This window comes from Aplidium turbinatum, chromosome 6, assembly GCF_918807975.1.
Source record: "Aplidium turbinatum chromosome 6, kaAplTurb1.1, whole genome shotgun sequence".
Lineage (NCBI taxonomy): Eukaryota > Metazoa > Chordata > Ascidiacea > Aplousobranchia > Polyclinidae > Aplidium > Aplidium turbinatum.
The window spans coordinates 17,627,173-17,699,261 of NC_137477.1; the positions used below are offsets into that span (position 1 = coordinate 17,627,173).

The 72,089-nt window shown below is 37.3% G+C and overlaps 2 protein-coding genes across 2 annotated transcripts; both read right to left on the reverse strand.

The window, feature by feature from the left end:
• Positions 1-11,866: 11,866 nt before the first annotated feature.
• Positions 11,867-12,769, reverse strand: LOC145772457 (uncharacterized). Its single transcript, XM_082584335.1, has one exon. The coding sequence runs from the start codon at positions 12,767-12,769 to the stop codon at positions 11,867-11,869; it is 903 nt and encodes a 300-aa protein (XP_082440461.1).
• A 14,376-nt stretch (positions 12,770-27,145) lies between these two features.
• LOC145772459 (uncharacterized) lies at positions 27,146-47,452 on the reverse strand. The gene is made up of 6 exons (XM_082584336.1): positions 47,314-47,452; positions 45,383-45,518; positions 40,731-40,938; positions 30,404-30,708; positions 28,827-29,031; positions 27,146-28,458 (listed from the first exon to the last, which is right to left on the reverse strand). Exons 1-6 carry the CDS (start codon positions 47,450-47,452, stop codon positions 27,985-27,987), a joined length of 1,467 nt encoding a protein of 488 aa, XP_082440462.1. The 3' UTR covers positions 27,146-27,984.
• Between the last annotated feature and the right edge of the window lie 24,637 nt (positions 47,453-72,089).

Here is a 72,089-nt window from a genome sequence, read left to right on the forward strand (position 1 = left end):
GCGAAAGATAAAATTAAGCCAAAAAAAGCCAAAATTATGTTGGCTTTTTATTAATTTGACAAAAAATTGATGAAACATGAAAAAAAGCCAGAAAAAGCCTAATTTTTCTGGGTTTTTTTAGGTAAAAAAAAATAAGCCAAGCGAGTTGAAAAACAGCCAGATTCTCAAAATCTGGCTTCAAAAAAGCCAAATTGGCAACTCTGTGCTGACTACTACCACGCGTCATGTCTAGCGAAAATGCGAGAAAAAAGTAGTCACGTGCTCAGTCGACCGACTTTGCCGCCTTCTTCATTTGCAGTATTTCAGAGTGACGTCGCCGATCGCCATTTTGTAAACCAAAACTTTTCACCGGCGAATATTTTTACTAGCCAATCGGACTAGTAAGTACTGCAAAATTTCTACTACTCCGCACAAATTTTCACTAGCCATTGGCTAGCAGACTACCGCTAAGACCGAACCCTGATAAAGCTTTCGCCGGCGCAAACCTGAACTAACAACAAATAAGTGCCGAACACGCGCATTAAAATACAATAAATTTTTCTGTTCAATATAACATTTTGTTTGAAAAGCATTGCCGGTTTAAGCAGCTTCCTCATGGAAGTCATGACATTTTTTTGTTGTTCAATATTTTGTGTGAAAAGCATTGCCCTACCTGCCAAACTGATACAATCTGCAGACTTTATTAGGTAGGCCTATAGCACCTAAATGAACGGGCGCCACAGTGCTCTGCACCTAAATATCCAGAATGCACAGTGTGCGCTCCTATTTGACCGGCGCCTAACTGTCTCCACCTAAAAGACTTTCTTCCCTTTTCATAACTCTATGGTCTCTATTCATTAAAACAGGTTTCAATTAATCTTTCTCACAAAGATCAACTATGTCCAACTCAGCTGTAACCTCATCTGATACCAGCAGGCTTTCAAACAAAATGTAGCCTAACAGAATTAAACGAGTCATCAAAGAATGAAATTTGTGGTCTTTTCTGTTGTAGTTTATGAAAACAAAGCACAAAACGTTTTCTTTAGTTGAGAGGTTATAAGCAGTGTTGCTTAAACACTTTGCTTATTCAAAGCAATGTTAGTTACTTTTTGCTGGCTTTTAACAGAGAGAAAAATCTTCATAAAATGGAGATTTATATGCAAAATTGCATATGCACCTTGAACAGCTTCAGGTTTTTGACAAAACGCAAACACGCTTTAAATACATTAGCTCAAATATATATATTAGCATTTTTAATTTATCTTAAAAATTCATGAACTCAGCCTCATGAGCAAAACACGTGTCTATCGCTGTCAATTCTTGCTACAAATCGGCTGCCCAGAAACTTATTGTTTATTAAAGGTCTTAATGGCTAGCGTGGAAGCTACACCGTTATGGTTAGCGAATCGCAACTGCTGCTCGCTGTACTAGTGAGTGCTCAGCCTTGTGCTGACGGCCAGGGAAGAACGCTTCTTCTTCACAAATATCAAAACCTGTAACTGCTAAAAAAAGTCTAGCTACTGTACTGGCAAGCAAACTAGCCTAGATTGGCAGAAAAAACTCACAGATCTGGCAATTTTTGACAATTATTAAGCATTTTCAAAATTTTCAAGAATTACCAACTGGTGGCATAGTCTTAGATCCATAATCTTAACCCTAACCCTCAGTTGTAAGGTCGGATTGGAACTGGCAACCTTGACAATGCTCCATAATGCCTAACAATGGGTATGTAGAGGTAGGGTACCGTTTTAAGTTGAAAATGGAAGTGGATTTTAAAATCTGTTCATCTGCAGATTATATAATTTTTATCGTTTCCTTACACAATATTTCTTTCATAAAGTTTAAAAACATAACCCATTTCTTCAAAGGAAGAAACAAATGGGTTACTAATAGAAGCCCTATATCGCTAAAACTAAACCCTAAATAATTAATTTAATGTTGCACTTCATGCTCCAACTCCACTTAAACTTGTGTTTGTCCTCAGTAATCAAACATCTGTCCAGCGTTGCCAGAGCGTAATCTAAAAACCGTCTTCACCTGTTTTTGAAGCAAAGTTTTCCTCCGATTTCAACACAATCTCAATGAAATGGTCTTTCTGGTTGGTTTTGAATCTTTATCTTCGGACTGACAAAGCCTTGATAGGTTATTCCTGGTATTTTCGCATACTTGTAGATATACTGTAGGTAAATTCTCTTGATCGTAAGTAACAGAGCAAAGTTTCCGATTGTGGAAGTGTTGTTGCCGGGAAATTATTCCATCCTTTAGGTGTCTCTGAATGGAGAGCAGTCCTTAGAATGTGTTGCTCAAGCGCACACTCCGAGAGTCGAACCAGCGCCTCTTGATCTTGAAGCTTCTTCGTTCACGAAGACACGCGTTAACCAACTGAGTTATCGGGGCGCTTTCTTACTTTAAATGTAGATCTTTCAGCTCATTTTGTTTTTTGAAGCAGCAAATTTCAAACAATTTCTTTTTTTTTTCAACAGTCATAAAAATTTTCAAAATTTTACAGTAGAGAGAGAGAGAAAAACATAACATTGAAGACAAAATTTTTCATTCAGCAACATCAATTTTACCAATCATCAAACTTATCAATCTTATTCCTATTTATAATAAAATAAACTCAAACGTTTTCGACACGTACGTGTGTCCTCATCAGGAATTAAATCTGCAATAAGCTACATAAAATGAAAAATCGTAAGATAATTAAAGTGAGTACTATGCTAAACCCGCTAAAGTTACTATGTTTTATTTCTCTATGGTTCAACAAAGAAAACTCTCTACCAAAGCTTTATTATCTCTCTACCAAAGTTTAGCATTTTGCATTTTACCGTGCGGACGTGTTTCTGGAGCGCATGCAGTAATACGCTTTGGTGAGCGGTAAGAAGGGTAAACGATTATATGAATCAGTTAGCAAGTAAATCAAAGTATGTCACATTCAAAAAAGCAAACGTCAACGTCTAATAATCAGGTTACTCTGGAAAGTATACTTAAAGCAATAAAAGATACTGAAGATCGACTTTCTAACAAGTTCGAACAGTTAGAAACCAAATTTAACGGTTTAGAAGAAAGATTGAAATCTACGATTGAACTACTTGAGAAGAAAGTTGAGAGACAAGAAAATACTGTCAAAAATCTTGAACAAAAGTATGATGACGTTCGCGAAGAGTTAAAGAACTTCAAACAAAAAATCGAAAAGGAGAATCTAGAAAAAGATCATTATAGTAAAAGGATGAATATTCTCATTCATGGAATCAAAGAAGAAGCATAGGAAACGAAAGCAAAAACAGTGGAAAAAGTTAAGAATCTACTGAATAATGCACTGAAATGTGACGACATAGACATTGTCGATTGTCATCGCCTGGGATCAACAACGAAAGGAAGTACAACTGGTGTAAGTACAACACGCCCGATTATATTTAAAGTTGGATCCATGCTGCAGAAGAATATGATATTTAAATCGTTAAAATCTTTGAAAAATTTTAATATTTCTAACAGCAGCAGAGTGTTTTTCTCGGAGCATTTGCCAAAATTGTTATATATCAAAAAAAAACAATTGTTACCATTTGTGAAAATAGCCAAACAAAGCGGTCAAACTTTCAAGTGGGTTAATTCGCCTGGTGACATAAATCTACTTGTGGATGGCAACCGAATTGATTTGTAATCAGCTACTTTTCATTGCGGAGGCGTACCAGTTGGCGGTTGGCAATTGGAATGTTGCAGTTGGCAATTAGCAATTGGCGTTTTGGCAGTTTGGCGGTTGGCAGTTGGCGTTGGCAGTTGCAAATTAGCAATTGGCTATTGGCAATTGGCAGGCGGCAGACGAAATAATTTGCAATCAACTACTTTTCTATTTACTTGTTTGAGCTGGTTGAAATGTTTGCCTTTTTCTATGCTTAATCTTAAGAAGTCTATATCTACTTAAAAACCCGGTCGGCGGGGTTCCACAGTAAACTGACGCTTATTGAATTAGTGACCTTAATCAAGCTGTGATAGAAATCTGTGTTAGACCCTCATTATCTCACTCTTCTTACCAATCATTACCAATCGTATGTACCTAGACTCTACTGATGCTGCATGCAAATTCATTTGTGAAGATGAATTGTGTCACCATTTTAGTAATAATAATCAACTAGTTATTATACATTTCAATATACGTAGCCTTAGAAAAAACAAGGAAGAAATTGAGAGAGTACTCTTTCCATTAAAAAAACCTCCAGAAATAGTTGCCATCTCTGAAACCAAACTGAAACCTTTTGATCCAATTGGTAATATATCACTACCGGGGTATGAATTTGTTCACGAGGATTCCATTACAAATGCTGGGGGAGTCGGCCTTTACATTAGGGATAACATCCCGTACCAAGTCAGACATGACCTAAAACTCAACATTGAAGGCTGTGAAAACTTATGGATTGAGAATATTTGTGGTGATCAAAGCAAAAGGAAACTAATCATTGGTGTCATCTACAAACATCCCAGTACATCCATCAAAATGTTTATTGATTCATTTAGTGACACGCTACACAAGTTACAAAATTTTAAAGGACTTTGTGTGATAGCTGGTGACATGAATATAAATATCTTAAATTCTACAACAGAAAACATTTTATCCTACAAAAATCTTTTGGAAAGTTTTGATTTAAATAGCCTAATAGACATACCAACACGGATTACATCTCATTCCAGCTCGCTGCTTGACCATATCTATACAAAATCCACTCTCAATCTAAAACCTCAGGCCTTTGTTATTCAAAGCGATATCACTGACCACTTTCCTGTAGCTGCTACATTTCCTCAAGACAACTACTCCAAGTCTGCTGAAGACACTCACATCCGGATACGTAGTATGAAGAATTTTAATGAAAACCAGTTTGTAAATGATGTTACCAAATCTATTAATAACAGCATAACATTCAATATGACACCACAAGAGAAAATAATAACCTTGGAACAGATTATTAATGATGAAACCAACAAGCATATGCCTTATACTAAACTCAGCAAAAAAGAGAGCCGGTTATATTTGAGGCCATGGTTGTCAAGAGGTATTCTATGCTCCATCAAAACGAGGAATAAAATGTTCAAGCAACTATGTAAATGTAACTTTAAGAGTAATGATTTATACACCAAGTACAAAAAATATAGAAATCTGCTTACTCATGTGAAAGAGAAATCGAAATCTAATTATTATAAAACCTCAATAAACAAAGAAAGAAACAACTCTAGCAACACATGGAAAATAATAAATGAAATTACTGGCCGTACAAACAAAAAACATAATATACAATATGCAACCAACTTTTCATTAAGTAATGGTCATGAAGTTACAACCGACCCGGTGCAAATAAGTAATGCATTTAACACATATTTTACTCAAGTGGGACCTTCACTTGCAGCTAAAGTTCCAAAAACCACTTCTAATCCATTGTCCCTGATGAGAGGCAGACTTCTCAATTCCATGCACCTAGAAGATACTGATGAAATGGAAATTTTAAGCATTGTCAATAACTTAAATAACAAAAAAGCAACTGGTCCAGATGGCATCAACAATAAAAATATTGAAGTATGTCATAAGCCCAATCTTAGCTTCTATAATAAATGAATCTATGACAATTGGTAAATTTCCTGATAGCTATAAAACTGCAAGAGTGATACCCCTTCATAAAGGGGGAGCAAAAAATAAAGTTGGTTAATACAGGCCTATTTCCATCTTAACATGTTTCTCTAAAATCTTTGAAAAAATCCTTCATAAAAGGTTAGTAAATTTTTTTGAAAAATTTAATGTTTTGTCCCAGCAACAGTTTGGTTTCCGAGGTGGACATTCAACCACATTAGCTGCTACGGATATCTATGAAAAACTACTACAAAATTGTGATGATGGTTTTACTACATGTAGTATATTTATAGATCTTGCCAAAGCATTTGACACTGTTGACCATGAAATCCTTTTAAAGAAACTACATTATTATGGCATCAGAGGAAATGCTTACAAATTATTAAAGTCTTACTTAAATCACCGTTACCAGTTTGTGCAGATTGGTACTACAAATTCTAAATATGAAGAAATCAAATGTGGTGTACCCCAAGGCTCAGTTCTTGGTCCACTGTTGCTCATTATCTACATTAATGACCTTAATCACGCTTCAGAATTTGAGACTCGTTTGTTTGCTGATGATACACTATTATGTATTAAAAATAAAAGCCCTACTAGATTGCAAGAAAAAGTGAATTCTAACCTCCTAATGATTCAAAACTGGATGCATACAAACAAGTTAACAAATAATGTAAGCAAAACCAAAAACATGTTGTTTGGGTCAAAGTCTGTCCGAGAAAATTCAAATCTAGAAATAACTTTTCAATATACCAGTTTGCAACGCACAAACACCTACAAATACTTAGGAATAACATTTGATGAGTCGTTATCATGGAAACAGCACATCCACATAATTTCAACAAAACTTTCTCAAAGCTGTGGTGCTCTTGTGGTTATATATTTTATTTAGGTTATTTATTATAGCCTATTTAAGTGTAAGTTTAAGTATGAGAATGGTTTGTTTATAAGTTGAATTAAGATGAAGGCTGTCTGACTGCCTGATGAAATTTCTATCTATCTAATTTATCTAGTTTGGCTATCTGACTCCATAAACTGATTTCCACACATTTGTTATTCGAATTATAATTTTAAGTTATCAGAAGGTGTTCGTATAATATTGTAGGTCTATAACACAAATTGAATTTAAATATTACAGAATAATGAAATTACAGGATCGTGAAACATTATCACGAGTTATTACATTTTAATTAAACAATCAATTTAATGTTTTTCTGAGAGCTGAACTGGTCTAACTGGGCTGGTTTGGTGTGAGCTAGTCCGATTTGATAGATAGAGAGCTCTTTGTCTAATTGAGCTGGTTTGATGTGATAGAGCTCTCGTCAAAGGACGAACAAACCATTTTATTGTGTGCGCCCTTTTTTCTATTTTCTTTGGGAGCAGATTAAATGGAAAATTACAATTCTTTAGGAAATTACGCATGGTTTGAAATGGTTCATTTTAGTTAAAGAAAGGGAATTTATATGATGAAATAATGGATCGCTACAGAGGCCCCCCCCCAAATTTGGGCTAAGATGGAGCCATGGGTACCAAGTTTAGCTCAAATTTAAGGAGTTAAAACGTTAACACAATTGTAGCGGACATAGTGTGAAATAGGTATGTTTAGTGTTTATGATAATAATGTGGTGTTGTGTTTGTGATATCGTGTCGCGAAGTGATTCTGCGTGGTTCCACCGCCTTCTGCAAAGGAATGTCTGAGTTTGTGCTGTGTTGAAGAGTCCACCTCGTAGAAACATTAATTGTTTTGTAAGCGCCGTTGAAAACCGTAGCAGGCATTCATTGTTTGTCTGACTTTTTCTGTTGAAAAGCAGACCATGCCGATTGAGTGGATGCAAATGCAGCCTTGTCTTGCTTTTTGCTTGCTAGAGATCATCGCAGTTGGAGATCATTGACGTAGTCGTAGCATTTAATTGTTGGCATTTGGCTTTTGCATTCGCTGTGAGGCGCTAGAGAGTCGGTTGCAAGTGGCTCTGAAGCACTTTTTTCGTTGCAGGCGGTGAAAAGGGCAGAACACTTGCGTTTTTGATCTTGGTTGTTCATGAATATGATGCAAGATTTCTGAAAAAGGCAAAACAAATTGATTACAAGTTCAACTTTGAAATATTTAGCGACTTGGTTTATAAGTCGACCTGTACAAAATGTAAAGATACGATTTGAAAGGCGAACAAAACTAATTAAAACAAAAGAACACAAGCATCGACAGGTCTAAATACCATTCACAAAATCGTAAATGTGCATAAGTTTGAACAGTCGTTCAGCAACTGCAAACAAAACACAGAAATAAAAAAAAGATACAGTAGGCTACATGATTCAAAACCATGCGGTTGTTTCATACAGTATGTAAACTAATGTTTCGTGGGCATATGCATGCTTGCCCAACATAGGTTAAATAGGTTAGTAACATGCCATGCCAACCGTTAGATGCGCGCATTTGCATGCCACTCGCAGTCATATTCAACCATACACAATAAACAAAAACGCTTAGCAGACAACCTATACAGAGAGAAAGGTTGAAATTGACAACCACTGGTTGTCTGGTTCTGCATTGGAAAGGATGCAGGCAGTGGAGAAAAAGACAACGATTTCGTATTAATGCAATATTTGCATTTTTCCTGCAACAAAGTAATATAACCTGCAGTGGAGGCAAAAACTGTTGAAACGCAGGTAGGCCATCTTATATAGCCAGACATCGAAGAGCTGCCAAAGTGGCTGAGGTGCACCTCATTCCAAAGTACTTGAAATGGCTATACTGGAAGAAGCTGCAACTTTCCTGCAAGGAACTGCATGGTTGATTAAACAGTCACATGTATTTAGAACAAACAAAAATAACCTAATTCTGCGATTACTGCAGACTGTAAAATAAACAAATGGACAAATTCTGGAGTGGTCAATCCTTAAGACCATTCGTCTTAGCACAACAGCTTGGCGCTGTTAAAAAGACACAAAAAATACAGTATAAAGTTACATAATTACAATATTAAAATACAACGTACAAGTAAATATTTGCAGCTTTAACCGCATGAGCTGCCAGGCAGTTTGAATCATATTACAGGAAGAAATATTACACAATGGTAATTAAACGTTGCGGGCGGTTGACTGAGCGCCCAGATTTTGACACAAAAGGGAGAAAATCTACTCTTTGATGGACATCACCGCCGGTCGACTGCTGGGCAGATGATGTTATTGATGGATCGTTTTGTTGACCAGATGCATTTCCTGAGTGGGAAAGTTCATCATTGTCGGTTTTCACAGCGTGTGACGTCACTTGTGGCGGTAGTGGTACTTTCTTGATGGGCTGTTCAACAAACGGTTTAAGATGATGAATTGAGACTGTGTCTGTTTTATCTCCGCGTTGGATAAGGAAGTGATTAGAACGACGTTCAATCACTTGACATGGACCATCGTATCTTAGATCTAAAGGGCGTCTTTGTTCGGATTTAATTAAAACTTTGTGGACAGTCGCCAACAGGGGGTCAACGTAGGGCATGGAAGTGGGTTGTTGTCTAGTCTGTGTTGGAGACAAACTGTAAAAATGGTGTGCAAGTCTGGAAGCCAATTCAGTGGGATTAATGTCAGCACTTTGAAAAATAGCGGAAAATTCATTCGGTAAACGTGTGGTTTGTCCAAATAGCATACCGTTGGGGGTACAATCTAAATCTTCCTTTACAGTGTTTCTCAGTGAAAGTAACGTGGTTGGCAAATTTTCTGACCACTTTTCTGGGTGGTTTTGCATACGCAATGAATCTTTTAGCACGCGGTGAAAACGTTCGACCAAACCGTTGCATTGTGGGCGATAAGAACACGTAGTTTGATGCTTGGTATTTAACATTGTCATAAGATCTCGCCACTTCTTAGATAAAAAGACGTTGCCTCTGTCAGAAAGCACTGAAACAGGGGATCCAAAATATTGGACCCAGCTATTCAAAAATGCATGGCAAACAGTCTCTGCAGTGACATTTGGCATGGGATAAGCAGTGAAATAACGTGTATATCGATCTATAACGGTGAACAAGTAGCGATTATGATCTGACTCAGGCAGTGAACCAACAATGTCTACAGATATGTTATGAAAGCGATTTGTAGGAAGATCGAACTTTTGTGGTGCAGGATGAGAATGTCGCCATACCTTACCTTTCTGACATTGTGGGCAAGATTTGACCCATTCTTTAACTTGCTTCTTCATTCCTGGCCAAACAACTTTTTGTTGAAGTTGTTTGAGAGTAGACATTTTACCGCCATGTGATAATGAATGAAAATGGTTAAAAACAGTCTCACGAAATGACACAGGTACGATAGGGCGAATGGCGATTGTTGAAGTATCACACAGTAAGGTTACGTTGGAATTATGTATCGGAAACTCTTCTATTTGAAGAGACAAGTCACTACTATTGAGCAACTTGGTAATCTCCGCGTCGTTCGGCTGAGCTTTTGCCATCTCAGCATAATCAAACCCTTGTACGTATTGTACATTGTTGATTTCTATACGAGACAGGGTGTCTGCCACACTGTTGCTTTTGCCGTCGATGTGCCGTAAGTCATTGGTAAATTCGCTGATGAAGGATAACTGACGAGCTCGGCGTGGGATGAGAGATTGATGCTGGGAATAAAAACGTGCAACAAGAGGTTTATGATCGGTGAAAATGGTGACGTCACGAAGTTCCAAATAATGTCTAAACTTTTTTACGGAATCGAATATAGCAAATAACTCTTTATCAAAGGTGGGCTTTTTAGTTTGACACAAATCGAATTTTTTTGAGTGGTAAGCAAGGGGTTGTAGCTCACCGTTGATGTCTTGAAAAAGACAACTCCCAATAGCAAAATCGCTCGCATCAGTTTGTAAAATCAGTCGTGCCCCCGCTTGAGGGTAATTGAGCTTGGTAGCATCAGCAGCGATGCGCTTGCTGTCTTGGAATGCTTTAATAGATACGGCATCCCATGGAATTTTTCTGATTTTACTGAACTGTTTCGTTAAAAATTTTGTCAATGGAGCAAGGCATTCTGCTAATTTGGGTATGTGGGCATGATAATAATTGATCAATCCTAAATAACCTAGAAGTTGTTTGATGGATTTCGGTAAGGGAAACTTGCTTATAGCATCAATTTTCTCACTCAGTGGATAAATGCCGCCTGGTGTTATTTTATGACTCAAAAATTGAATTTCAGACTCGCCTAGGACACATTTGCTTTGATTCAGGGTAACACCATACTTGCTCAGCCGAGCGAAAAGTTCACGCAAATGATGAGCGTGTTCTTGTTTAGACTTCGAGAACATAATAATGTCGTCTAAATAGGCCATACAGTGGGGTAGAGGTTGAACAATGAAATCCATGAAACGTTGAAAAGTAGCCGAAGCATTTTTTAAACCCATGCACATCACTTTAAATTGATGCAACCCCAAAGGTGAAATCATGGCAGTGTACTTTTTACTTTCTTCGTCGAGTGGGATCTGCCAGTAACCCTTGGAAAAGTCTAATTTAGAAAAATAGTTTGAACCTCCAAGACGGTGAAGTAGATTTTCTATTTTTGGAATAGGGTAGCGATCGGGGACAGTTTGCCTGTTTAAATTGCGTAGATCACAGCATAATCTGTAAGGATCAGCGCTACCGGCTGGTTTAGCAACGAGGTGAAGTGCACTGCTATAGTTTGTTTCACTTACCTCCAGTATTCCATCTGTAATCCATTTGTTGATTTCTGACTTCACCCAATTGTACTTTTCCGGCGGTAGCGGTCGACACTTCGCAAAGCATGGATATCCCGACGTCACAATTTTGTGCTTCACCGGAACGCGTGCGGCATATTCAGCGGTTCGTGGTGCTGTCAGCTCGGGGAACTTGTCCAATATTGCTGAAAACTCGTTGTACTTTGTCAGTGATATAGGTGCGATACTAGCTTGTTTGCGTAAATGTTGCAGTGCGTGACGTTGTTTCGTGGTTTCATCAATAATGCATTTATTCTTCGGGTTAATTGACAAATTGAAATGCTGTAAAAAATCTAGACCAATAATATTTTGTTTTACATCGGCGATTATAAATGTCCAAGTCTTTATTTGATCGTACCCAATTTTGATGTCCATGGCACGTCTGCTGTAAGTCGGTATTTTAGTATTATTGGCTGCAAACAAGATGTCGTTGGAAAATGAAATAGAATTTTTTTCTAATCGAGTAGGTTGCACGCAGCTCACAGCAGCACCGGTGTCGCAAAGAAATAGCTGTTGGGAATTTAGATCTTCAAGAAATAGCATGTTGTTATTGAAACCTGGCCCTAAGTGTGATATACCTACCTTAGGGCAGACACCTCGTTTTTTGGCTTCTGTCTGTTATTTTGCGTTGAATGGGGGTTGTTGGGCCGTGCTGTGTTCCATGAGCATGGCCATTGACACTTAAAGGCGGCGTGGCCAAACCTTTGATGATAAAAGCAAGTTGTTTGTTGTCTTTGGGGAACGTTGGGTCGGGGCGCCTGAAATGATGTGCGATGTCGGTTTGGGAAGGAGTTAACAGGTTGACTGCTTCGGTCAGACTGAAGATTAGACACACTTGCCGACAGCTGTTCCATTTGATGTTGTAAGCGATCAATCTGTTGCATTAGTTGGGCATTGGGATTTTGTTCTGTGGTATGCTGCACTGCGTTTACTGTGGCATGGGAAACGTTTGTTAGTTTTGACATTTGATCGGCAGCTTTTGCTAATTCGTTTAATGACATTTCGAGGTTGCCGGCCAAAACAAGTTTGATTTGATTCTTGAGTTTATTTACAAACAGTTCCCGAATTAATTCCGTCGATGCAACATTTTGAGGAAGTTTTGCTCGCATCTCGGCCAGCACTTCGGAAGGCAGTCGATCGCCGATTTCAGACAGTGACATGACGTCAGCGATACGTTCGTTCAACGTCGGTTCGAAACGCTGAAGTAAGCGTTCCTTTAATTTATCATAGTCTGCCCCGGCGCTGATTAAGTCTTGTATGTTTACAATAATATCGTAAGGCAGACACGATACAAGTTTGTCTGTTTTCAGACGTTGGCAATCAATCTGATAAGTGATGAATCTATTTTCTAAGATGGTGAACCACAACCTAGGGGTATCTCTCCAAAAAGTGTCGCAAAACTTTTCGCCAGGAGAGATTTTAATTTTTTGAGCAGAGGGTTCGCGATATTCGCTTTCGGGTCGAGATTTTCTTGGGGCCATAATATAGATTATACAAGGCTAAAACTACAATTAAATTATAAGATACACAACAAGAGATATTGCGACAATTTTAATACAGAAATAAGAAAAACAAGTACTTACCAATGCTCTGTTTTAAAACCTACTGACGTACGGGGTCACCAATGTGGTAATATATTTTATTTAGGTTATTTATTATAGCCTATTTAAGTGTAAGTTTAAGTATGAGAATGGTTTGTTCATAAGTTGAATTAAGATGAAGGCTGTCTGACTGCCTGATGAAATTTCTATCTATCTAATTTATCTAGTTTGGCTATCTGACTCCATAAACTGATTTCCACACAATTGTTATTCGAATTATAATTTTAAGTTATCAGAAGGTGTTTGTATAATATTGTAGGTCTATAACACAAATTGAATTTAAACATTACAGAATAATGAAATTACAGGATCGTGAAACATTATCACGAGTTATTACATTTTAATTAAACAATCAATTTAATGTTTTTCTGAGAGCTGAACTGGTCTAACTGGGCTGGTTTGATGTGAGCTAGTCCGATTTGATAGATAGAGAGCTCTTTGTCTAATTGAGCTGGTTTGATGTGATAGAGCTCTCGTCAAAGGACGAACAAACCATTTTATTGTGTGCGCCCTTTTTTCTATTTTCTTTGGGAACAGATTAAATGGAAAATTACAATTCTTTAGGAAATTACGCATGGTTTGAAATGGTTCATTTTAGTTAAAGAAAGGGAATTTATATGATGAAATAATGGATCGCTACACTCTATATCGATTGAGAAAGTGCGTAAGTTCCCAGACATTAAGAGCAGTTTACTATGCTCTAGTTCACTCTCACCTAATGTATGGTATAATCTGTTGGGGTCGTGCGTCCAAAACGGAACTGTATCCTTTAAATCTGGTACACAATCGCATCATTCGCTGTTTAAACTTCACCAAGATTAAGGACAGAATTCCCACCAAATCTCTTTTCAATAAAAGCAACTTGCTACAAGTCGAAGACATATTTTTAATAGAAGTATGTAAGTTTGTTTATAAATGCAATAAAGGACATCTACCAGCAATTTTTTTTGAGTACTTTCGTCCTAGTAATGAAACTCATAACTATAACACCAGAGGTGCTAAGAAAGATTTACTTTTTAAACCAAGAATGCATACAAAGCTTGGCCAACGTTCAATTAAATTTCTTGGAACAAACACTTGGAACAAGTTACCGAAACAGCTAAGAAAAGCTCAAACAATTAGTATGTTTTCTAAAAAATTAAAACTGCACTTAATGTCTGGGAATAAGTAACTAATATAATACCATCAAACTGTTTCTGCGTATTGCCACCGTATTTCGCTAATTATTGTAGCCTATATTCGCTTTTGTCTTACCAGTATGCTGTGTTGTGTGTTGTATGTATATTGTATATGCCACTTTGAATTTCTACATCATTTCTGTACTCCTATTTTCATATTGTACTGTTAAATTTCGCATGTATATTGTTTTTTTTGTTTTTTTATGTTGTAGCCTATACTTTAACTCCGACACCGTTCAATGTCAAATAAGCTAAAACACCACACGGGTGTGGCAGACTTGATGACCAGTCGGTCCTTCTGCCACTCCCATCATCATCAGCAAAATGCTTAGCACACATTATAATCCTGTATTGTTTTTTGTTTTTTTGTTGTTGTTTTTTTCACATGTGCTGATGATGCAAAATAAAAGAACTTCTTCTTTCTTCTTATTCCTATTTCTCTCAGACTTTTGTCATTGCAATGCTTCTCAAAAATTAAAAAGATTTTCATTTTTTTAAAAGATGCAATTTTTTGTTCAAATTTACCACTCGTCTGCATGATCGAGAAGTGAGAACTGACAACGTCTGGGGGCCGTTTGAATGAACGTCAGTTTGGCACAGCTCCAGTGTAACCTATGCTGTTAATTGCCAAAAATAATAGAGCAGCTGATTTGATTACTGATTACCGTACTACTTATTGTTTTGCTGCTTCCAGCTTTCTCTTGTGTTGCATTGCATTTGAAATAGCAGTGCACTGCGTTGTCGCTTGACCTTCAAGGGGACACAGAAAGTTTTTTTTCTTGTTTATTTTGAACTTTTTAAAGTTATTTCTCTTTTTGCAAAAAGTTGTATTTCTTTGAATAATAACTCTTTGAATAATATTTATTATAGTACGGTTGTTACGGCCAATCTCTGTACAAATCAAACGTCATATAAAACCGTTCAGGTCTACTGAATCTTACGTCATGGAAATTCCTAAAACATGAGCAGAGATTGCACCATCGTTCGTAAGACTTGTATCACACCTGTTGAGAATTACTTCACAATGCATATGGATTATTGCGTCACATAACTGCGTACGTGAGTTTGAGATATTGCCATGTATTCTGATCATTCGTAAAATTGTTGCTTGAAGTTAGTCGCAAATTTAACTGTTTCGCTTAGTGCTGCTAGCTGGACAAAATTTCCGTCTTTTATCTAAGTAGTTTGTATCGTAGTGACAATTTTTCAGTGGTGTACGGTGTTGCATCCCAATTTCGATAGCCGCGGGCTATTTTACAGAAATACAATTCTTGAAAGGACGTTTAAGAAGAGTGTTTCTTTTCGGTCATTGGTCGGTTTCATTTCGGTCGGTCATTCAGACGAACGGATCCGGGAATCTTATCTTACAATTTTCCCACGAAGAGATTATGGTTTACCGCTGTGACCAACGGTAGCCTAACTAGTAGGCCTAACTATAGATATAGTTGTTCACAAAATTATGGCCAAGTTATCTGTCTCCGTATTGTGACAGATTGTCGCGCAATCGTGACGTCATCATTGCGATGCACTGTCACGCTTGAGCGACAATCTCTCGTCATTCTTTCTCTATTTTTCTAACTTGTGTTTTCCAAACGTGTTGCGTCTTTCTTTTACGATGTGTGAATCTAACGGACGGACGTAATAAGAGTGTGAAGTGACTATTCCACATCACAATTGAACCCGTCTCTTATTAACAATATACAATCAATCTTCACTCAACACATGTGGAACTTGAGTCGAAAGTTAGGAAGAAGACAGGTTGGATAGCAGCTCATACATAGCGGTTATCAAAAAGAAAGAACAATAGTAGCCTAACTCTTTGAATAATATTGTGTTGAGGTGTTCCGACCGTGCCATTGAGGTGTTGAAACAGTGCCATATTTTAAACTGATTGTCCTGCTTTGGTATCATGCACGCTATAACGTCAATGTTTTGTCGCTTCTACCTTTTTCTACACCTCTGCTATGTTTGTCATATATTGTTTTTTTTTGTTGTTGTGATGGTAAGAAATAAAAACAAACTGAACTGTAGGCAGTAGCGTATTTAGAGGGGAGGATAAGGGGCGATGGCCTCCCCCTAATGATCAGGTAAAAACATACAAAATTTGCAAAAAAAAAAAGTTGTAGCTCAATAATTGCTTGGATAATTCATCCTAGCGCGGAGGGCGGAGGTATACTTCTTTTTGCAATGTAATTTGTCAACAGTTTTTCTTCCTTTTATTGACAAATAGCCTACATGGAACAAATTCACGAGATTCAGTGACCCAGCCAGCAAGCCCATATGGGCCCCATATACTATTTTAATGGGCTTGTGGGCATGTGGGTTCTATGTGGGTTTTTGTGTTTTTGCCACATGTGCCCAATATGGGCTTTCTTGCAAAATGTGTTGCTAAATGACAAGGTGGAATATAAAACTTCCAGTCTTCAAATGCGTGATCATATCATCATCATCATCATCCGTTCAGTCGTTTACGACTCTCGGTCACTCTATGCGTCATCTTTCTCCACATCTCTCGATCCCACGCAGCCTTCTTCAATTCATGCACTCCCATGCCACTGTCATTTACAATCGTGTCAAGCCATCTTGTTTTCGGGCGCCCCCTTCCTCCGCTCACCAAACCAAGCATGATGTCTTTTTCCATTGATTTGCTTCTCATTATGTGGCCAAAATATGAAAGTTTCTGCCTGACGATTCTAGCTTCTAGGGATATGTCCGGTTTAATTTGTTCAAGAATTTTCTCATTTGTTATTTTGGCTGTTCAAGGAACACGCAGTAACCTTCTCCAACACCACAATTCAAATGCGTCAATCTTTCTTCTGTCTGTTTTGTTCATTGTCCATGTTTCGCATCCGTAAGTTGCAATTGGGAATATTATAGTTTTGATCAGCTTCTTTTTTGTTTCTAATTTTATATCCTTGCTCTTCCAAATGCTATTCATTCCAACAACTGCATTTCTTCCCAGCGCTATTCTTCTCCTTATCTCTGGTGAGTTATTAGAATCCCAGCTTATTTTTGAGCCTAAAAATATGAATTCATTCACTGTTTCAATTTCTTGATTTTCGATCTTAATGTTTATGATCATATAAATGCATTTTAATAAATTTAGCCACATAAAATTATTGATCATGGGCTAAGCATGAAATATTGATGGGCTTCCCACTTTGTTTATGGGCAGTCCATGGGCTGCCCACTTTGTTTATGGGCATACCATGGGCTGCCCACATTTTTTATGGGCAGAACATGGGCTGCCCACATTTTTTATGGGCAGAACATGGGCTGCCCACATTTTTTATGGGCAGACCATGGGCTACCCACATTTTTCATGGGCAGAACATGGGCTGCCCACATTTTTTATGGGCAGACCATGGACTGCCCACATTTTTTTTGGGCAGACCATGGGCTGCCTACATTTTTTATGGGCAGACCATGGGCTACCCACACAGTGATTCAAAGGTTTGTGGGCAACCCATACTAATATGATATACACCTCGATCAGCATTTGTCTAGACTTTGAGATTTTTTAGTTGTCTCAATGACTTTTATTGATCTTTTAAACAAACACAAAATAAAATTGAACAAGCAAAATTACTGGGGGCACCTTGCTATGCATTGCGCAAAACTCACTGCTTGCAGTTGGAGCACTTTGGCATCTGTCTGCAGTTATATATATACCTGATATACATATGGGCAGCCTGTATTAGATTTATGGGTTACATATGGGCAGCCCATATTAGATTTGTGGGTTGAGTGTGAGCAACCCACATGAAACCCATAAATGAATATGGGCAGCCTATATGGGGGCAATGTGATGCCCGCGGACCAGTGCTTCCACTTTTACAAAGCTAGATTACCACTTGTATTACCACATTTGTCCTCAGATTACCACATTTTTTACTGTGAATTTTTACCCGATCTTAACCGTATTTCGACTTACTTTTACATTAACACAGTGGCTATTTTTACCCACTTGTTGCCATAGTTACTATCAGATGTTGTCAGAGTTAAGATTAAAGTTAGTAAGGGTTAAGGTAAGACTTAGGAATAAGGTTAAGGTTTTGATCTTTACCCAGAACTAAAAATTTTTCTAAAATGCAAGTTTTTGTTTTCAACAGTTTTAAACTTTTCTCAAATTACGACAAAATTCCTTATCAGGCAACGCTATTATTTGGTTATATTTACACTATATAGTGTAAGATAAGGCCTAAAACAACTACCGTACTCAGTTTATTAACAGAACGTCCGAATTAAGAAAGCAAAGTACCAGTAGCTAAACCAGGAATTTTGAAAGGGGGAGTTTTGACGCCCGTCAGCTTCTTCGCCAAAGGCGACACCCAGCGGCGGGAGGTCTGGGGGCCCCCACAGAAAAATTTGAAAAATTACTTTAAATTTGGTGCATTCTGAGAGCATTTTCAACAAAAATGTGGGTATAAATATTCCTGTAAAATGGTACTGTCTGGTGGCATAGCAAAAGAATAAGATCATGTTTTCTTGGGCATTTTTCGGTAATAAAGCTAACCTCTATGTTTTCTTGTTGCTAATTCCTGGCTGAGATATTTGAATGTTTAGCATTCGAAAAACTCGCTCTTTTAATGCAGTTTCGTTTAAAATTAGTCAAACTTTGTTTTAGAGACATAGAGACTAAAAGCATCATTCTCAATACCGCGACGTCACACGCGTGCCAAAGGGGGGGTTGTAACCTCCCCCCTGGCTACGCCACTGCAAAGTACTGTACTTGACACAGCAGCTAGAATCTGAAAGACATATTGACTATGAATATGATCACATGGTCACCATACCTTCAAAGTCAAAAGTCAGGACGCATTCCAAAATCAAACCAAAAACAGCGGAACATGCTATAGTCACATGCTATTATAAGTAGTTTTTTGCATATCTGTTCGATTTTGGAGGACAACAGTTTAAATGCTCTTATTTATTGATAGTATTTTATGTCAAATTTTCAAAATTTATAATTTCCACATTTTGGCAACATTTCCACACAAAATTTCCATATTACCACATTTTTACCACAAATTTTTCATTACCACATTTTTACCACAAGCATGATGAAAATTCCACAATTGTGGTAATTACCACAAAAGTGGAAGCGCTGCAGCGGACACAATGTATATGGGCCCCATATGGGCAGCTCACATGGGGCCCGTACATCAGCCCATATGGGTCCTCATGTGGGGCCCATATGGGCTTGCTGGCTGGGGAGCACTGCTCGCTAGCTTTTAAAGTCAGCACATTTCTGCCTTCATTGATTAATGAAGATGAGGACTGCACGATCGACGAAATTTTCGACTTCTACCATGAAATGATGGATGTTGAACCAAGCAATTGCTTTGCAGCTACTATATTGACTTGCGAAGATGGAGAGCGAATTGGCTTGCAGTTTCTGTGGATAACGACCTGCGACTCTTGTGGATGCGTGTCAAGCGGCTGAACAACTCGGCACTTATCTGATTACCCATAAATTAGGCTACTTCGAATCTTTGCTACGCTTCCAGTTACAACTGCCTCCAATGAGCGATGTTTCAGTTCACTAAAGTATCTGAAAAATTAGTGCCGCACGACCATGACCGAGCCACATTTGGATGGTCTAGCTTAGATGTATTTAAACAAAGATATTGTACTCGAGTATGATGCAGTCATTGATATATTTGTCAAGCGCAGCCATCGCATTAAACTGTAAATTGTCATTGCGAATCGCCGAGAATGTTCTAATGGTAAGTTATTCGAGATTGGAAGGACCAACTTATTGTTTATGTTCTGAAATGTTTGATATCTTTTGTTGGTTCATTGATTGGAACAGTAACTTGCTTCTGCGGATTCACTCTTGATTTTGGACCCCCTTATCTGACGGTTTCAGCTAACCCCTTCCCCCGTTCTGACGCATCAGCATATGACATTTTGGTATACCCCTGCCCATTCCTACTTAAAGGGTCAAACAAGTCTAATTTTAACCCAAGTAGAAACACTTTGAACCAATTAACAGCCATTTTCATCAAATTTGAGCTTTCTGTGCACTACCGTTGGCTAGCCCGTGTGTACTACCACCAAGCCCACATTGGCCTCCAGCCGCAGAGTCAGCCGCTACGCGGCTGACTGACACAATGTCTTGGCCTCCCCCTAACAAACTTTCTAAATACGCCACTGACTGTAGGCTATGTATGTTTTGAATATTGTCGTAAGAACTGCAGCGAAAATTAACAACAGTGGTTTTTCAACCGGTAGCCTATTCCGTGAAAGATCGTCAGTTGTTTAACGAGAAATTTGTTAGTTTAACTAGTGTTGCATGAAACACCAGTCGAAAATCAAAATATATCCATATGAACTTCGAGTTGGTCATTCTGCAGTTTCGGTTCGTTCCTGCCCGGTTAGGCCTATTAACTTTGTGCTCCAAGCCGGCCCAGATATTGCGGTGAGAAAAACTGAATAGCCTATGAATGAATTATTGTTGTGTTGTTTATTTTATTGCATTATAATAATAAAAAAAATGGTATTTCACAAGATTATTTTGATACTGTTTCGTGGTTCAAAAAAGGTTGAAAACACTGCTTTACAAGATAATAAACGAAAAAGTTGCTTTGGATGCATTAAAACCACAAATTTTATGAGCTCATCAGGAAATACGGATTACCATTTGCAAAGCCATCGCGAGAGGCTGACATTGCAGCAATTTCTACAAAAACTGCTGTTGTTTTTCCGGGGAATTGGGCTTGAACACACCAAAAACGATATTTTTTCTTGCAATGGTTGCTTATAAAATTTACTGAAAAGTAATGAATAAATCAATAGAACTATGTAGCCTACAATGTAGGCCTACTGTACATAGTGGTTAAGTTCTTTCAGAAGTGAAATATTAAGGGTAATATCCAGGGGCGCGGGAAGTAGAGATACTCAAGTGGCTTCAGCCCCCCTTAGAGCTACTTCAGCCCCCCTGGAATTTTTGATAATTGCTTCAGCCCCCTAGAAAATTCTGACAATTTAAGGTAGGCCTACATAACATATTTTCAGAAAATTACTTGAACAATAGCCTATTGCTACGATGAATCGAGTTCCTGTGACGTGTGGTCGCGCTCATCATTCGCAATAAAGAGTCGGCAGCAATCACAGGGAGCTCTCAGTAGTGGTACAAGCCACAATCCCTACTAACATGGCAGTTCATCGTTTATAGGACATCATTCTGCAATATTCACTTTACTGCATAGAACAGCAAGAGATCTGGTTTTTATAACGGACTGCGAGCCAAACAACGCATTAGGCCCCTATGCCCTGGATCGTTATACATTCACTGCAGTAATCATGCTTTCGATTTGATTTTGCAAGACGCTGTAAAGGAGGTGAGGCTTATTGTCGATGTCTTAAACTTCGTTCAAAGTGCTTCAGTTGTAATTCGTGACTCGTCTAAACGTAAATCTTTATTCATGTCGCTTTTTGGTTCCGCTGAAATTGTCTACAATTTGCTGGGCTTATGTCCTACTTGTTGAAGGGTTTGTGGTTCTGCCCTCGCTCGTGTTGCTAAGTGCCAGTGGCGTAGCCAAGGGGGGGTTTTGGGGGTTACAACCCCCCTTTGGCACGCGTGTGACGTCACGATATTGAGAATGATGCTTTCAGTCTAAAAAAAATTGCCTAATTTTAAACAAAACTGCATTAAAAGAGCGAGTTTTGCCAATACCAAACATTCAAATATCTCAGCCAGGAATTAGCAACAAGAAAACATAGAAACTTAGCTTTATTTCCGAAAAATGCCGAAGAAAACATGATCTTATTCTTTTGCTATGCCACCGGACAGCACCATTTTACAGGAATATTCATACCCACATTTTTGTTGAAAATGTTCTCAGAATGCACCAAATTCAAAGTAATTTTTCAAATTTTTCTGGGGGAGGCCCCCCAGACCCCCCGCCGATGGGTCGTCAACCCCCCCCCATTTTAAATTCCTGGCTACGCTACTGCTAAGTGCTACCTTACCCTGTTGCAATGTCTGACCGGCATGACAGAAGATAGTGCAATGAGAGGAAATGCATGTGCAAAGATATTCGGCTTGGTAAAACAAGCACGCACAATGAGGATTTATTTGCGATTACCTGCAGCGGTGAAGTTTTTTCAGCCTGCAGAAGCCGTCGCAAGACAGCTCCAAAACAAAAAGATCTCTTCTTCCAAGGCTTCTTCAGCTTTGGAATTTATCACCCTTCTCCGCGAACAAATCAAAAATCTGAGAAAAGATGAATCCATTTCCAAGCTTATGGAAGCAACGAACGTCTTTGCGTCTGCCAATAACCTAAAGACGCCAAAAGGATCTTCGTATGAGCAAGACTCCAGCAAGATTTCGAAACATAGAGGAATTGAAGCTCTGTGTTTTTACACAGGAGGGGACCTGATGGTTACTTCCAATTTTAAATATTCTCCTACAAAAGGGGGGTCTGGGGAAAAAATACAGCTTTTAATCTTTTTGGCAATAAAGCATTGTAGCAGTAACCTATGCTTAGCCTATAGTTCTGTTTCTCAAGACTTAATATTTGACCACTTTTTACAATTAGAAAAAATTGTATCTGTTGGTCAATGTTTGGCCAAAACAAGAGAGAAAATATTAGTCTGGATTCTGTATTCATCGCTGAAAAGAACTCAGAATTTGTGCATAGCTTATTTAACTTTTGTCTAGCGGTATGAGTATAGGCTCAGGGATATCTAAAGAAGGGTATGCGAAGGCTCATAGCGATTGCCTTATTCTTATGACACTACCACAGCGGTAGTTTGTAGAGCTTGAAACATGCGGTTCTTTTCCCAATAGCAGAAAGTTTTCTTGTGCAGCTACATAAGACAGTTAGTAAATGTTACATAGAGCATGTTTAAAGAATACTTGTTTGGAAAGACAGTTGAAAAGTTACCAGTAAGCCGTTTTTTTTACAAAAACTAACAAAGCCTTTACAGTATAATTATGCTAGATGTAAAGCAAGTATATCCGTAGTTGAATTAACAAGTAACCATGAGCATGCAGTGAGTATCCAGGTCTGATGCTAATAGCTCAATGCAGGTTATCATAACTAGAGTTATTAAACTACTAGGCCTACCGGTGCCAATTGTCATTTTACGATAAACAGAAGTCCTTCTATTGTCAGACGTATTAAAAGCCTTCGTACTCCCTTGTTTAGATAGCCCTGGGTAGGCTACAATATTTTTGTAACGTTTGCGTTATAAATTATGATAACTTTTTTATTGGAAGCTGTATAGTGTATATTGACTAAAACTTCCAGACATCTCTACATATTTGATTTAGATTGAGTAGGCCAAATTTCAGAAAATAATCTTTACAAGTTCCCGGGATAGGGGACAAAGTTGTTTATTGACATCCTTGACATGTGGAAAAGGTAGCCTACGTAGAATTCAACTGTAGGCCTACCTTCGCATATTTTGTATGGAATTAGACAATCATAATAAGATAGACAATCATACGGAAAGTTTACCTACGCTGCTTTTCCTGCAGTATATTATATAAAAGTACAATTTGTAGGCCTAATGCTTCATGTTAGCGTTGTAAAATCATGCAGCCGGTCGAAGGTTAACGTTTTACCGTGAACGCCCATTGTAAAACATGGCTGCCAGTTGGAAAGGTTTTGACGTGTTGATAGCTAAGTTAAGTCTTCTATCATTTTTTTTATGTAGGGCTTGTGCGGCCCTTTTCGAATTTTTGTGTGACATTAAACTTCTTTCAGCTTTTTCCCCTAATATTAAATTGCATTTATTAAACTGCAATTCCCCCAAACAATTTTTTTGTGCGGGGACACCTCAGATACATTTTCGAAGTTCTAGCTTGCTGAAAGGTTACGCCACACCATCCCTGGCCACACTATGCAATAAAAACTTTCAAGAAATAAACTATTAAAATCCTTCTGTGGTCGTGAATGATTATTTTCTATAGTGAGCTAACTTAAATTTTAAACCAAAACTTTTACCCCAATTCAATTTTACTTTGATGAATTTGGTTACATACAAAGTGTGCATCTTGATAAAAAAAACATTATTGCCCCTAAAAATGCCTAAAAAGTGTCCAAAACAAGATTATGTTTGTCAAAATTATCTGGAGGGCAAGCCCCCACACCCCCCCTTTCCAGTGCCGGATTAACCAAGTGCGGAGCTTGTAGCAGATTGATTTGATGTACAGTTAATACCCGGGAATTAATTGAATATTTTATAGATTTGATCTACATTCTACTACAACAACAAAAATAACAAAAGTCTAATGTAATGTTTTATTTGCATTGAGAAATATAAAACTTCAACAATATCATTCAAAGGTCTTTTCGACGCATTTTGATATCTGAAAATTTGGCAATTATTTCAGATGAGTTCAGTGACTTCACAATGTCATTTTCAATATTCAAAAGAGTTTGTAGCGGACGCGGTAGTTAGCACGCGCTCTCATATGCAGCCGTCCGTGCTGACGGCGACATTCCTGGGCAGAACCAAGATCAGAACTCGCGAGGAATGACCAGGACACGATAGTCTTCTTCACTGTCTTATTTATTGACTGGCTTGACGGAACAGTACTTGACACAAGCTAGAATTCTTTAAGACTGCGTTGTTTATTAACTTGACCGCTAGTTTCAGAAGAACAGAAATCCAAACATAGCGAAATGAGAACACCGAACTAAAAGAACTTCAACTTTAATTACCAACAGAAATAACAGCGAGTCTGAGTTGAATAAACCTCGAATCGTCTCAAACAGCATAGTAAAGTATAATAATAGAGTCTAGTATAGCAATAGAGCAGTTGCTTAAAAAGAACTCTAGTTTAAATTGGAGAGGCGCATCCACAGGCATTGCCAATTCTACATGCGATCATCTAACGTAGTACAACGGTGGATCCACTAGTCGCTGAAATACAGTGGTACTGCAATTCAGGCACAATGCAAAGATTAATTACAAGACTGCATTCCGAAAGTACGCGGTATTTGTTGATTGGGAGGGAAGATTCTGGAATACGACATGACGTCACAGTGACGCGCGTTGCGTCAGAGAAAATTAGCTCTCGGGCGCCACAAGTTACATAGTGTAGCCGCTCTTGCCCCATCGTGTTTCGCAGATAGTTTTTAATAAACTTCAATTGTGAAAATGATCTCTCTCCAGTATAATTAGCCTAATTAGTTACCATCATACATAGATAAATGCGCAACAAATTGTCAATGTTAGGAAACGTGGAGTCAATATTGTTTTCTTTAATCAAAGTGAAATAGTTGAGTTCTAGAAAGGAGCAATCAATAGCAATGTGCTTTACGAATTCTGAAAACTGAGGTACCGGTAGTTTATCTTTCAAACCGTCTTCCAAATTATGGAGATATGCTTCTAAAAGTCTGTCAGCACTTTCTTGGATCTGCGTAGGTGTTAGGTCATGCAAATTTCGCAAAAAAAAAAAAAAACTAGACCGCGTGTTCAATTGGGTGTATGCCTTGCGACGTTGCTCTAGCGCAGATTGTAGGCTGTCCAATACTGTAAGGAAAACTTCCACCCGGAATCTGTCTTTAGGTGATTGATTAATTATCCATTGCATCTGAAACTGAACAGGCGCTGCCTACATCCTCATATCGCCTTTGATTTCGGACAATTCTTCTTGTGCTTGTTGGTCGGTAATCCGGCAGTTGAGTCAGCTTCTGCGCTACTGACTCAAACTTAGCGAATTGTTCTCAGAAAGTCTGTAGAGATCCTGCCAAAGAGGCACACAACGCTGAAGCAATGTTGAAATTTTGCTGCTTTGCTTGAAGAGAGGCTTGAGTTGCCTTGAAGCAATCGAGTATGCCTGGAAGCAACCGAGTATTCCAAAAAACCACTTAGATTCCAATATCGAGCAACTCCATTTTCTCGAGGAGTCCATTTGCCAGCTGTCGACATTTTGCCTTTTGCTCTTGGCCATTCGCAAGTTTCTCCAGTGCCCCCTTTATGAAGGGAAAACGTTCTTTAATAACCCTTATGGCATCAGCTCTTGCGGACCATCATGTTGCAGAGAGCCTCTTTAGCACTCCACTCTAACTAACCTTAAAATCGCACACAAGAAACGATTAAATTCTTCCCTGTGACAACACAATGCGCGAAGTTGCCATTCTCTCGAATGTTCCCTCAAACAACAAGGACTAGCATCGTGGGCTAGTGGCATTCGAACAGGCAGTTGCCTCCAGCGGAAATTACTGTTTTTTTTTTAAGTTTAGAATAATTAGAAAGGGAAAAGACGTTGGGACTAGTAATTTAACCCAACAATTATAATGTTCTTCTATGTCATTTTAGTTTGCAAGCCAAAAATTACTTGTCATTTCGACATGTTTTTTTTGCAAAAAAAACATTTTGCTCGCCAAGCGCGGGTCTTGTGAAGCGCGAGGCCCGTAGCAGCTGCTACATCTGCTACTATAGTTAATCCAACGCTGATTGCACCTTTCCAATTTACTTTTTCGGACAATAAGTTTTGCATTGTTTATTTATGTTTTAAATTTTGCTTTGTTAAAACTCTGGTACTTCCCCAACTTAGTTTTGGATCCGCCACTGCATTGTCGGCATAGCCTATAACTATTTTGTTCTAGAAAATCTTAAAAGTTGCTTTCTCCTTGCTGAATTGATAAATGTAATTTTATCTCCACATTGGAAGAGTTTGCGTCCCTAAACGCTTTCTGGTGCTATCTGAGCGATCACTAAACATAGAGGCCCACTAGTGGATTTCGGGGGGGGAGGGGACGAGATGGTGCTCACACGGCCCTGCACTTACCTAATTCGTCCTTGTGCTGAAAAGGTTGCCCATCCTTTTTTTATAGTTTACTAGCACAATGCAAAACTGTTGACTAGTTGAACCTAAACATCGATGTAGTTTATTAACCTTTTTTATACGATCACACAGTCAGGTTGGAACATATAATAATGTACCTCAACAAACTTTACGGAAGTAGGCTAATCATCTTCGGAACACATCTTCGAATAACCACAAATTAACTTGATCTCGAACAGTCTATCAGTTATGAAAAGCTATGATAGACTTAGACTGAGCTATAGGTGTATCGTAGTGCAGTCAATATTTTCTAATGCTTCAGTTTTATTTTAACAAAAGAATAATCTTCATAGCAACACTTTACCATTGCATACGTAATTTGTTGCAAATGTGCAAATTAAGATTGTATAGATACAAAAAGCCTATGAAATCCAGTTAAAACAGTGCTAGAAGAAAATAAAGCAAGTTGTCAACTTGCATTGTATTATTCAGCTTGCTGGAAATCGCATAACAGCCTATTTGCTCAAACATATCATTAAATTGACTGGGCTTGACTAAGTAAATCAACTAAAATTTGATTCTGATCTATGAATAGCAATCAAAGACACGGTATAACACCACCCTTTGGCCGAGTAGCGGGGCCAGATAGGATTAGAAATTCCAACATTCTATCTCCCTTGAGATGTGTGTGACGTCACCATAACTGAATGAATGATAAATAATAATACTATCCGTCGGCAACAATAACAACAAATAGCTTTATTATTATTAATTCGATTATCGTGACATTATTTACCTCAAAAGAGCACTTCAGAGTTTATACTATTTTAAAGCTCATAATATCTGCTTTGGCTGTGCTACTGCTTCGCCACTTCTAAAATATTTGCGCGAGAAGAGTGTGCATCATTCATCTCATTGTCGCTGTTACCTCATTATGATTCACAATTTAGGGAACGACAAATTTCTATTTGAAACGAAACAAAACGTTAAAATCTTGGTAATCTTCTAAGTCTCGGCACTGCCAGCAAACCGTCAACGTTAATAAAATGTAGACTATTGATTATTTTATGATTATAGAGATTTTTCTACCATTTGTATTCTCAACGTTTAAAAGTCAGTGGATTATCAGCAAACTTCTTCAAATCCATTTGACTTAACTTCTTATTTTAAGACCAATTTATGCTTTCATCACGACGACAAAGGACAGTATTCTCTGGTATATCACAAAGTTTAGTTCCATTATTATAAGAAGGTTCATTCGTTGAAGGACTGTTGGATTTAAAAGTTATGTTTGTGCGTGGGGTCCCGCCTTCGTTAGAGGTATCTACATCGTTCTTTCTTTTGGGAGCACATCTCCTTATGCTGTTTGTGCTTGGTAAGTCCAAGAGCGTTTCCTTAACGCTCATAAAGCAGCACAGTCGTCGAATAGACAAAAACGCTTCGTTTCGAAATTTCTTCACAGTCATACAATATAAGAAAAAATTTAAAGCCGAGTTTGCAAGGCCGCTTAATGCCGCTAGAGAGGAAAATATCTCGTCTTCGTTACACTTGTGAGAATGTGCGTCAGAGCTTGTCAACAAAAGAAGAGCTTGTGGGAGCCACAAAATGATGAACGTGCAACAGACTGCCAACATCATTATCTGAAAATTAAAATGAAATTTGCAACGCATCATCACTTTAACTTTAACGTGCTTTAACTTGCAATAATCCAAATTCGGCAGCATAATTTCACTCATACCCTATAGAAAGAAATTCACTCATACCCTATAGAAATAAGTTAGTAATCTAGTATTTCTGCTGTAGAAGATTCAAAATGTTTTTAAAATCTCATTCCTAACTACTAAATTGTGAACTCACTCAATTAGCTTTTCTAAGATCGAGGATTTCAGTTTTCCAAAGTCAAGTTGACGTTCGATAAAACTACGGAGTTCTTGAATAGTGAGTGTGCATTGTGCAGCTCCGAACATTAGCCAAGTATTGAGCCGCTTGGTCTATTTTTCATCCTCACCGTGATTCTTCGATGAAGCTTTTGGCGGGTCCCATTCAAAGGTGTCTCGCTTCGGGAACGATGAAGACACCGAAAAATTATCAAGTTAAGGAGAATGAGAATAAAATATGGGATGAAGAAAGCGAGGAGAACATGGAATATTATGTTGACAACGAAGGCATAGTGCTCCCCGATGGTTGCAGTGAGTGTGCATCCACATAAAATTCTAAAAACGTAACAGTTTAACAATGAAGAGTCATAGATAGTAACATCTTTAGAATTGACCAAACTGAAGAATCAGAAAAGCAACCGATAACAAGTTTAAAAATAAAAGAATTCTTCTCGATCACTGGACAAGATTAAATAGGTCAATTTTGTTGACTACAGTAGATACTACGAGCTTTCAAAACTTCATTTTCTGAATAACAACTAAAAAACAGCCACCTTGTTGAGATTGAATTTGATTTCATTTTGACAAGGGAGTGGAAATCAATGCATTGTTGACGAAAGTAGGAAGACAAATCAAAATAATGTTCATCACATTTAGAATTAAAAGTTAGCCTAAAGGTTAAGCAGGACAGATTGTACTTGTTTTATTTAGTTGTGAACAACTCGACAGAAAGTAGCCTGGACTGCAATATAATGTGTGACCTTGAGTTACATTATTCAAAGGATTGTCGTGGCATACAGCTCACAAATTAGAAAAAAAAATGTGCCATATTGTTGCGAATTATTTTTTATGTGTAGACTTTGGTTTCGTTTTATTACGGCTCAAAAATTTGCATTTAATAACTCCAATAGCAACTTGCTTCAGATGAGCGCCTGATCATGAAACAGGACAAACTATTGGCGTCGTTGAGAAATTAAAGCAACAAAGCCAATAAGTAAATCACAGATGTCATGAGTAGGCTACAAGGGAAACAAATAAAAAACCTACTAGTGCCACTTTATCAAATAAAGGTGGTCTTATCTGTTGAAACATCGTCGGTGAGTCAAATAAAGGCAAGTATAAGCAAGCAGTGATCACACGCAAATAAGAGTCGTAAAATTACTTTTTAAAGAGTTTTTTACTAGATCGAAAGTTGAAATTTTATTACGTTTCTTATTGAATGTGAGAAATTTTATAATCCACAATTACAGTAAGCTATACATACACTTTATAACCATACAGTAAGTCACGTAAAACAAATTTCAAAGCTTCCATGGTCAGCAGAAAAGTGATATCACTGGGTGAGCTACCAAACGGCGTAAGCACATATTTGTAGGCTACTAGAGACCGTAACCCAGCTGAAATAGATTCATATTTATACAAAAATATACGTTTTTCACCTAAACTAAAAAACAAAGAGTCCTCACAAATAACATTTTGCATTCCAGGCTGAGGTTTTGAGGATTAAAAACAATAGTTTGCGACAAAACAGATTTATGTGGTTCGAAACAAACTATTTTGCACACTTTTCGAAAAAAGACAAACTTTTATTTCATTGTAAATGTTATTGGTCTTGGCTATTGGCTTCACTTCGAATTTCGGTTTCAGAGAAAACCCTTGCTGATCAACTTTATGAATGAAAGTAGATAAAAGCTGTTTGTCTTCTTACCTTTGAATGTGCTTATCATCTTGGAACGATGAGGTTATGTTAACCATCCCAGCATTTTCATTCCTAATTTGCAAGGCCATCGAGCTACCTGCTGTTGCATTGTTTGTACTGTAATGAATGATCTCTGAATGTTCTGAAGACATTACTCCAATCAAAGGAAGAACTGTGGTGAAATTGAAGAACTTTAAAAAATGTTCGGAAACTTTCGGAACGTTTCGGTGTTCCTCTTGTTTGCTGTAGAGAGGACCAACAGCTAAAAAAGGAGAAGCAAACAAACAGCTGAGGAAGAATACAATCGTCGTCACCTGAAAGATATCAAACAGGTTAATTTTGACGACCTGCGCAAGATAGAGCTTAATTACAAGCTTCTAACAAATTTTAAATAGGAGTATTTGGTTTCAACGCCAGAAAATTTTTTGTAGTGGGCAATCCAAAAAAAGTATGAGTAGTCTATGATAACAACTTTACTTTTTGAAATACTAAATTAGAAAGGAAACATTAAACGAAATCCACTCAAAACTAATAATCCACCAGTGCATTCTATTGAGGAACGTGAGACATAGTCACATAACCAATGATGACACCATTAAAATTCGATTGTTTTAACTTTGTTACACATAGACCTATCCCTTTAGGGTTATGGTCTTTGGCAGTAACAGAATTAGTTTCTGTATCAGAAGCTCAAATGAAGAAGAAGAAGAAAGGGAAGGAGAAGAATAACAAGGGAATGCGAGACTTTAAATTTGCACTCGAGTTTTCAATTGCAAACACGATTGTTTCTAAATTAGTGGTCCCGGGCCTAGGTTGTCCTCTCAACGGCCCTGGCTATTGTGTACACGCGACAGTAAACTCAGAAATCCTGTCAATGAACTTCCATCTGTTAGTCCAAGATAAAGAAGGTGTTAAAATAATTTGGCAATCAACTTCAAGGACAACTTCTAGTTCAGCTGTCACAAATACGATCCATTAAATTGATGAATTTGATACTAAACAAATGGAGTCATTTAGTTACAAACGTGTTAACAACAGCATTACTTCAAGTAAAATAAACACTAAACAGTTATTTTGAGGTTGTCCTGATCATCATTTAAACGTCTTCTTAATGTTGCTAATGCACGGAAAATTGTAGAGTTTTTTTTGCAAATCACCTTAAAACCCTTTATCAACGTGAAGTAATCAAATATGCAGAGACAAGTAGTCATGAAATAAAATCCTAGTCTACAAGCAAACTACAGAATGAAGTAAGAAGTTATTATGAATTATTGAAGACAGCCTTGAAGACGGCTCTCTTCCATTTTGCGACAAACTGAAAACTTGTGGTGTTTCATCAATATTTAGTATGCCTTTATTGGACAAACATCGCTTCCAGGTTGAGCTATGACTCATGAGCAACGAAAAAAAGTACAACAGGGTAATGATGGTATGATTTCAATGACTGAAAAATCTTGAAATTACTAACCTACATCGTTTAGGAACATTAAGTAAAATTCTCCACGTAAAACTAGAAATAAAAATAACAACTTTGCTTTAGAAACACTCCTTTTTATGATGTAATGAAAAGGCTTTTCCAAACGTCAAAAATGCACCCGACAACAAATGATAGCAAGCACACACTTTCTCTTAAGTCGTGGCTTCAAATGAATCGTGATTAAGAAATCTTCTTGAATGTGCTGAGTAAGTTATTGCCCTTACTTCACTCGAACCAGAAAAACCAGAGATTTGACTAATTTTCGAAACCTTGTAGAACACTGGCAAAATTTATAGATTTTACGAGTCTGTTTTCGTGAAGTTATTTGATTGACTTAAGACGTCAAAATAATTTAAAATTTAAGACGCCAAATCTTAGCGGATAGAAGAACGCATACAATATTTCAAATTCTACTAAAAGGAAAGTTGACAGAAACGCAAAGAGACCTGCGTGTCGCAGAGCGAAAACATAACGAACTAAAAGGACATATTTTAACTAAACTTACTTTTTATTTGATTGAATTTATGGCGTAGTGTTTATAGTTTTAGTGAAATATTCTGGGAATTTAATCAGGTGACGTTTATTACTGAATTTACCTTGAAGGGTATGAGGGTGTCACGTACCAATTTTAGAGATTTCTTGTCCCGTGGAAAGTTAAAGCGGAATGATTTGTTTTTTACGATTTGAAGTTCAATACTTCGCTATATTTCAAACAAGTCAACTTCGATTTTAAAAAGTACAAGTCAGACCAAAAGCTATCACTCTGGTGCGGGCACGGAGAAACCACGTGGGCCTGGGCCCACCTACTTTATTTTTTGGGTGGGCCTGGCCCATCCACTTTTGAAAGTTAAATTTCTTTGAAAAGGTAGCGAAAACAGCAAATCGGAGAGAGAGTTCCAAAAAAAGGTCAATCATTTGATACACACTAGTTTGATTATTATCTTTAATAGCTCAATGATGAAATCCAATCTTCAAACTTTTCTGTTGAGCCCACTATTGATGGGCAGCACGTGTGAGTGTGGTTGCTTGTGATTGGTGGAGCGATCTATATCAATCAATATAATTATTCTCTATGGTCTGTATGGCTAAAACAATGATATCATTAGGCCTACATACCCACGTACAGTATTCTGCAGATTATTACTCCCAGGTGGTATTATAACTATGTGTGTATATTTTCTCGGCAGCCGATATGTAGCAAAAATTGACAGCGATAGACACATGTTTCGCCCATGAGGCTGGGCTCATCAGTATCGCACCGTATTCTAGCCACAAATTTATTCGACCACCGCTTTACCAGTCAGTTTAACTCTTATCTTTGTTGTTGTTTTTGATTGGATGGTATTGTTGATTGGATGGTCTGAATGGCTAGCGTGGAAGCTACACCGTTATGGTTAGCGAATCGCAACTGCTCGCTGTACTAGTGAGTGCTCAGCCTTGTGCTGATAGCCGGGAAGAACGCCCCTTTCTTCACTATGTGTGTATTGTTGCCTTTTTATTTGTGTGTATATCGCCATATTTTGTACAGCGCTAAAAGCAATTTAACAATTTTGTTTTTGGCCAAATTGGGCCCAAAAATGGAAAATTTTCGATGGTCGGCACGAAAGGTAATCATGAAAACACAATGTACAAACGATTTCAAGTATTAAGTTAGGAATGCAACAATGTTATGGCCTATGGGGGTCTGGGGGGCTTTGCCTTGAAAGTTTGAAAGTGTTTGAAAGTTGGATTGATTTTGACTGCTGCGCCTCTAGGCCCACCTACGTTTAAAATGGTTCCTCCATGCTTGTTCTGGTATAAAAGTACAGTACAGAATAGAACACCCAAGTGTTGAGTTCATGTTGAATGCAGGTGATGCGTATGTTCGAGACATACAGTAAGTTTATGAGGTCATAAAGTTTTTATCGCATTGGTTCTTGTGTATTTGCTTTCACGTTGCAGAGTCATAAAAGTGAACAAACACCTTGGGTAATAAAATATTTATTCTAGAAATTGTCTCTGCGTATCGTGCTGAAAGCTGCTGGTAAAATTTCGATTTTATGTTTTGTTTTAGGATTTTGTTTTAATGAAGCAAATTTGTTTCAAACAGTCCCTCCACCTGCATGACGAATGCTAGGAGTGGCGTACACAGGGGGGAGCCATTGTACCATGTCCCCTTTAATGTTAATTTTTTTTAGCGTTGTGATGGTGTAGTGCAAACATGTGATTGTTCAAGAGTTGTCTTAGGTAGCAGAGACGTATTAACCGCCCTGGGGAGGGGGATCAAAAAAAAAAAGAATTCTTGCTTCCTCCGGGAGGAAAATCTTGCTTACGCCACTAAACGTACCCTCAATACGTGTGGTTCATCGTCTATACAAGCTGAGTATGGTAGGCTAATATACATGACTTACTGGTAGGATAGCTATTAGCTAATGGGCGTTTTTTCAATTTGTTTTCGATTTGAAAAAAATTCTAAATGCCCTTCCCCCCCTTTTTGTAAAAATCCTGCGTACACCATTAAATGTTAAGCAAAACTTTCTGCGTAAACAACTTACAGTTACCATTCTACATAGCCCTACTGCCCTACTGAATATAAAATTAAAACATGGCGTGGACAAATGCAATAGATGGACTGTATCCCCATTAGTAAAGTAAGAACAGTGCCAAAAAACAAACATTGTCTTCTATAATGCACCAACACAAAGACAAATGACAGTTTGCGCGTGATCGGAGCCGTTAATAGACTAATTTGGGTCTGGAAAGGCTCCTGACCCTTAGTACCATTATGAACCGGGCTCACAAATACCCCATTTTTGGGACCCCTATCAACGTCACTGCCCATGATCAACACAAATCTTAAAATCACTTTAATATTTTGTGGTTGTTTACTTTTTAAAATATTTGTTTTCTCAAGCAAAATCACTTTATGGCGCAAACATTTGCCAACTTACTATCCTGCAAATATATTAAAAAGTAAACTATTGAACATGCTCAAAAAGGCAACTAAGAGGATGACAAATTTCTTAACGAAATTTCATAATACTTATTTTCGTATTTGTTTGTTGAATATTTGTCAAAATTTGTGATGAAATAATGTTATTATTAAAAACTGTTAAGTATCATTATCTTGAAAGTTTGTCAATAAGCATAACTTAAGTAGGCTACCAACTCTATGAAAAACAAACTGCTCCAGTCTAAAGTTATTGTATGATATTATTGTTTGTTATTCAGCACTAAGTCAGCTATTTTCAAACAGAAGTGTCCACTGTCCAACATAGGGGTTCTCATTCTTTGCCCCGTTAAATACCTCCAAGTTATAAAACAATCAGCCGAGCCCCCAGTAACCTGACACCAAATAAATATACAGCTTCTAGCATACCGTAAATTGACTAAAGACAGACACGAGTGTAAATTATGCTCCACATAAAGTACCTTAGAAAATCTTTCCCTGAACTCCTGGAGGTTCGCGAATCCCAGGTTGAGAAGCTTTGGTCTAATGGTTGCAAAGTTTATCCGATGAATGTGAAAGAAAAGTAGAAAATGCGAGTTTTTACTTCACTGACGTTTCGCTCACCATGACAATGCGCATTTTCGGAGTGAATAAGTATAGGCCTAACGTACAAAATAACATTTTGAAATTGTTTATCGGAGTGCGGTTGAAGGCAATAGAAAAATAAAATAAAAAATATCTTCCTTCGACTTTTCGAATAGTGAGCAAAAGATGAGAGAGTAGTTAATTTTTACGTTGGATAACATAAAACTTTCAAAAAATTCAGTACAATTCAAAGCAGTTGAGACAAACAAACCATTCCAGACGAAATTAAATTACGAAAACGTTTTAAACTATGCCAAAATAGGCATAAAACGTGTCCATCAAGATAATAAAGAATTATGCGATTTCAGTAGCAGATGATCATCGTTAAGATCGTTATGGTTGAGCGTATTGCATTGTTGGGACGTAATGTTGATGTAGCAAGTTTCTGCTGTGGTGGGTTGATTGTAACTTGTTTTAATGTTACAACTTTTTCTTTCTGACAAGGTTAGTTTGTGATTTTCCATAACCATGCACGAACAGAGAGCTGTTTTTTTCATATTCTATAATATATTTTTTATAAATTTATATTTGTCAAACTGGCTATATGCCCTACGTTTTTGATTATCGTTTATGACGAATTTAAGATTGAAATATTAAAAAAGATTATTGTTTCCTTGTGGTGTAGACTGTAGGCCTCTTCTCACGCAGTTAGCCGTATTCAAATTCAAAATTAGCCGGTCTTATATACTGTAATAATAGATAATTCCATCTTTCATTTCAGAACACTAAGTACGATGACAGATTGATATTAACAACGATTTTTTAGGAATAATTAGGTTTCGAATTTCTACATCTTAGGCTGCTGTTTTTAGTCAAATCCAGTAAACTTTCTTATTATTTTTTGCTTTACATAGAATATATTTTCTCACTGCATTTAACGCGACCTCATCTACAGTTTTGTGATTTCTTCTGCAATGAATCTTGTGTAGCTTCGCAACTGTTGAATGTATTTGTTTTGAAAGATTTTTACAGTGCTCACAATTGTTTTACCGGTTAATTAATTTTTCTGTTTTTATTGTTTTTATTTGCTTGTGCTTTTTCTGACATTCAAGAAGCCGCCTTTGCAGCGGCAAAGTTAAAAAATAAATTATGCAAATTTCCGAACCTCGCTGATTTTATTTACTTGTTCAATCGTTCGGTTGCTTTCTAAATAAAAGATTCTTGTGTAATTTTCATCAGACTTAAAGTCATTCTCAATAACATCGAGAAAGCGGAGCAGAGATTAAGAAACATTAGTGTCTCATTACCATTGATTTAATTGTGTCCGGAATAATTTGTTTGTTTAACCCTTTGCTTTTCAACGTTTTTTTGGAAGTTAACTGCTCAAGGGGGGGGCATTTTTGGATCAAATTCAATCAGCTGTTACGAGTTATCCGCTGATGCTATTTCAACAGAAGTTGCACTGGTGTGAAAGCAAATCATTTGTCTATAAGTTTGAAAACTCATTATTTTAAAATTTTATATGTTAAACTTGATATTTCAATTTTTGCAAAGGTACCTAAAAACGACAATTTTGATTTAACTTGCCGCCTTTAATTAACCGTGCTAATCCGATTTCATGCAAACTTCTAAATAACAAAGAGCTCGATCGAACGCACGAAGTGTGTGTGCGGTGTGCCGAATCATTGCATTGATTAGAATTTACGACTTGCGAGCAAATCTTATTGTAAGCTACTCAGTACTCACTGATTCTAAAATAGTTACAATCAGAGTAATATTGTTACACGAATTTGAAAAAAACAAAACTGCGTTTGTTGTCTTACATTTTTGTCCTAAACTAAATGCATTCCGAAACTCATGGCTAGCTTCTAGTTTTATGGAACCAAATTTCTCATAAGTAACACCTTAGCCTGCTTGAATAGCTGTTTACATCTTCGTTTGTGTATTTTAGGTCTACAATTGAGTTTGTAGTATGAATATTTTTAGTAGAGAGAAGACAATTGAACAAGTTGTTGAAATAATCTGAAATTTCTAAGTTCAAATTAGGTGCTTTTGAAATTGTGGATTTGTGTCAAGTCGCATCACAAATATCATGCAGGCCACATCATAAGTCATTTCGCTTACGAGTGTTTATAAACATGACTCATAAATTACATCCACAAAAAATACAGCATTTACATCAACAAAGCTAAGTTCGAAGCTCACTTTTTATTGAAGATTGTGTCAATCAATTTGAAAATACATTTTTAGTCCGCCAGCGTCGAAATAATGCAACAGCGAATTGAGGAACATGCGTAAACAAAGGAAATGTGAAATAACCCACAGTCAGCAAATCTACATAAATTTAACGTTTACAAATGTTGAATCAATGTAAAAGGACTGGATTGCTGACTGGGTCCTTATTGTTTGAAGCACTAAAAATACGCGTAAAAGCGACAACGTCAGCAAGGCAGTGATTATGTTTCTGGCCAAAAAAAATAACGTTTGACTTCAAAGATAAAAATGATTATAACGAAGCTTCAAAGTTTGTCGTAAAACATTTTACTGAGATACAATAAACATAATCAATTTGTGCCAGATTGTGAGAAGACTTCCTAGATTCTTTCCAACCATTTGCATGATTGCAAATTATTTTCTATAACTTTACATTGCTAAAAAATGGCTTCTTTGTTGAAACAACGTGGCTACAATTCTATAAAAAATTCTTAGGCCTACTACATTGAAGTAATGAAATTTTTTTTGTGATTTTGCTGATGACGTTTTACAATATCCGAGAAGTAAAAAATAATAATGATGAATTATTTTACAAAACCGTGGTTTGCAAGTGCTTCACAAAAAATTGTTGGGGGAAAATTTACTATTAGACGTAAAACGTTTGTAAAAGAAATTTGTCGGTTTACGTATTTATAATGTTTATTGCGCTGTTATCGAATTATAAACTGCCTGTAGGCTATTGTCTACCTTTGTGGTTGCCGGCCAGCTTAGAGCAGCATGCAAACTAAGCGTTTATGGTATTTGCATCGTGTTATGATTCTCGAAAATTTCCCACAAGGTCTTTATTTTTATCGTGATATTTTGTGCCTCTTCTGTCCTAAACTTGAAGTTATTGTGCAGCACTATCCACATCGGTTTTTAGACTCAGTCTTCATTGAAAATCTTTTGTGTGGTGCATCATTTCAAGTAGTGTCTTTCCCTAAACTGTTACACAAATCGCCCAGAACCAGGTTGATTATTATGTATCTTACAGCAGTTGAGAGCCCGTTATTGTATGTGTGGAATTATTACTGTAGATGTCTGACTAAATTCATGCCAAAGTCGAGCAAATTCTGCTTTCGGGATCCTTGCCGTTATTTACTGTATTTTTTGTTGATAAGTTTAGGCAGCATTTTTCCAAGATAAATGAAGACATCGGTATTGTTCGTCACTTAGATTTAGTTTTCTCAGCATTATTTATTCATTCTTTGATCCACTAGTTTGTCCCACTTTTGGTATAATCGGATCGTTTATAAATGGCGGGTCTTCACAATAGCCGGCCTCTTATACATTGGCGCAACGTATTCAGATGTTGAATCAATGATGAAGAAAGCTGATTTGTTGTTTGTCTTATGTGACGCCTAAATTTATGCCTCGTCTACAGTACAAAATATTTTGTAATGTACATTGTGTACATTGTACATTTTGTTTGTAGGCCTACATTACAAAATATTTTGTAATGTAGATGAGGCATTATCATCTTTATTTTGCGCTCTTTGAAACAAAACACAGTGCACTGTGAAACAAAAATACAGGACATAACAACAAGTAGGCGACATAAAGCAGTGAAGGGACGCCATCGAGTTAGCTGCTACGTGCAAATGGAGCCTATCTCATAATTTTGAGTGTATCTCACAATTACTGTTTGCAAAAACGCTATTTCTCCGGCTTCTCCCAAAAGCATTTGCAGTGATACATTTCCTCAATTGCAAGTTTTGTCAATGAGAGCATTTCCATAGAACGTTTATTTCGAAACCAGGTTTTCGTGTCTTTATCCAAGAAAAGATTTCTTATTGTAACGTTTTTTATTCGTCAATGAATATTATCTGCTTGAAACAACTGTTTTGAATAGTTTGTGGCCTCCATAGCCTACTATTTTGATCGTGGATTGCTATTCTTCTTTGTAGAGCTGATAACGCAAAAAAGCTTGCTATTATTGTTTCTAATTAACAGCTTTGCGATCACTGGCTTTTCTTTGTAGCATAAGAAATAACGCGCTTTGTATTATTGAGGTCAAACCAAACAAAAGAAAGCAAGAGGATGCTTCTCTCTGCTCGCGCATATCGATGCACGAAGCAATTATGAGCTTATGGCTTGTCATCGCAATGTAATCCATTTCACGCTTTGCTGGAAGTTAGCTAGAAATAGCAAAAATTCACCAAAATCTTGAATTTACAAGAAAACTACACAACTTTTAGCATCAAATTTAATATCATCAGATCCGCCTGGCAATTTTAGGAAAAGTCAAGAAAAACCAAGTGCATGGCGTTACTGTGCTTCAAATAATTAAAGGAAATATGAGGGGGGGGCCAAATCTGGCCTCCCTTTGAGGAGCAAAGTGTTAAACTGCTTTGGCCTGTGCTGAGTTCTTCGAACGTTATTATGTCGTTCAACGCATAAAACAACCACTGTCGCATCTCTTGTTTACTATTCGAAATAATACGTATGCAACTTATTTCTCTTGCCTTCAATTGCTATACAATCGTGGCCAGGAATACAGTAGACTACATAATTTCGACATTTTGTTTTGTATCTTATTTGCTCTGAAGATGCGCCTTGTCATGATGCGCGAAACGTCAGTGAAGCAATAAACAAATTGTATGCTTCTGCTTTTAATTTTGCCTTCGTCAGATAAATGGTGAAACTATTGTTAGAAAAGGTAAGAAGTGCCCAAATTTAGAAATGTGGACCTTTGCGATAGAATGGTAATGTTGTCTCTAAGAAATAAGCAAACAGCCTAGATGTAATCTCGCATTCTAAGATGAAGTTTTACCTCACTACAACAGGGTTCTTGGACCTGTAAGAATCCCCTTGCTGCTGGGTTAGTGCAACAAAACTTCTTTCACTACAAACGTACAAATATGTAAAATTGAAATTTTGGAAAACTCATTTGCATGTCAGAAACTAACTGAGTTTGTTCACAAAGCATGTAATTTATAACATAGTACTTTCTTTCTAGAGTAAACCGCTAATTAGTAGTCAACTGGAAGAGTATAACACGTAGGCTAAAAAACGTAGCCCACCATATTTTTAAACATCAGCATGTGTTTGTGATAAATTAGCTACATATTTAAACAGTAGTCAATCCAAACCTTGGTTGCTTTTTTTGCATTATGTTTGATTTCTCGGTAGTGGAAAGGAAAGCAGACTGCCACAAACCTATCCATAGCCATGACTACCAACAACCACACCGCTGCGTTGTGGAATGTGTGCATGAAGAACCTGTGCCATCTGCATAAGTAGATCTCGTACAACCAAGATTGTTGATCTGTTTCGTAGATCCAGGCTACCAATGAATACCTACATAAAAATTTTTTAATCAAAATTAAACTTGAAGTTAAACAGGTCAGAACAGTGACGACTCTAAAGAGGATTACAGTTGATCGCAACCAACTCAGACCATTAGAAGATGGAAATATGAACCATCAATTATGCAAAGTCGAAGATAATGACATAAGCTGACGAATTTCAGGAGGGTTACAAACAGGCAGTGGCATAAAAATAATACTATGAGGTAAGCATAGCTGCAAAAGAGTTCATTGGAGACATGAAGCAAAAGTTTAGCAATCTGGCAGCTCTGAATGATTCGCTCTATGCTTGTCGTATGTATAGCGTAAAATACGTGCCATACGTATTACGTAATTATAGCAGGAGATTTTAAGGCGAAGTTCTTTTGTTGATCAGTAGATAAAAACATGAAAAATAGGTTTCCCGCAAATACTCTTGTTATTCCCTAATTCACATTCATCAACATCTTTTTGAAATTAAAACATAAAATGAAGACCGTATTCAGTACCGATTTAACTGTTTTAAAATTTTACTGTAGGCTACAAACTTTGATAAAATTAAATTGCAGGCACCCGAGTTTGCTTGGCCTGTGCAGATGCACGGTTTGCGCATTCACGCAAGGCTCTGAAACTCGACATACGATATTTTGAAGTAGAGTCAGTCGATAGGACACAATTGTGGAACCTTGCCAAATAAATGTATTTGTTAAACAACAATTTAAGAAACCAATCTTAACAACTAACAAGTTATGAGGAGATTATCCAAGTTTTCATCCATATAGGCTATAAATGATACTTATGAAATTTTAAAATGGGCTTATTCATTTTCTCGGAGAACTGAGCACGCTCAACATAACTCATCGCAGCCTTACTTGACTCTTCCAAGTGATCAAATATCGGTGATTAACTGTCAGAAGAGTAAATAACTTGTAACTCAACGTTGCCACACAACACGCATAAGTACGAATGACGACTCTATGACCAAATGTCAAGAGAGATTTAAAACAACCACTTATAGTTGCTGTAGTTTGCCTTTCTTATTGTTCACAACAAGTTACTTCAAACTCCAGATCCATCGGTTCAATTTGATTTTATCCAATCGTAAACAACTGTTGTAATAAATTGTAATCAATTTGATTTTCGCGGTGTGTAATAAATTTGATTTTGCCTGAATTATGTTTTTCATTCATTTTAGTTGAATTACTGTACAATTATTGTATGGTGACTGAAAACATTTAAATCATATTTTTCTCTAGCTGTGTTTAATTTTTCATCGTAGGATCTCTTTAAATTTGTGATGTTTACCCACTTTCTTATTTATTTAACCACATTATACTTTTAACGCAAAAAACAAACTAATACTTCTAAGACCTCTCTCTCTCGGAGAGCTTCTTTGTTTTATCACAAATCTACAAAATCAAGCAATACCACAACGTGTGATATGAATTTACAAAAACGGAGTGCATGAGAACAATAGCAACCGAGGAAATCAGTTGGTGCAATTCTCAACGGGGAAGTTAAGTCCGCTAGTTGAGTGATTGGCTGCATGCAAATTGTTGTTTGTTTAGGTCATTTCGGCGAAGCTCATTGACGACAATCAACATGATCAATAAATAAGCTTTCAAGCAACTTTAAAAGACAAAATTAGATTTCAATGTAAATTAAATTACTACGCATTGGCATGGTTGTGAAAGGGGTCTTATCTATTGAAGCTTGTTGCTTCTTGTCGTGTTAACTGAGCATTAAAAAAATGTTTGCCAACGTCAATATGACATATTGCAGAAAAGTGTTATCTCTCATTTTGAATTTTGTCCCATCGGAGACAAATTGGAAATCTCCAGACGTAGCAGGAGCTATGCTGCTCAGTGCAATAACAACTTTGTAAAAAAATGTTTAGCGTATGTTTGGTGGTTTGTTTACTTATGCCTTTCCTGCATAAAGTGAAATTTATCCTCCCTAACAGTGCATACGGGGTGATGGTATCATGTTGCCAACAGAGCCGTGCTAACCGCCATTGTACCTCTCGCTCGGAAAGGTTTAATAGTTTTTGACTGCAAAAAGATAGAAATACTGTTACAAAAGCTCAATACTTAATAGATTACATCACTCAAAGCAGTGTCAACCGATTTCAGCATGCCCGCCTTTTCTCACTTTTGGCTTTCCGCACTCCCAGCTGACTTTTTATTATATAGCAGTGCATATGCAACCATCCCAGAATATTATCAATTTTCATGGACATAGGCTACACTGCGTCACATATTTTTTCCATGTTTTTAGTTTCTGTTGATGAAGAGTAGGTTAACTGCACGCACTGCTTTGCAAGCCATTGCAACTTTTGGGGTACGTTTTTATTGACAGTGGGCCAGTGGTTTGAGAAAGAACATCTCAAAACAGTTTAAGTACGCCACTAAAAAATAGGAACTCGTCAGTTGATTATTATCAAGGGGGAGCGAGATGGTGCTCCTACGGCACTGATTGCCACAATAAGATGAAACTTGCAAAGTTACAAAAACGCAATATCAAAAACGCGTAGCAAAAAAATTATTCATGAAATCATTTGTCAAGTATTCATAAGGTAGGATGTGCCATTCTCTCACAACTACATACCGCTTTTCAAATTTCTGTTACGACATTTCGGACCTCAACAAACATAACATCTTGGTTACAAGAAATCACAGAGCACGTGCTGCTTTGCACGTAACTCTCATGCAGAGAGTTGTTTTAGATTGTTTGAAATTTATTTTTGCAGTTTCTTACGTGATGTAGATAGCTGCCAGGGGTGGAGGAGCCATTTTAAAAGTAGGTGGGCCCAAAGGCGTAGGAGTCAAAGTTAATCAAACTTCTGGGGGGCTTCGCCTCCCAGACCCCCCATAATATTGCTGCATTAACCTAATACTTCAAATCGTTTATGCATTGTGTTTTCATGATTGCCTTTTGTGCCAACCAGCAAAAAATTTCCGTTTTAGCCAAACAAATTACAAAATTGTTAAATTGCTCTATAGCACTGTACAAAATATGGCGATGTGCACACAAATAAAAAGGCAAAATACACGCACAGTTATAATACCAATCTGGGAGATATAATCTGCAGCATTATATCGTAGGCCTACGTGCATGCACTGCATAATATATAATGTTATGTTATCATTGTTTTAACCTTAGAGAAGAATTAGATTGATTTATAGATTACTCCACCAATCACACGCAACCACACCAACATGTGCTGCCCATCAACAGTTGGGCTCAACAGAAAAGTTTGAAGATTAGATTTCATCATTCACAGGCCAACAAAAAAAATTTTTTTTAAAGGCACGGCATGTGAGAGTCATTTTAGGGTATTTCGTGGCCCCTGATTCCGAAAATGCACTTGTTTTTTCGAATTGGTTCTAGTTTTTGAGATAACCTACAGCAAAAACATTTTTTTTTGCAATTTTGATCCCCTATAGATTTAACGTCGTGTCGTCGTTTATTACATAGACAAAACTGGAAGTAATCCCAAGCACATTTCTGAGTTTTATAAACGCTATTTGGAACCAATCACGTTGATTACAACCCAAACAAACGGCTATTTAACGTTTACTGGCCTAGTAACAATCAAAATACGACGTGAAGCAAGCCTTAGGATACAATTAAGATGTAGAATATATAACTTGTGCTTTGCGTTAATATATTTGTTGACTTCAACAGTATCAGACTTACTAACTAAGCTAATAAGTACAAACAACAAAATACATAGCCTACATTGTTTTGCTTAACAAACTAGACGAATAAGCAAAACAAAGCCATCGATGAACAAACGCAATTCTTTATTATGGTAGGCCTACTATACCGAGCAACACCCATCAAGGTACGAAGGCCATTTATATAATTACAGAATACAAAGTTGTGTTCTTCAATACAGTTGCTGCTTAAAATTTTATCCTTGTTACGGAAGAACGTAATTTTGGTTCGAAATTCAATTCCTGGTAGTTTTGAAAAAACTAAGCGCATGTTTGAAATCAGGGGCCCTAAAACACTCTAAATTGACTCTCACCTGTTGTGCCAAAATGTTTTTGTTGGCCTGTGTAATCAAACTAGTGTGTATCAAATGAGTGAAGAGCTTTTTTTGGAACTCCTTCTCTAATTTGCCGTTTTCGCTACCTTTTCAAAGAAATTTGGCTTTTAAAAGTGGGTGGGCCAGGCCCACCCAGAAAATAAAGTAGGTGGGCCCGGGCCCACGAGGCCCACGTGTTTCCTCCATCCCTGATAGCTGCCAGAAGGATTTAATATTGATTTTTTTGTTGTTGTATTATTCACATTCTAAAAAGAGACAGTATTAGTTTGGCTACTGTGCAAGATGCAATATCCCCACTCGCCAATAAACGGGAAAAGGTTGCGAAACCTTGAACCACACAGGTATGCATAAATATTTGATATATAAGCTACTTCTGAACTAAACGCCATACAAAAAAACGTACCGCAAAATTCCTGTAAAAAATAGCATTCCAATGTCTGCAACAGCCAAAGCAATGATGTAGATCCGATATGTATCCGAAAGGATTTTTTTCTTTTTTTGCTTTTTTCCGGATAAAAGAAAAATCGAATAAGAATTTCCTGAAACAAACATTTGCCAAATTAAATATCCCTTTGACCTTCACTTCTGTAATGTTTATCACAAAGTTTTTCAACTTTGACACATTATTTTGAATTCATTGCCACAATAGTTCATTTGCTCTTTTGATTTCGTTCCACCAGTAATCAAGCAAATGTGCCCTTCTCTTTAGCGTAAAATGTCAATGCAAAGTCGGTGTGAAAATGAGATTGACTTTTGAGGTTAAAAAGTGGGAAGCATATAATTGATTGAACTTTATATTTAAGCAGAAAAAAGCACGTCATTTCAGTGTTTACCTTCATCATTACCCAATTAGTTCTCATTCAAAAATTAAATGTTTTGCGCTTTGTGGTTCAATATCGTGATCTTTGTCTTTACTAATAAGATTTGCAGTAGGCTAATATTGTTGTAGTTTATTTTCAAATCCATTAGCCTTTTGATAGAAAAAGTTGTTTTCATTGGCTCAGTAAGATTGGATTTTTACTTCATACAACCGCAATCTATTAGGTCAACAAATTCCGATTCTTGATTCTAAAAACCAACAAACATCTACATAAGGCTATGTTATTGCTCATTGCACTAAATAATTTAGTGGAATTAAGCTGTAAAGTCATTAAAACTTGAAGTTAACATCACAACGGCGTGTCAGACTCTGAAAGAAATTATGCTTTCGGTTTACAATTCATAAAATGAAGTGCTCCTCGCCCAATTTGTGATAACATTCTTTTCATTTATTGATTTCAAAACCTTGACATGGTTTTGTCAAGGCAGGCTATATGAAATAGCTTTTAGGCAAATCCGATGGAAATGCAATTATATACAGGCAGCATTAAAACAATATAGATTCACGGATTTCACGCACACAGTGGGAAGCTAAAAATTAAGCATTTTCTAAAAAATATTACTTGAAATTGTATATTTCAATTTTGGAGGGAAATCGTGAAATGGTGGACACCGAACACTGCGCCTTTGAGGAAAATTGGGACGGTTCGGTTGTTACCAAATATCTTAGGCTCTTCTGGTAAAACAAAGGCATCTTCAAAAGAGGAAAATATGTTTGTGAAGTGCGAAATATGTCCTTATTGAAATCAACTCCCTCCGCTACAGAAATAGCTTAGAATAGCGCAGCGTTTTTATCACACCTTGAACCCTTCAAAGTTTGAACCTCTGAAATGATCTTTTGCTAGGTTAAAAACGCATTTTACAAGCCCTACCGATGCCACTGACCAGCTATATGACCAGCCAGCCCTATCAAGACCAAAAAAAAACTTTTGAATATGATCAAAGCAAAGAAGTTGGTACATTAAATAATAGACTTCTCAACAAATTGTCTAAAATGTTTAAATGGGGTTAACTGATTGTGGGAATCCTTATCCCTCAAGATGAGAATGTTTTTTTGAAAGCGTAATCGCAGCAATTTCTAATACTTGTAGAAGCTTTGAACCATTAACGCAGCCTCAGTTTTCGTGCTTGACAGAGTAAAGTTCGCTTGTTGTTGGAATGCTGTTACTTATAAATTACTTCATCCACAAGGCATTGCTGAATAGAGAGCCTTTTTCGACATGTATTGCTCAAGCGTAGCCTACACACCGAGAGTTGAATTAGCGTAGCTTTGTCTTGCCGTTCTTCATTCACAATGTCGGGTGCTCATCAAAATGAAAATGAATAGCCTACATTTAACAACATAGGCTACCTTTATGAGAGACGTATCAAGCTATATTTGTCTCGGTAAACTAAAGTAAAATGCGGGTTACGGCCTAATAGTATAAACATTGTAAACTACAATTACATTCTTACCAACTATGCCAATCACAGACAGGCCCACAAACAGCCAAATCAACAAAAGTTTTTTCTCAAGCGACTCTCCTTGGTGGCTATCGTCGTTGTCGTCTGTGACGTGTAGCGATATATTGGAAACCATCGACACTGCTGCCATTGATTCGATTAAACAATCACTACATCAGTACAAAAATTAGCTACATTTATCATTTAATAAAACACATTTACAGTTGACGCTGAAATGCGAATAGGATAGGTTAAAACTGCAGCCATTTTGTCGTTTTCAAGTCTGATAGGTCAGAGCATGACACCGAAAATCGGCTTTGTTTAAAACAGCTGGCCTAAAACCTAAAACTTGTTCCACTTTTCCATCTTTCTGTAACCGTGTTGGTTTTAGAATCTGGGGCAAGACCTTCCCCCTTCTTCCAGTAGATCATTTGTGGGTATTCAAAACTTAATTTATAGTAGGCTACTCAAGGCAATCAAATTTTAACTTGATGATTTTCAAATTTTACGCGCGTCTGTAACAGAAATGCTGACTAACAATGAGCACAGTAATTTACAAAAAAACAAACTTCAAGGTAAGAAAACTTATGAAAAGTGTTGATGATCACCGTGAGAACACAAGTCTTGAGGTGTTAGGTTTGCTCTTTTTTGACATAAAGCGTAGTGTGAAAATATAACATGATTATTCTGTCACATTTTTTCATACATACAATCTTTCATGAATGAGACTAAAACTGAATTCACCCACATATTTCTTGCAGACACAAATGAAACTGATGCTGATAGCCTACCGATTCGAGGAAACGAAAAATGGCGTACACACAAACTTTTGGGATCATCATTTTGCAGCACTGCCGATGTCAAATCTCGCTGCAATTTAGGCAATGTCGCTTTCAGATCATACTGGAAACTATGGAGCAAGAGATCGAGAATCCCATTGCAGTTGCGACTAAGATTGTACAGCGCGTGCTGCATCCCAGTTATAATCTACAACTGCAATAGCTGGTCTGTTACCAAAGCAAGTCTTGAAAGATTGGATGCGGTGTCATCGAAGACATTTACGTGTCATAACTGGTCATACTTGGCTAAACAGTCTTATCTCGAACAAAAACCTCTACAAAATATGCAACAGTGAACCATTATCTTGCAAGATCTCCACCATGAGATGGAATATGTTTGGACATCTTCTGAGACTTCACCAGGACTCACCTCCCCAGAAAGCCCTTGAATTTGGCAGCAAAAAGTACCAAGGCCGAACCGGACGTCACCGTACCAACTTATTACAACTGCTGAGATCTGACATTAGAAAAGCTGGCCTGGGATCCCTGCTCAGCAAATCACATCTCCATCGATTGCAAAACATCGCAAAGGACAAAACAGAATAGAGATCCTATCAACCTTGTTGAAAGACTGATCGAAGCCAGCGGCTGTCAAACGATTTGGCTACACTGGCGGCGGAGACAGTTCTGTAATAATATTCTGTCACATTTAGATATATTGTAGCCTGCTCACACACGTCCTAGCAACATCATACTATGGGTTAGGTGGAAAGAAATGATGTTATATTTTCACATTACATTTTATGTCATTTCTTGACACTTTTGTAGGAATATATTTTCCAACTCGGCAGCCATTGACGCCAGAACCAAGGATCATTCTTTTCTGGTAAAATTCCTCGAATGATGTTAGCCTACAAATAGAATTTTGCGTTACAGTAATTGCAGCAACAAATCAATATATGCATGAAATTTAATAAAAAAGATGAAAAAAATTTGCTTATGAGAAAATGTTGACCTCAAGATGAATTTTGATTTTTTTGACATTTTTCAGACATCTCGTATCACTTTCACAATTATGTTAAAGACGCTGGGGTAGAAAGACTTTAACTTCCTTGACTTTTGGTTCCACTTAGGAAAGGACAATAGCCTAATTGGAAACAAAATTGTGTCATTTCTACAACTGCAGTAGCCTACAATATATACATGAAACAATTTGCTCTACAAAAACTATATTATGTCAATGATCATACGTAATCAAAAGTCAATGAATCGGATGTGATTGACTTAGATGCATCGAATCATTTATTACTTCAAAAAAAAAAAAAGATAAAAAGTAGCGGGATTTCAAACTTCTTCTTTTTCAACAGATTAATCATGTTTGATTAGCTGTGCTTCCCATACGAACTCCCTCCATTTTGCTTTGTGTTTTGTTTGTACTGGTACTTCTGGCATACTTTTTATTCCCGTAATTTGCTTGACATTGTCAAAATGTTTCATTTTTGTCGTCCCTTTGTTCGTTTGCCTTGCACCATCCCAGTCAACATTAAATTTTCCAACGAGTTGCTTCTTGCTATTTCATACTTAGGCAGAGAAAAAATAGTTCAAAAGGGCCTCAAGCTTTTAAATCAAATGCCGCAGGTTATTTTGGACGCAGCCATCTTTTTTCTTTTTTTATTCCCCAGCAGGAAAAGGTTTGATTATGTTTTTTTCTTGGTTCTTGCCAAAAAGCTCTAAACTTTACTAGTTTCCTGGATCCTGCTTTTTATCAAAGTTTTAACTATTCTCGATCGGAGCGCGGCATCTTGATGCAATTCAAAAAAAGTCACGTAGAAACTCAAATACAGTACCACTACCTGGTAACATCTGAGGATCTGAAATTCTTGTTTGCAAAATAACGCAACAATAACTACAGGTAACAGTAACAGGCTCAATCAGATGTTTAGATGAACTGCATTTCATCTCAACTGTCGATCGCAACATGTCATTCGATGCTATCACAGGATTAAAGGAAACACTTGTAAAGCAATATGAGAAGATTAATTTACACATCCGCTGCCGTGTGTAGAAAAGGTGGAAGTATTTGTGGTTTCTCGTGACATGTAAATTTGTTAAACGAATGCCCATACATTTACAACTTGTCATGTCAGTTACAAGTGAAACATGCAGTTTGTTGCATTAAACTATTTCAAACGTTTTGAATATCTTTTTGACTTTATGATATTATTCAAACTGTGATTGTGATGTGTGATGCCAAACGACGTGACAGTATAACGAAAACAACAACTTTTATTACATTTGCATTGAAAAACGCAAAGCTCCAGTCAAACCACAGCCATATCAATTGCAGCAAAAAGAATAAATAAAATATAAAATATGTTGAAAATTTGAAGTATTTTTTTATTTATTTTTATTTTTTTTGTGAATTATGTAAAACCTGAACAATAAGTACATCTATCATCGGCAAGCTTTATTTTTACTTTGAATTCACAAGGAAACAATTTTTTGTTTTTTTTAATACAAAACTAAGTAAGAATTTTGCGTGAAAACTAAACAAATCAACACCAAAAGTTTAAATATTTTTGTTTTCAACAATCATATTTACAATTTATACTATGTACAGTAAAATACAATGTATACAAAATTGCAAAAATGTATATTTAACCCTAAGGTAAACGGCGGTTGCTTCTTTGCCCAAGTCATCTCAGCTCCAGTTTTTTACGCTTGTCTCAGACAATTAAAAAAAAACAAGATTGCAAACGTAGCTACTCCATGTCAATTTTCTAATATCTTATAATTCTTTTTCGAAGCAGCTAATGAGCATTCTGCAAGACCTGCTTTTCAAAAGTATGTGAGAAAACCATACCACTTCAATTCTGCGTTTTGACTCAGTTGCCTTTCCTGGTTTGTTTTCGCTTCTGTATTCTGCGTCGATTCTGACTTTCAGACCAACACAACCTGCGTGACGCGATAGATGAGAAGAAAGCAGAAGCGCTGAACCTTGAAGTTGACGCTATTGTGACACACAAAATCTTACTCGAAGGATAGCAGCAGAAGCAGCAGGGATGAAAAATTTATTTCTTTTACAACGTCAGAATAAAGTAAATTGTGTGCTTTTTTCTTGTATGAAACAGCAAAGCTTTGCAGATATATTTTTATTTCTAGATAAACACAGTTGAATATCAAGTTATATCAAAAATAGCGTAGGCTATGCACCGATTGGTGATTGAACAAACCAATTTACTAATTCTTGACAACTCTATGTTTATTAACAGCAAACCAACACGAAAACCAATTTAAACGAAAATCAAACGAAAACCAATTCAGTTTTTAAATGTAAAGTAAGCATAAGCATAACTCACATTGACCAGTAATCTCACTTTCTACTCAGGCGGCAAAAACGTTGAATCAATCGACAAACATCGCGAAGTTACAAATGTGTCCAAAGAGCTGAATAGTTGCAATTCGAATACAATGAAAAATGTAGAGCAGCGGTTTGCATAATGCATAAATGGTCAAACTGCTGCTATTCGATTTTTGTACGTAGCACGTTGAATTTACGGATGTAAGTGAATGCCCTGGCTATCGCAATGTATGCCCTGGCTTTTTTTTGTTTAGTGAGTCAAACAGACCGTTATTTTTCGTTAACTCACCGTCGTCGTGTGAGCCGACGGTGAGTTGGCGAAAAATTGATCCGAATTCTGAAGTGAACTTTTTTTTGCATCTGTGGAGTTATATGTCTCGAGATGTAGCTAACATGTTTCGTTTTCATCAGCCATAAAGTCTGAATGCGACGGCGTCATTCCCTCCGAGAACAGAATATGACGCAGTCATCACCGAGGCCATCATCTTAACGAACATCTAAAATACGCTGTCCAACACAATTGTCAAATCTTGGTTTCCAGAAGTGCCAAAAACGTCACATGCTGAGGCAATGTTCAACCTACATCAAGCTACGTTTTATTTGCTAATACCACATACCGTTCTCACTATAAAAATTTGAAGAATAATTTTTTGCTTGGTCGATAAACTTCAAAATGTGTAAATAATGTAGGCAACCAAGCTTATAAATTTCGTTATGCTGCATACAAAATTGGAATGCCTTTCATGCAACTAGCAACACCAATAAATAACAAGTTTTGCCGATTCTAAAATAGAAAATTAATGTTGCAAAATGTCGAAGATCAATTGCTATTTTTGATTTTTTTCCAATATACAGTACTAAGGTCAAAGAACCCGCTAAGTCAATTAAAGTTCTGATCAAATTTAACTTCATGTTGTTCTAAATTGATTTTTTGTAACTTACACTTTGCAATGAACAAAATGAAAATTGGAACCAAGCAAAACTGTAAGATTTTCTGTTAAGTCGCGTACGAAACAGCACGAAAACACAAAGCAACAATTAAACAATCTCAAATAACCCACAAAAACAAGACTTAAACTCTGCTAACCACCATCGAAGGTCACTCAGCAGTTCAGCACACAAAGCAGACATCTTCAAAAGCAAAGTAGGTTACGTCAATGCAAGATGGATGTATTGCTTTGTGACTTGAGATGTCAATGGGTGTGCTCTTGTACAGTAGCAATCAGAACCGTTGGAGATAGCTAGCCAATTGCTGAGGGTAAGCTGGAGATCGGCACACAGTAGCGTTGACAAGGGGTCCAGGAGGTACTTTATGGACTTGTGCCCATAGGATTTTAAGGGCCCATAAACTTGTTAAGAAGCTCGAGAACTAAACGAAGCCACCTTTTGTTCTTTGGATGTAGGCTAGTGCATTTTTCTTAAAAGTGCCTTTATTTGGGTTCCCAGAATCTCAATGATATCGTGTCCAATTATCCTCTCAACGGCGTGGCCTGAGTACTAGAAATAGCTTTGTTTGACGTTTTCACACTGAAAGCTCGTTGTCTTTTAGCCAGTTTTTAAACATATTTTCGGCATTGGTGAACTGTGTTGAAACCATCGGCTAGTGCAATTCATGGACAGTCTAAAATTAGATGATCAGCAGTTTGCCTGCTGCTTTCGCAATTTGGGCAAATTGGCAAGTTTTAAATGCCCCATCGATGAAGAGCGGTAGCAGTTCGGGCATGATGGGATATAATTTTATTATATTAATTTTTATTGTATTAAGCTTATATTAAATTTTATTATAACTGACGGAATACTGTGCTCCTGTGTGAGAACGATGTGCACACACTGAAAAAGTTACGCTCAATTACGAGAGTCAATGCGCACTATCACCGGAGCGCTCAAATCAACCCCAATACAATGGCCAGCCAAGATGAGCTGAATTTCCCCACCACATCTGAGAAGATGAGAAATCACAGCCAAATTAAATCCAAAGACTTCAAGAAAATGGCAACACTTGGAATAACTCACCATTACAAAACATAACCCAACAAAAACCAAACACCCATCGACTAAAATCACTTTATCTCTTTTCCAGCCAAACAACCAAGAGCTTTGATTTAAACCACGAATGGAAAGAATATTTGACAAAATATTGACCATATAGTGGAGACATTATCGACGATTCAACGCCATTCCTCCGAGGTTTCTCGACATGTAACAGACAGGAATGGATCAGTGCTAGAGTTGAAATGCATAAGACGTTTTGAGACGCACACAGCTTGTTTCAGCTAGTTTTTTGATTGGCCAGTTTTTTGTCTTGAGTTTACCAACCAATACTTGTATCACAATTTGAATCACAAATCGGGGAAAATAGAGCCGAGCAGATCGTCTTACAAAGTTAGCAAAATCCGCCTCTTTCGAAGAAGGAAGTTGTTGTTTGCTCTCTTGGTTAAAATTGAATCATTAGTCGTTTAAGAACTGAACGTTAACGCGTTTTATGCAAAGACAAGACCATCATCCTCGAAGACGAGGGATAGTCATCATCAACATTGAATCGACAAAATAAATATCTTAGTTGACTACATACAGTAGCCTATCTGAAAGAAACTTCATAATGTTATTTTTTTTTAGTTTCAACTTATTGATCCTTTTTCGATGTTCAATGGTATTCATTCTGCATCCAGCTCAGGGAAATAAACAGATCATGAAAGTACATCTCTGCTGCAGCAAATCTACACAAACAATGACAGCGCATAGGCTAATAATAGGATATTATATTCTTTGGCTCCTTTCAACAAGTGCGGCATTTTAACATCTAACTTAAAGTGGGGTGTCAAACTGTAATTTTGCGAATAGAACCTTATCGCTTTAGTCACTCCAGGCGTGCTTATTTCAACATAAAGCGACCCACTTGACCAAAACACACGAAATACAACTGTAGTTACATGGCATAGCTAGTTATAGCCTTCTTTCAGTTTCAGAACGCAATGATGAAAATCGAACTAAACTGTTGAACAGCTAAAGCAATCGCAATTAGTCTTTGCTTTACTGTCAGAAAGCTACTTTCACAATATGACTTTCAAAATCGGTCATCTTTGTTTTCAATTTCATTCTCGGCCTCAATGAAAGATTTGTTTACTTTCAAATGCTTTAACAAACATACCTTCCACGTTTGTCAGCAATATAGCCTACTATAACAAATATTAAAATTATTGATCAAAAAAGAATATTTGACACCAATCGATCGACATATGTCAGAGGACACCACTAGACTCAGAGTTGTAATAGATGTTTGTTTAGTTGTGGGAAGAATGCACGTTAAAGAAAGAAGTCCCAACCACTCTCTTCATTTACGATTCCATGAAAGCACTCTTACTTGATAAGCAGATAACACTTTCACTTGCGATAACGAAAACGTACAAAGCGGAATTGGCAAAAACCAGGTTGATTTTATATTGAAAGAAAAGTTAGCAACATTCACCTTTTTACAATGAAGATGTCAGGCCATGTTTTTGTTTTTTTTGCTGGCACGGATACTCATGTATGCCAACGTTTTAGAAATCAACTCCTGAAAGCCATACAAACGTGTTCCTTCCCTTACTCAATATTAATGGATTAGCAAGACCTGTCTGGTGCTTCGGAAACAAATCCACTGTTAAGAAGCTTTTATTAACTCTTTTTTATCATATTTTGATTTACCTTCTAACGATAATCTCGCTGCATGAAGTCGCCAACAGAGAGTTGACTTTTCTACAATAGGTTACTATAGTTATTTTAGCAAATTCTTATCTTTTAAATCCACAGCTTTTTTGTTCTCGCCTGGAAACTCTACCATTTTTTTCCTCAAATCTGCTCCCTACGTTTGATCGCTGGACTATTCTGTCATTTTATTGTTGGACCATTTGATGACATTACAGTAGGCTACACATACTAGTCTACGTGTTGTTTAACTGTGTCACAAATTTAAATACTTCAAGGAATTAGTGCTTAGCTTTTCTAAAATTACGGAAACCGGTAAGTGTTTCCTTCAAATGAAACAGTAGTTGTAATTTATATTCTCTTCACCTCTGAATCTGTCTATGGTACTTGATTTGATGACCTATGACTCCGTCATTCCACTCAAGGGAATCGGAACTCATCACTCAGCGGAAGTATAAATTTACTATAAAATTACAAAGAACGCCAACAACGTTAACCCATCACCACTTGTTTCTTTGACCAACAAAATGAGTCTGTTTCTCATCATTGAATCAACGTCAATAGAATAGTAGTCAGTTTATTGTAGTCAGCCAGCAGTTTAGTTTGAATCTAAAATATACTTTTTTATCACGTTAGTTTAACTTCAACCTCTTTATTGAGGTAGTAGCCTATTTTCAAATCAAATAACAAAAGCCTTCGGTTCACGGCAAAAAAGTATATAAAAAAGATGCCCATGAGATGCCACATGCTTTGAAAACGGTGAATTTATGTTAACCTTTTACAATAGTTGAAAATACCATTAGATTTCAAGAAAACATTTCATTTTCTGAAAATCGATGTCTCTTAATAAATTACTTTTATAACAAAGGTCTTATATCTTAAGATCGTGCTTTACGAATATTGAAATACTCGGTTTGTTCTTATCTTAATAAACTTATGAAAGCAAATTGTCTACAAATCCCTTCTACGTTTGCCCAATAATATGTTATAACTCAACAGCACAATATACACTAGCATGCCAGCTGTGAACAGCAAGTTGTCTATATTTATTTATGGTGAAAACGAATAGGCTACTTTCTCTAAACGCAAAAATATAATAATGTTGCGTCACTGAATTGAACAACACGAAAGAGCATTACATTAACGTAAGATCACGTAGGTATTGCCAACAAAGTTCTTTGTAGAAACTGGTCATCTCATCCCCATGGAGAATCGCAATCATAAAGTAAATACTGTAACTGTCAGGGTTTCTGCAAGTGCTAATTTAGCGCCCAAGCTGCCAATAAACTGTCATTACAAAATGCAAGGAAAACTTCAACAGATGCGCAGATCGTAACAAAAAGAAATTCTTCGCCAAGGAGCTATAGAAACTAACCACAAGTACAACTTGCCTTGGGGAAGGGTTTTAAAAATTCATAGGTTAGTGTAGCAATACGGGCAATAAGATGGCACATGTAAGAACGATAACAAGGTACACCCATCACTGTATAACAAACACCCATTGTCAGGGTTTACATTTACAACTAGACTGGTTTTACGGGGTAGGGTAACCTCCATTCGGGTTTTTCTCGATATGTCTTGGATTTTTCTGCTAAAATCTACGTCTTGAAAAAACTATCAAAATATCACAAGAAGTTCCGAATTTAGTTGTGGTAGTTGACTGGTCTTATTTCTTCTTGATGCAATCACAGCGGTGTTATATAATAAACACTACGTAAACAAATTAAAATAAAGTTCAAGTACTTTAAATAAAGATTCATTCTTGAAAAAATAGCATAGGAGCAAACATTTTTGCTTTCGTGCTTTTCCCTACAGGCCTACCTGCATAAATTTATTACATATTTGTGTTGAAAAATGTATGAAAAAATACAAACCCAAACGTTGGCTGTATGGGGTGTATAGCCTTTGTAGTCTCTTTGTAGCCACTTTCTAAATACACTATCTCAGTGGTATATTCTGTTTATGAGTTGGTATACCCTCGGGTATACGTACTAACCCATCAACTTGTCAAGTAGGCTAACCTTCAGAAAATGACGTTCTCCAAAAAAAAACAAAAAAAAAAAACAGATTGCTGTCGCTTTTGATTTTAAGTAGCCCACCAAGTCACACAGCTTTGTTCCAGCTGACAGGACATTACGCTATCTCTTCTGAAATGTCACTTTCATACAATTTTTTACGTTTAAATAAACCTCTTTGCAATTCGCTGAGCTTGTCCCATTAATTATGCATCTATCCAAAACTTGAGATACAATCGGGCAAACCAAACAAGGCAACCGGCAACGCAGAACATATCAACTCTATCTCGATAGTCAAAGTAATTTAAACCTTGAAGCTGTTTTAAGCTTCATTGCAAAACCAAATGTTGTCTTTAGTGAAACCGTAAATAACCTTTCGGAATTCGATATTAATCAAATTAGATATAGGAAACAGGCTAGGCTATAAGTCTACAAAATTGGCATATTAGAAAAGAAATTCAATACCAACATTGTGAATGAACATATTACATTAAACCGCTTTGGCGCAGACTAAACATACAAGAGACTACAGAGTCATCACAACTAGAGGTCAGTCCATCGAATAACAAATTTGACAGATACACGATTGAAATGAGAAGAAAAATAAACAAACTCCATTCAAGAAATCACAAATTTCTTGTCAAACAAAATTAATTAAAAAGCACAGACAAAGTTATTTGCGTTCAAATTCTGACACGACGTTAACCATGGTACGGCTGGTGCTACTTTGAGCAGGCTATTGAAACTTTCAGTTTTTTGACACCACTCAATTGTACTTTAAACTGATGTCTATTACTGGATGACAATTGACAGGTAGTCCTTTCTGATCATAGAGTTTATATGTTGTGTTTTTGTGATTATGCAATTTTTTTCGTGGTGGAAAAACAAGTAAAACAACATCTCTCTCTCTCTCAATGTTTTTTAACACAATGTTTTGGTATTACGTCACACTCATGGAAATTCCAGCTCATACTAATTTTGAGCCTTGTTAGTATGAAATCAGAGTAAAAAGATTCATTGGACAAATAATTAATAATCTTAACTAATAGACTTAGAGTTAAACTAAACGATAAGCTTAAAACGTGTAGACCTACACCTACAGTTTGTAAGTCTAATCATAATGGAAAGTGTTTATCAGTTTCAGCAATTCATCTTTGAACCAACGTGCATTGTATTTACTCCAGTCATATTTTATTTTTTGCAGTAAAATGACAGTGCACTTTATATTGCACAAGTGAGGTGTAATCAAAGTGCGCAAATAATTTTTAAGCGTTGCAAGATTTACCAGTCATTGTCGAACTGATTACATGCAGTGACGTCCGCTTTGCATCGACAGACGCTGTTGCTGCGTGATATTATCCCAGATTATACGTGTTTGAATGGCTACCACGCATATTTTCATCTTATACTCGCCCAAGAACCGTAAATAGTGATTAACCGACAGTTCTGACGTGTTGCAGCAAGTCAATGCTTTTTGAAATATGCTTCTCAATTATTTTTTACATCAAAATTCTTTAAACTCGCTCTCCTATTGTAAGGAGTTTATAGTAGACATATGGCCGTTGCACTGTCTGCCCTTGCAGTTTTACCGAAAACAATTGAAATTTATAACTTGCTTCTAGGCAAACAATTTGCACAAGTGACGTAAATTTAATAGATAACAAAGTAGTGGCGTTGCGTGACTATTTTTTGGGTGTTTGTTCACTTTTTCAGTAAACTTTAAGTAGATTAGCCTAGTCTAGCCTACTTGTACGGTACTTAAAAAACAAACAATGAGTCTTACTCGGTTGAACCGCACCCGGTGCTTTTTTAAACACAAGTAGACTACATTATTCTGAAAAAACTGAACGCCAAAAAATGGTCACGATCCGCCACTGTAACAAAGTATAAATAATTTTGAGCTAAAATACTATACACTTTTTCTATACTCAATACAACCTATTTGGTACGATACGACTTAGCACCCGCCTACTTTTTGCAAAACCTTTCAACGTGACATTTTATAGTACTTTATCTGAAAACCTCAATAGAATTACAAACTATAAATCAATAGTTAAAAATTTAAACTATAGTCTATAATAAGTTATTTTAATAGGAAAAACTATACGTTGTGCTAAATGTCAAAAATGAACTAGGCCTAATAACCACAAATTAATAATCAGTTTAGCAATAAGTTATACCAAACTATACCAACTAAACATAATATTAATTTTTGAGTTAAAACAAAAGTGAACTTAAAAAATTACTTAACTACAAAATTATGTAGTTAAAATTAAAAATAACTTCCTACATTTTTTCCTATCACTTTTGATAAACTACGCCGGATTGACGTCATTTTCTACGTTTTAATGCCCTTCTAGTTTGAGACTCGAAATGCACGCCAGTTACCAGAAGTGAAGACTTTTGAAGCATCCAAACGAATCAAAAGATGCGCCTTCCCACTAGCCTCGGTGCAATCAAATGAATCGCTACCACAAAGTGGCATTCTAACCGAACATTAGTGATTTTATCACAGTCAGAAAAAATTGCCTCTCCTACATAGTGTCAACATTTCACGACGTTGCTGGAAAAATCAACAATTTTCTGACTTGGAAACTACATTAATGATTCGATGGAGCAATCGTCTTCATCATTGATACGGTTCAACGTTTAGACAAATCTGCTGGTCTAAATTAATTGTCTCTTTTCACTGAGCTTCAGCATTCCTGCCTAGTAAATCAACTATGATATGGAATTTCCTTCGGAGAGCTTTGAATTATCACCACGGTTTATCAGATGGTTCTTTTTAAAACTTTATCTGAGATCGTTCTTGCTTCTTTCTTGTGATGTTTCGTCTGTACAAGAGATAGTAAATGCGCAATCCGTTAATCGATTAAATTAAATATATTGTATGATGTGTTGAGTTGCTAGAAATAATTAAATTATAATTTTTTTTTGTAAAACAATACTAGCAGACCTGATAATGTCAACTGCCGCAGTCAAATTTCCAAGACTCAAAATATACGATTTCTCCATCTTTTCTACGACTGACCATACTGAGAAAGTTTCCAGACGTTGAAATGATGGAAAAATAGCAAATTCTTCTGTCTGGGTTAGTCGAAAAGTTGAACTTTTGTCACCACTAGGTGCGCAAAAAACATTCTATAAAATGTGTGCCATTTCATCTTATGCATACTGGCCAGACATATAAAATGTGTTTGAAGTTTAGGCCTAACTAGTTTGGGAGTTTTTGTGAGGTCATTGAAACTAAGTTCAATTTTTGGAAAACAAACCACACAAGATGTCGATGGATAGGTTATCGGTTACTGGTTAGTAGCAAAAGATAGGCTAGCTAGGCTATACAGTATGTGCAATTGAACTCTACCGGAACTATACATTTCATTCAACACACTGATCTCTATCGCAGTATTTCTTGGCTGATTGTCATACTTTTGGGTTTGAATAGACCGCAACTCTGAATGCAACCGATATTGTTCCAAAAACTACTTTAATGATTGCAACGTATGAAAATCCAGTCTGCAAATCTAAAATTGTTCATGTATAAAAAGAATCACTTGTTAAAGTTGCAAACTTTTATACTTACCTAGTAGAATCACATTTTTTTTTCAGATACATTTACTCGTCCTCAAAGTACAATTGTTGAAGTACTCAACCAAAACAAGAAACCTTAGTTTTTTTTCAATCTTAACTTTTCAAAAAAATGCTTTTCGGCATATCGGATCGAGCTACGTCATACTAAATCATATATAATTATCCCTGGGATGTTCAGATTAAAATTGATTTTTTGGCGTTAAATTGATATTGACTTTTGCAAATTAACATCTGCACTTTTCTGAGATTAAACAGACCGTATGTCTCTTCCAGCTGTTTTTGTGCAAAATGGATTGGTGCGTTATATCTACAGCCTTAACGTTTGGAAACATGAAATCAATAAAAGCAACAGAAATTTTTTCTTGGATAATTTACTTCTGTCTCCGAGTAACTACAAATATCTGTACATAGACAAACAAAGCAAAAATCGTGACAAATCACCGCACGCCATTTGACAGAGACACAATGACAGATATCTCTAGCAACAACACAAACGCATCTATCTCAATAAGTTCTTGATTCTAAATTTTAATATGGAAACGATATCGTTGCTGATACATTCATGTTCTATCACTTTCTGAACCATTCATGCTCTTTTGAAATCGCTGCAAACCTTGTCTTGCCTCTTCCACGAAAAAAACCTTCACTTTGTTTCTTATGTCATGGCAACTACAACAATGACAATCAGCCAACTAAACCGTAAAGTATGTTAATTAGCGATAAACGTACGTCAAGTACACATATGCAAATTATCAAGAAAACAACGCTGACGTCTTGAATCGCATTTGTTCATTTCTGTATGTCATCAAAGGAAGGGTTATGTAAGAATAAGCAGGCTATAGTGAGCAGAAAGTTAAGAATATATTTTAGCGAGAATCTTTCGTTTCCATTTATTTACCTACTGATTACGGGTTGGTTGTAAGCCTTATAATTATCTTGATGTGAACTATGAATCATGAAATAATGATAGATTATTTTCCATACTTCTCTTCTCATGCACAAATGCATTGTACTGTAGGCCTACGTTGCTTTTTCAATGCGCCAGCCTGAACCACCTAAAACCGGTTGTTGACATCGCAATGCCACGTACTTTCAATTTTGTGTCAAGTAGGCTAATTGCCAATTCACGAGGTCGTTGTCGGAGTAAACACATCGTGAAGTGATCACGGATCGTGCAATGAATACATTGGCATATCTTTTAAAATGAAAGGCAGGGCCGTTGACAGGATTTCTCGGGCCCGGTACCAATTTATTTTCGGGCCCCCTTCATCGACAATGTTATGAATATAAAGGTTGTGTACAAACTTTTATTGATGTGCTGTTAAAATGAGGATGACACATGCCCTTCAAAGTGGAAAATTAAGAGGAATATCATTTATATATTCTCAAAGATTTGTTGTACCGTATCCACGAATTTCCCCAACTGTGCAATTACGCATTAGGGATTTCTTCATAAACTGCAAAAACCTTGCTCTCAATCACGATCTTCGTCGATATGTTTAAAATTGTTGTAGTTTTCGGCTGAAATTAATTCTTTGTAGAGTAGAGTAGCCGTAGGAGAGTAAAACATTTTGGGGGGGGGCGAACATAATTTGCCCAAATTTTGTCTTTGCGTATATATGTTCAAAAATACAAAATTAGCCTACTCACAATCTCTGAGAGTCATCAACTTGGCCATGTACGAAACACAAGCAAAAAAAGCACGTACAACAGCAAAACAAGGCTGAACTTACTTTAATTTACGTTCATAGACCTGTCTGTGTCCCAATTAAATAAACCATCAAATTAAAACATTCTTGTGTATCACAAAAAAATATACAGTACGGTATATTAAGCCTGACTGGATTCAAAAAAATTTGAACTGAGACTTCACCAATGACTGGATAATAATAACTGCTGAATATTCACCTATATGAAAATCTCCAGCCCAACTTCAATAAAAGGCCTGACCAAAAGTAGCTCAATCTTTTCAATTCAAAGATAGTCCAAAGACTCAATATTTGTAAATTTGCATTGAGAAAAAAATAAAATGACAATCCGTTTACTTATCAAACCAGTAACATTACATACTTAATCCATGCTGCTTCAAATCCTACAGCCTGAAAAGAATTTGACAGTTTACCATGCTATGTGCATCAAACTTCCACCTTCAACAAAACTACTTTTGATACCAAAAATATTGATATTATATTACAATGAAATCATAGTCAATGCTTTTTCAGAAGATCATTACAAAGATAATCTTACTTCACAATGAAGCAGCTAGGCCTACTCAAATCACAAGCACTGAAGAAAAATGACTCCCAGTTTCCCGGATAATAACTTCAAACTCAATCGTTGCCCCAAAATACAGACCACATATTACCAAAACATGACACAAAAATCATGAAAATAGCACTGTTTACATTGCCTGATATATTAACTGCATGAATTGGATGACAAAACAACATATATAACATGTGTCTTTATATTTGATTGTTGTTGCTCTAATACTGTGTCATAGATAGTACATAGCTGAGCATATCAACACTGGGACTGGCAAAGACAAACAGCAGTTTATACTAAAACATTCAATGTAGAAAACAGTTTAACCATAGCTCACAAAAACATGAAATTAAATCCAGGAAAATGCACAAGTTGTTTTCATTTAATATACTTTTTCACTTTGTGCATACAACTATAGGTAGTGGCCGGGATCAATGCTCACAAAAGTGGTGTATATGTGGCCTTACAACTGTTGATTAGTTTATAACAAATGCTTATTTTGTTTGACCATATCTAAAAATGATAAGCTATCTTTGTAGTATTTAAGTCAAGTTTTGCGAGCACAGCATAACTCATGGTAAAATTGACTTCTACCAATGAAGGAATGTAGGCTAGCGTGATATTCTAATGAACATCTGTAATACCGTAAGCTTATCTCAGCTTGTCGAAGCATTATTTTCTGCAAATACTGAATCGAAACTTAACATTCTGCCCAAATTTTAATACCAAATATAAAAGTTTTCAAAACTGTCGATACTCTGTTTTACATTCAAAGCAAAATGTTTTTTATACATACAAAATGCAACACTATAAAAAGTTATTAAACTGGTAGAATGTTGAAAACTTATGGTAAGAATTGATTTGTCCCAATAACTAGACATTTATGCCCAAATAATTTTTATAATCAACTACATTAGTAGGATATTGAGAAAAAACAAAAAACCTCATAAAGTTACCAGTACCCAGTAGGCTTTTAAATCTTACCCATGAAGAAATGCAGCCCACATGTTAGTGAATATCAGTAGTAAGCTAACCTTTGTTTCCCAACTGTGCTTTTTTACAGTTCTATTTTGCAGTTGTCGAATCGAAATTTATCATTTTGCCCAGATTGCAGTACCACATGCAACAGTTTTCAAAGTCGGTGATAATACATTTACATTCATTGGAAAATATTAATGTATCTCATAAATTGCAACAATTATATAAAGTTTCTCAACTGGTGAGGCGTCGAAACATTGTGGTAAGATTGATTTGCCCCAATAGCTGGACATTTTTTGCCCAAATTTGCGACATTTTTTTTTCAGCGGGGGAGCGACTGCCCCCCATCTCCTACGGCTAAGTAATGTAGATGCAAGTACCTAGAAGTGATTACCACCAAAAAAATGTATATTCAGAATTAAAGAGTGGGTGAAGATAAATATTTCGTGTTTTTGAAAAAAAAATCGTGGTTAGGGAAATCACTATACCCGGAAGGGGGCCCGGTACTTTACCATCTGACGGCTGAAGTGGCTGTTTAACCTTTGATGGCAATTCCTTTGGATCTGATTATATTAAGATCTTGATAATGTTTGAAGTCGCGGGGAATCTTTTAAATCCGGGCCCTCTAAATATTCCGGGCCCGGGTCCAAAAGTACCACCTAGACCCCCCTGTTAACGCCCCTGTATGTTCTTTATTAGAGGGTGGAAGACAGTTAAAACAGCATTTACCAATGTTTTGTTGCATTTTTGTATTAGTATGAAGTGTTCTTGGCATGGTCTAATTAAGTGAATTTGTCAAAGCCAACTTCTTGTTCTTGAAATACGGTGCGGTCAAACATATGTCATGAACCATTATGAAGTGCTAACGAGAGATGTAGGCTACCGCGCTACACAAACGCTTATTCAGGCACGTTTCAAGCCATTTAGGCTTTGTCACCTTTTCCTCTTCATTGACGTGTCGTTATATCGCTAATTGCACTACTAACCTTTCCATCGCGGACACGTCAATTATGACAAAGAACATGAAATGGAACTGTGGTTATCGTTGCTCAAATCACTCTATTCAAGATAAAAGTAACCTTCCAGTGTCGTCCAGGAACATTGTGAATCTGAGGTAACAAAAAAGATAGATCTTCGGCCCCAGAAGTTTGTACCAAGAAAAAAAAACCAAAGATGAAAAATGTCATTGATATCTATGATTTGCACCTTTCTCGGTTTTCGGCAAGTAACTGGATTCACAACATCATTACACAAAACACTGCTATTAGTTGGCAACACTATAGAATAGATGAACCACACAACACAATCCCCCACTACTCATTGCTTTGCAACCCTACGAATAACGCTGTGCTGGCGTGTATAGTTGTAAGTAGGCTACTTGCAGTTTCATATTCTGGAAAAGTGCCAACGTTTTCTTAATTTCATCAATCAATGCAATGTTTGCAATTTCCTGCATTCATTTGTAGCAAGACGAACATTAAAACCTGACCATGGAATCGATAAGGATGAAAGTACAGCATGGGCTGTAGGAAAAAAAAGTGTGGATTTCGAAAACTGGAAACTAAAATTTCTTCCTTGTCGATTCAATGGTCAAGTTCTAGTATCAACTTGTAGCAACACTCAAAAAAAACGTTTGTTGTCGCAGACAACAAGTGTTTTTAGCTTGCATCCTGTCAACAACTTCAAATAAAAAAATAAATGAAAAAATGGCAATAGTCCATAGGTCACTAAGAATTGTTTAGAAATGCACACTTTACTGACCACTAAATTAAAATATGCTAATAAACGTTCATTAGGCCTACTATTAAGTTAGTCTCTTAGTCCAACCAATGATAGATGAGACACAATAATCAAGCATTGCGGACAAAAATATATTTAGCTGGAATCAAATAAGAAAGATACGCGATTGGAACGAGACTACTACGTTGACAATCGTTTGAGCGTGATGCGGAAACTAAACATTATTTTGCAAAATCACCTCTAAGATTTTGCAACAGAAATAGTCTTACGCAAGGATTGGTATACAATCAGAGTTTTTGTAAATGATGAGAAATATGTTTAAATATCTCGTGCGGCGTTTGACCTGAACTGAACATCCGGAAGTAGCCTATGCGGCGCAGTTCATCGGAAGCCATTCACATGTCAAACGCATATCAAAACAACGATCTCTTAAACAATGCCTGTGCCTAATCCAGGAGCGTAACTAGGCGTTGAATTATTTTCTAAAACTCTATCTTACCTAACCAAAAAAGTAATCTTTTTAAACAGTAACATAACCTGTCTTGGTAAGTTTTTTTAGCATATAAACGTTTTTCCTTCCAAAAATTAATTTTGCCACTCCATAATTTTCCGTCTTACGACTTCAAATAGCTTTCTTTTCTCTGCATCAGGTCACAACTTTCCCTTGTGAAAACTGTTTTTGTGTTTCTTTCTTCATAATTTGAAATATTTTATTCATTGCACATTCGCTTTGTCATTGCAATGAAGAATGCTACCTTTCATACACAAAAACTTAAAATAACATTAATTTTACAGTTTACACAACTGATTCCTGCAATTCGCTTGTATTCATTTGCGATAATAGTAAGTTTGTGACTGGTAGGGCAACCTTCTTAAGTTCTTAACCTTATAGATTCAATTTACTGCAACCTAATGTGCTAGTAAATCATGTCCCGTCCGCCCCGTTAGCTCAGTGGTTACGCGCCCGACGCAAGATCACCCGGCGCTGGTTCGATTCTCGGGGTGTGCGCTTGAGCAGCGCATTCAGGACTGCTCTCTATTCAGCGGCATCTAATGGATGAAATAATTCCTCGGCAACAAAACTTCAGCAATCGGAAAAGTTTACTCTCTCAATCTCGGTAATCGGTCCTGCGTCAAGAGCAGGCCCGTAGCCAGCCGGGGGCCAGGGGGGGCCTTGCCCCCCCTGAAAAAAATTTCGCCCCCGCTGGCAAAATCCCAACATTCTCGAGCAACAGCTACCATTATAATGATTATTATAAATTATAATGGTTAGCAGATATTGCTACATTTGGATCTAGCACTGCCGTTTGTGAGTGTGGATTCTCAGTGTTAACAAGGGTTGACGCTCCCACTAGACGGAGCATGTTACAACCAAGACAGGAAAACTTGGTGCTTATGGCCTTTGAATATTCTGTATCGAAATCTATCGATTTAGACTTGTTTGTGAGACGGTTTGCATCCAAACATCCGCGACTGCAATTGCAATAGACTAGCTCATGCAGTGGCGTAGCCAAGGGGGGGTTTTGGGGGTTACAACGCCCCCTTTTGGCACGCGTGTGACGTCACGATATTGAAAATGATGCTTTCAGTCTCTATGTCTGCAAAACAAAGTTTGCCTAATTTTAAACGAAACTGCACTAAAAGAGCGAGTTTTGCCAATACCAAACATTCAAATATCTCAGCCAGGAATTAGCAACAAGAAAACAGAGAGACTTAGCTTTATTTCCGAAAAATGTCGAAGAAAACACGATCTTATCCTTTTGCTATGCTACCGGACAGCACCATTTTACAGGAATATTCATACCCAAATTTTTTGTTGAAAATGCTCTCAGAATGCACCAAATTCAAAGTAATTTTTCAAAATTTTCTGGGGGAGACCCCCCAGACCCCCGCCGCTGGGTTGCTGTGTTATGTTGGTCATTGTAATATGGTTGCCGTGATTTAACTACCAAATAAAATAAGAGACCAGTGTTGGCCTTAACACTAATCTGATATATTGCAAATTTTGTGGATATCGATATTTGAGAGGTTAAAATGCCAAAATCATTTCAATTTTTTCGGCCCCCCCTAAAAAAAAAGTTGGCCCCCCCTTGCTTTGTGGTCTGGCTACGGGCCTGGTCAAGAGCCTCTACAAGTATGCGAAACTACCAGAAATAACCTATCAAGGCTTTGTCAGTCCGAGGATAAAGATTCAAAACCAACCAACCAGTCCTTTATCGCAAGGGGGTGTAAACTGTGGCCCGTAAAAGAAAATGCCCGCTGAGAAGTGTCAATTTTGAATGGTGTACGGCCCACGAAACAAGTTTTTAATTTAGTTTAGTCTGGTAGGCCTACGTGCAAGCAATTTTTAATTTATTTCCTTTGCGCTACAAAACCTACCTCAGTGTTTTTCAACCTTTTTTGAGCCATGGAACATTTTATGCATTAAAATAATCTGATGGAACACTAAACGAAATTTTATAATGCTACAATTTTTTTGGCTTTGTTTCTATTTAATAAAAAACTTTCATGCCTCACTAATTCTCTTGTCTCAACGTACAATGCAATTCGCTACCCACTGTCATCTAGCACTAGTGTTAGCCTATGTAAGAGTTTTACATGATTACGCTATCGGTCACTACTGCAGCACGTACACACTTGAGAACAGGCCCGGATTTAGGGGGGGGCAGAGGGGGCAGGTGCCCCGGGCCCCCCGACTTTTGAAGGGCCCCCCTACGTGTAGAAAATGTGATTTTGTGTTATTTTTTCTTCCTTTCAGTCTTTGAAGTTTCTGCAAAATGCTGTGCAGTGCTGGATTGATGCTGCTGTAAACGCAGAGGTATTTTTTCGCGCCATAGGCGCGAACATTTTTTTTGCAGGGGGCCCCCCGATCTAAAAGTGCCCCGGGCCCCCCATCAGCTAAATCCGGCCCTGCTTGAGAATGGTATGTTATTTGCAGATAATAGTTAATTTGTTTTCAAATTTTTTCCTAAGTGAAATTGGATAATTTCACACGGCACACCTGACGATCTCACACGGCACAATAGTGTGCCGCGGCGCAGTGGTTGAAAAACACTGGCCTACCTGACCCCAATATAACATTTATGTCTAACTTATGATGTAACAATGCTCTAACAGCTATATAGCTTGTGCAAAGGGAACAACGCAATTCACAAAACTGTCAATTGCTGACAAAGTTGTCAGTTCCGCGATTTTCCTGAGAACTTGGGCTTGTTTTGCTTCAGAGTTGCGGTAAAAATCCAGTAGTCGCGGATTATTGGGCTAGTTTTAATTTTGGTTGCGTTGTTGGGCTATAGGTTCTTGGATTGAATATGTCTTCATGTTTTTTCATCGAAAGTGATAAGCTTACAGTTCACGGCGTCACAGGCAAGGCTAATTTCATGCAAAAAAATTGTGCCTTCAAAAATGGCTCTTTTTGGCTCAACTTATTTGTGCGAAGAATTTTTTTTATAAGGGCGTCATGAAATCCTCCTATCGATCGGTTCTGCCAGATGAACACTGGGGAAATGGACTTCTAATTGCGAGCAGTTTCCTAGAAGCAAATTTGGACATAGTTGTCCGGAAAAAGAAGCCAGATGCAAATTTCTCAATGAACTCGTTTAAAGTCGTTGTGACAATAAATTTGAATAGCAGTAACCTAGGCCTAATCTTCAGAAATTTGTGCGTCTTAACTTGTTATTTCTCCAAGGAGATATAACTCCTAATAATACCATAAAATCAATAACAAAAAGAAACTATTTTTTGTGCGTGCAACTAGGCCTACTAGAAAGCATATGTTAAATAAACGTGCGGCTCACACTTTCACCTGAGAACACTGGAACGGCAATCGAACGGGCTCCGGTTCGACACCGCTCAAGAGCATGCGGCTGTGTCTGTGGCAAGACACTCAAAGGCATGCCTGAATTAAGGTGGACACGAAGATTGGCTTCCTTGCCTTCCCGACCACTTAATCTAAATCTTCAACCACCGGGTGTAAGCCTGGATACGACAAACAAAACAAACCAGTTAGCCTATTTATCTGGCACTCCTGTAATAAAGGCTGCACAGTGCGGTAGCCACTTTAACAAGTAAAAATTCTGCCACTGAAATTGACTAGAATGACACCGCCAACCAATCATAACCTACGTTGCCTGTGACGATTACGTGAACAAAATGTCTGCACGAGTGCGCTTGATTCACAGCTGATCATTCACAGATCCATTGCTAAACAACAATAATGTGGAATTACACAATTTCTGCAGTAGGGTTGTGCCAAAACTGCTCCATATCGTACCAATAACGCAAATAAACTTTTTGAGATCAATTTTTTTTGCTGATTCCGAATATGCTTTCGTTTTTTGTATAGATCATCCGGTTTGTATTTTTATGTGTCAAGTCGCAAAAAAAATGTTTCTAAAATGTCACTGGGAATCACAACGCATGGTCAAATCCGCATTGTACAGGCTTGAGGTTAAAATCGTCGCTATTATGTCAAATTGCGTCGCATGTCTATCGCTATAGGTCAAATTTAAACACTGAAGTTCAAATATCTCAAAAACCTGATGGGCTAGAGAAAAAATAAGATAAAAGGATACTTTCGGAATCAGCATCAAAAACCCTTCAAGAATAAAACACTGAAATAACCTAATCGGATCTCCCTTTAAAATTTGCTGTTGACCAGTGTAATTTAACCAAGAAATAAACAGCCCAAAATGTAGATACTCAAGTAGCCTACTCAACTCATGTTCAGCAAACAAACGTTTAAACGAAAACTCCTAGCCCACTGCATGTTCGGTACTACAAATACCAATAACTTTATGCAATTACTTTAATCAAACATATTTCGAGCTAAAAAGTGTTAGTCTGCGGCAAGATTTAACAATTTAGCTCAAATTGCCTTTGCTTTCGCGCTTTTGACGTCACAGAAAACGTAGCTTATGATTGGTTGGCGGTGTCATTCTAGTCAATTTTAGTGGCAGATTTTTTACTTGTTAAAGTGACTACCGCACAGTGCATACCCCTGGTTTATAGTAGGCTATTGATTCCTGCCTCCAAACGTTGTTTTATTGTAAAAAGCACTTCTTCGTCGTATGAGCTGTTCTTCTGGACTATATGTTTGGGCATGATGTCATCAGCCACTCGACAGTCTCGTCATCCAGGGCCTTCAGTCCAGGCGCTCCATGTGGTGGTTGATGGATTGGGCAGTCATGGACGACATGATCTACTGTCTGGTCTGTGGCGCCACACTCGCATCCCGGTGAGGGAGCCAGGCCCCATTTGCACATGTCTGAACGAAAGCGACCGACGCCGGTTCGTAGGCGGTTAAGCCGGACCCACGCAAGTCTTGCGAGGGACATTCCCGGAGGATGGGGATCGACGTCGGGTAGGAAATCACGGAGTCGGGAAGTGTTGTTTTGCCACTCCATGTTCCATGTGTAGTTCGTCCAGTGTGCCGCACTTATTCCAAGATCTTCAACGTTGTTCAGAAGCTGTCGTGCGGCGGGCACAAATGGGCGTCTTGATTTCAGTCGCTGCTGTCCTCCAGGTAGGCGCTGGAATGTACTGTGGAGGAGGTGGTCGGGGTCCAGTGCGCGACGAGCAAGGGAAATCATGGCTCCTTTACGGCGAAGCTCAGCAGGTTGGATGCCTGCAAGGATGGGAAGGCAATCCGTTGGAGTGGGACGCAGGCATCCAGTCACAGTGCGTAGTGCGTCATTGATGGCGGTGTCAATGTGGCGGGTGTGAGAGCTGCGGCACCACACTGGTGCGCAGTACTCAGCGGTAGAATGGACAAGGGCCAAGGTAGCTGTGCGAAGGGTTTTCGCATCAGCTCCCCAGCCGGAACCCGCCAGCCGCCTCAAAAGTGCAACGCGCGCAGATAGTTTTTTGCGCAGTGACTCCAGGTGTCGTCGGTACGTGAGTGACCTGTCCAGGGTTACGCCGAGGTAGGTGGGTTCGGCGCAGTAGGGTAGGTGTTCGTCATCGGTGGTAATGTTGATCTCACGTTTTGCTTCCTTGTTGTTTAGGTGGAAGGCCGCCGACACTGTCTTTGCCTTGCTGAGCTGTAGCTTCCATTTCTGGAGATATGTTGATATAGTTGACATGTCCTGGCTTAGGTTCCTCTCCATTGACTGCCAATCTCCGGCTGGATGCAGGAGAGCCAGATCGTCTGCATAAGCATACTTCCTGGAGATGGTATCAGGCAGGTCATAGATGTAAGTGTTAAAGAGGAGGGGAGCCAGGACAGAGCCCTGTGGGACGCCGTTCCTGAGTCGACGTAGTCTACTTCGTCGGCCGCTACCGGTGGAAAGGGTAAAGCTGCGGTTTTGCACAAGTTCCATAATCATATGGACCATGTGCCTGTCAGGAAGGAGACGGAGTAGTTTGCAGGTAAGG

Coding starts and splice junctions, on each gene's coding strand:
- LOC145772457 (XM_082584335.1), bottom strand. CDS start 12,769: ATGGCCCCAAGAAAATCTCGACCCGAAAGCGAATATCGCGAACCCTCT.
- LOC145772459 (XM_082584336.1), bottom strand. CDS start 47,452: ATGGCAGCAGTGTCGATGGTTTCCAATATATCGCTACACGTCACAGAC. Junction 45,519..47,313: donor GTCTGTGATTGGCATAGTTG/GTAAGAATGTAA, acceptor TGTTTGTTTCAG/GAAATTCTTATTCGATTTTT. Junction 40,939..45,382: donor TTTTTTACAGGAATTTTGCG/GTACGTTTTTTT, acceptor ATTTTTATGTAG/GTATTCATTGGTAGCCTGGA.